Source organism: Stegodyphus dumicola, chromosome 4 (genome assembly GCF_044657685.1).
Source record: "Stegodyphus dumicola isolate Sdum_Otavi_A_Nest chromosome 4, ASM4465768v1".
In the NCBI taxonomy this organism is placed as follows: Eukaryota; Metazoa; Arthropoda; class Arachnida; order Araneae; family Eresidae; genus Stegodyphus; species Stegodyphus dumicola.
In genome coordinates, this window is record NC_140771.1 from 54,665,664 (window position 1) to 54,737,752 (window position 72,089).

At 32.6% G+C, this 72,089-nt stretch overlaps 1 protein-coding gene and 1 long non-coding RNA gene across 3 annotated transcripts; both read left to right on the forward strand.

The window, feature by feature from the left end:
• Positions 1-16,095: 16,095 nt before the first annotated feature.
• On the forward strand, positions 16,096-20,013 carry LOC146997551 (uncharacterized). Its single transcript, XR_015040665.1, has 2 exons — positions 16,096-18,587; positions 19,855-20,013. It is a non-coding gene; the product is annotated as an uncharacterized LOC146997551 (long non-coding RNA).
• A 10,024-nt stretch (positions 20,014-30,037) lies between these two features.
• On the forward strand, positions 30,038-48,730 carry LOC118185216 (THAP domain-containing protein 1-like). 2 transcript variants are annotated; one of them, XM_085814910.1, is made up of 2 exons: positions 30,038-30,525; positions 40,870-48,730. In XM_085814910.1, exons 1-2 carry the CDS (start codon positions 30,455-30,457, stop codon positions 41,189-41,191), a joined length of 393 nt encoding a protein of 130 aa, XP_085671036.1. In that variant the 5' UTR covers positions 30,038-30,454; the 3' UTR covers positions 41,192-48,730. The 2 variants fall into 2 exon arrangements, with proteins under 2 accessions (XP_085671036.1, XP_035210931.1); XM_035355040.2 differs by having other exon boundaries at positions 30,257-30,525; positions 40,873-48,730.
• Positions 48,731-72,089: the final 23,359 nt, after the last annotated feature.

Below are 72,089 nucleotides of genomic sequence, written 5' to 3' on the forward strand. Positions count from 1 at the left end.
TCCTGAGGACTTCACCAATTTCACATCCTGAGGACATTGAATCTGCATTGTCCGGAGGACTTCCGTTGTCAAACATTTTGAGGATATTTGTTCTCAAATTTACTAGTTTTAATTTTTTGACATTGCACATCGGAAACTTGCACATTATTTAATTTTTCATATGTATTTTACTAAGTTGTTTCTAAATACTGTACATTAAAAATATTGATATGATTGATGATTTATTCTTGTTATTTCGTTATTAATTTTAACTGCTATTTTTTCTGACGTTTTTAAAAATTTATTTAGTCATGGAAAAGATTTTTTTCAATGGATTAGCATTTTCTAGAATATTTGCAAAATTCTAAATAACATATATTTTTTTATAAAAAATGTATAAATTACATGTATAATTACTTACAGATTAGAAACCCTACTACAAATATAGGTAAAATTAGATATATATATATATTTAATTACGGAAACGAATTTTTTTTTAATTTGGGCATAGAGACATTAGGTATTTTTTGGAAGCAGGAAACATGAAAAATTAGCAACTGCCTTCGCCGGGAATCGAACGACGGACCTCTGGAATACCTGTCAGTGTGCAGAACCACTACACCACGAAGACACGCTAGGTGTGGTGGTGATGTATTTAATTATGGCAAAGCACACTAGGGCTATCTGCCTAAGGGGAGGGATGCCTTCGTGGAGGACTTTCTAAGGGAAACTGGTTCGTATACACGTTACACATGGGGAAAACTACGAAAACACCCATTCAGCCAGCCCGTTCGCGGGATTCGAACCTCGGACCGAACTACCAGTGTTCAGCGACTTTACCGCTCGCCGCTGGTGGGCCGAAGACACGCTAGGAAAGCGGGAGAAATACCTTATATTACTCCCCTTTTTAAAGGGCGACTTTTTTTTAAGGGGATCCAATCACTAAATCCTGGGTGTGGATATACCTCATCCAACATTTTTTTAATTCGGGCGCCACTGTAGAGACATTAGGATTTTTTGGGGAAGCCGTAGAGATGAAAAATTAGCAACCGCCTTCGCCGGGAATCGAACCACAGACCTCTGAAATAGCAGCCCAGCGTGCAGAACCATTACACGACGAAGGCACGCTAGGAAAGCGGGAGAAATACCTAATAAGGAAAATTTTTTCCTCTAATTACAGGACAGAAAATGTTTTTCAATAGTGCGATCTGTTATTGATATTGAATTACAGTCGTGCGATAATTTCGCAGTAAAGATAATTCTCTGATGACTATCCAAGATTCTAGAAACTTTGGTCTTATATAGAGATGGTCGTCTTATAGAAATAATGCTTAATATCAATATTTATTTATAATCTCAGAACTATTGGTCACTTTCAGAAGTGGTCGTTTGAGAGGCGATATTCTATACATTTATTTACTAATACTCTCAGATTCCAAAATATGTTTATATTCTCAGAAATATTAGACAGAAGGTGGTCGTCACATACATGCAAAATTTTACATTTCATTGAAAATTAATTCAGCATTACTTAACTATTTCCCTATTAATTAATTAATGAGATAAAGAAAAAAATATGAAATAGTACTGTTTATTACGGAATAATGTAGGAAGTTCTGCAGAACTATATTCTTTCGCGTCATTGCACATTGTATCCTGCAAACTACTAGTTCCTTGTATTCTTCCGCAAATCCGTAAACGTCCGTCTGATTTGAAACGTGTGTGCGTGTAATTATAGCAAAGCCTCGAGGGCTATCTGCCTAAGAGGAGGGATGCCTTCGTGGAGGACTTTCTAAGGGGAACTGGCTCGTATACACGTTACACATGGGGAAAGCCACGAAAACGCCCATGCAGCCAGCCCGTTCGCGGGATTCGAACCTCGGACCGAACTACCAGTGTTCAGCGACTTTACCGCTCGGCCGCTGGTGGGCCCCTGATTTGAAACGAAATCCAAGATTAGTGCTGTAGAAGTAACGAGAAATTGTGTACCCGTATGTATTCGTTACTCGGTAAACCAGTACTCGTTACTATCGTATCGTTACTCGTTACTTTCGGTAAAATCGATCGGTATCCGTATCCTGAGCCTATTTTATCGGTCGCATTGCATTGATTTTATCAGCCTTGAAACGTCGCATTGCATTGAATCACGTGAGCTATTCTACCCCGCGGGAACTGGGTAGTGCTGCGATAGGGAGTTTTGCGTCGCCTTTTTTTGGGTAGAAATAATTCACTTTATTTTGGCTATTATTTTTTGGTGCACTGGATATGATTCATTATTAATTTATCTATTGTTGTCAGGGCTTAGTTTCTAAAGTCAGAAGGGCCTACGGAAGGCTGTCAGGAAAACAGGAAAAAATAAAATAAAAAATAAAGAAAGAAAGGAAATAAATATTACAATAATAACATTAATTAGTAATTAAAATAACAAAAAAATTACTTATTAAAAAACTTAATAATTAAAATAACAAAAAATAGTGATTAAAATAATGAATAATTAAAGTAACATAATAATTAGCAACTGAAATATAAAATACTAATAAGTACAATTTAATAAAAATGTAAAAACAAATAAAAATTAAAATAATTTTTTAATTTATGATGACTAATTAAATATTAAAGTAAAATACCAGATCTTGTCTTATTGGCTTAGTATCGTTTCGTCCTTTCTCATTTCATCCCCAGCTCGAAAAAGGGTTATTTCGTTCGCTGCCTTCCCCCACCAATTCCCTCTTTCCCGTTTCATCCGCTGTTTGAAAAATAGGTGTTTACTTTACGATAAGGCGAACGTCTGTTTACTTCAATTAAAATGTTTTAGAAGAGATGAATGTTTCTACTTCGACTTAGCTTTTGATTTTTTAATATTATTTAATATTTTATGCAGACAAATTATGTTGAGTAGAATAATGAATTTCAGACGTGTTCAAAAGGTGTGTATCTGAATATAATAATATTTTTGTTGTATAGTATCCATTTTTTTTTTAATTTCACACATTTCTAAAGCAACAGAAGTACGTTATCACTATTTTGGCACACACATCAAAAACATGTATAATTAAGATTAATGTTACATTCCTTATTAAAAGTAATGGGTCCTCATTAAATGCAACCATTCATGCTTTTAGAGGATTTTACATGTGGTGGTCTTAAAAAGATGATGTTCACTACCAATGTTTGTTTATGTTCCCAAAAATAGAGATCTCTTAAAAGGTGACCTCTTAGAGATGTCGTAAATAGATGATTTGCTATAATTATTTTCCGATAGATAATAGAATTAATGTAATTTAATGTCAATAACTCGAGGAAGCAAGTTTAAATACGGTGCAACAAAAATACAGAAGTATTTTAAATGACAAAAATATTCATATTTTGTCAATGTCAGATTTAAAAAAGAATTAATTTTGGACAAATTATGAAATCTAACTTTTAATGTCGTCTTCTGGTTTCTATATTTATATTTGGCAAAGTTTTATACTCGTTATGAAAAAATAAAAATACAAGAAGTTTGAGTCCCGTAGGACAAAGATTGACCAGGAAATTTAGTTTCAAAATTTGCAATGTTTGATGCCATTTGTAACTTGCCTTTGGGTATCGCTTAATTGAGTTAGAATAATTCGAGGAAATAAGTTTAAATGAAGTGCAGAAAAAATAAGCATAATTTAAATAGTCGTAGAAGGAAGTCATGCGGAATCCATATCAAATTTTCAGTTTTTCATAATGACCATAAAACTTTCCCAAATACAAATACAGAAACTGGGAGACCGCATTAAAGATTAGCTTTCGTTATTTGTCCGTTATTCGTTATTTCGTTTGCTGCTTCCCCCATTCCCTTCATCAGAACCGCTAATGACGAAAGGGTGAAATTTCCCCGATTCATCCCCTCTCCAAAAACTCCTTGTTGAGACAAGGAATGCTATATTATAAATGTCAACTTGCTTTTTACACTTAACAATAAAATCGATAAAAACATTCGCAAATGTATAGGTTAAGTACGAATAAGAACTTAAAAGAAATTTAGAAATCTATAAAAGGTAAGGAAAGTTTTATGTTACTTTATTAGAGATAATAGTGAAGCACTAAATATTTCAATCAGTGTTATTTCATAATGCTATGAGTATACCTTTATTCATTTAAGAAATGGCCCACCAGCGGTCGAGCGGTAAAATCGCTGAACACTTGTAGTTCCGACCTGAGTTCGATCTCAGGCAAACGGGTTGGCTTCATAAGCGTATCGTGGTTTTTTTCCCGTACCAGCTTACAAGCCAGCTTACCACCTACCATACGAGCCAGCTTTCCTAAGAAAGTGCTCTACGAAGGCATTTTTCCTTTTAGGCACATAGCCCCAGTGTGTTTTGTCATAATCAACTAAACCAAATCATTTAAGAAATATATCAGTTGATCACTGCTCAGTGTACATCTGCTGTTTGCTTATAAAAACACTTTGTAAAGACGTTTCCACTATTTTGCTAATAATGCTCATAGAATCCGAAATTATGTTACACTAGCTAACAGAGAACTTAAGTCTGCTTAATACAACAAAAATCTGCTTGACTTGCTTTCGTGTCTTTGGGAAACGTAAGTATATGCAGAAATAAATATTAAAATCTATCACGTATATTTATTTGTAAGGATGTAAAGCATACTGTTTTGGTTCACGATAATGATAAATATGCATCATGTTACGACAGTTTTAAAAGATCACAAATAACTATACATATGCTAGACTTCTAACAAAATTTCTGTTACAATACGAATATGCATTTATTATTATATGAGTCGCAAAACGGCCCACCAGCGGCCGAGCGGTAAAGTCGCTGAACGCTGGTAGTTTGGTCCGAGATTCGAATCCCGCGAACGGTCCGGCTACATGGGTGTTTTCGTGGTTTTCCCCATTTGTAACGTGTATACGAGCCAGTTTCCCTTAGAAAGTTCTCGACGAAGGCATCTCCCCTTAGGCAGATAGCCATAGTGTGCCTTGCCATAATTAAATACACCCATACACACATGAGTCGTAAAATTCAGTGTTCGTCATTTTTAGATTCTAGGTATATGACAAATTTTTTTTTTAAATTTTCGTTTTATTTTTAAAAATTAATTCACTTTATAGCTTTTCTTCAATTTATTATAAAGGAATAGGAGTTTAAATTTTGATTTATATATAATATGATATAAATTCATCATTCATTAATAATATTTTATGTATAACAAAAAAAATTATCGTTAAAGTTCCAAATTTTAATTTTTTTAATGATTTGTCTTACATTTGTTGTATATTTGTTGAATGCATAGCTAAATATTTCAATTATACACAATACAGGTTATGCAGAAAACAATTCAGCTGGCATGATAGCTAATTTCGAAAGAAAAATTAGAGTCTTATTGCTCTTAACTCTTAGTACAAACAGCCATTTTTAAACTGACGTTAAAATAAATTTATTCTATGGTCTATTAGAAAATAACTATACTGAATCATTTATTGACGACTTCTAAGAGGTCGCTTTCTGAAAGAGACCTGTATTTTTGAGAACATAAACATACGTTGATATTGAACATCACTTTTTTAAGATGCCAGAGCAAATGCACAGAGCTCCAAAAATCCTCTAAAAGCATAGACGGTCACGTTTTAAAAGGCTGACTACTTTTAATAAAGCTTGTATATTAATGTTCATTATACATTTCTCACATTTTTACTTTCTTTCAAAACAGCGATGCTGTGATTCAATTGCTTTAGAACTATGTGAAACTAATAAAATGGGCCCTATGTTATAAAAACCTAATTATATTCAGATACACACCTTTTGAACATGTTTGAAATCAATTATACTAATCAGAATACTTTGTCTACAGAAAACATTGAATCAATATTAGAAATCAAAAGCTAAGTGAGATTAAAGTAGGAAGAGTCATATCGTCTAACCCATTTTAATTGAAGTAAACAGGTGCTTACTTTATCGTAAAGTGAACACCCGTTTTTCAAACAGCGAATGAAAAGAAAAAAAGAGCCCACCAGAGCTCGAGCGGTAAAGTTCACTAAAGCCCCGTTCACAAGAGCAGATTCGACCGGTAGCGAAAACCGGTTCTTCCAACGTGTCCCGTTCACATGGGACAAGCATTAACTGCCTCGCCGAATTGGAGGTAGAACTTGGTTGAATGTTTCTTACCTCTCGGGAGCAGGGCAAATGGGGAGATTTCCCGTACTATACTGCGCGGTTCACTTAATTTTAGTTACTGCTCGCTGGACTGTCAGCGAAACAATCGCGCTGATAGATGTCTGGGGATCCTCCCCCAAATTAGATAGAACTGTACAAGATACGGAAATTATAGGCAAATACAGACAAGGTTATCTGATGCTAGGTTATCGTTCAAATTAAAACTAAAGTTAAAACAAGTGCATATCGGCTTCAACGCAAAAAGGGACTCGGTACCTTTTGAATGATTTTTTTTTAAATTTAAGCATTTTCATAATTCTGAATCATCCATTTAATAATTATGAATATTATTAAATGGTTTTGTAAGACAAAATAATTTTAAGCTGAAAAAAAGTTTTTGCTAGCATTTTCTTTTTAATTTAAATTTTTGAAGAAAAATTTTACAATTAAAATGTCTTTCTTCTCCTACAATTTTCAATGTCTCCCCTCCCAGTTTTTTTATTGTATTTATTAGAGTGTTCGTAATAACTTCAAGGAATGATTTTGCAATTAATGAATTAGTTTCTGAGAAAAAAAAATACACTTTTATCTAAAATCTTTAAAACAAATATGATCTCAGTCACATTTTCATTTAAATAATTTTTTCCGAAAGTATTTTGCAAAATCCATCCTTGTTTCTATATAATTTTATATAGAAACTATATAATTTTATATAGAAGTATATAATTTTATATAGAAGTATATAATTTTATATAGAAGTACTTGTTTCTATATAATTTTATATAGAAGTACTTGTTTCTATATAATTTTATATAGAAGTATATAATTTTATATAAGCAGTAAAAATAATAAAAACTTTAATCCATACGTGTATATGTTTTAGGAGTAAAAGGATTTATTGCATTTGCAGTTTAAAGAATTCAAACTGTCTAAATAGACATTTAATCATTTCAAATCTTTAAAATTTTATTACTGAATTTCAATATACACATATGTATATAAATCAAACCTAGTGCTATTTATTCAATTGGTAAATATAAACATAAATTACAATCCTTTTTTTAAAACCTTATGTGGCCAGAAAAATTGCAAAAACTAATAAAACGCAAGCAGAATTTTTCTTTACCTGTTTTTGTTTTGTAAAACATGTTCAAAACAATTTTAATACATTAATTATTTATAATATTGCTGCTTGCGTACGGGTTTGTAATAGATTGATAATAGTTCGTAAATGATTGTCATTGCACTCAAATCCGATGATAGCTTAATTAAGTTTATTTTATCAACATAAACACTTCAAAGTTCTGGAATTTTCCACAGAAATACTCGTACAAGTGTTTAGCATATCACTAAGTATAATCAGTAGTTATGCTTCAATCTAAAGAACGTTAAACACAACGGAATGCAAAACGCATCTTAAGAGAAAGTTAACTCAGAAATATCTCCAATCTCACGCTGAACTAACAACTGGTAACAATAACAACTTATATAGCGTAAATAATGTCATAAAAATAGTGTGGTATAATGAGATTATTACTTTGAAACCGATGTTTCGAATTGATGCCCAAGAAGAACTAATATTTTCCATTCTACTTCATTGCATATCTTTCAAAAAAGTACAAAATCATCCAATTAATTTCCTTTATCATTTTTTTTAAATGCGAAAAGTTTGTTTTATAAACTTTGAAAATGTCGGAAGTTTGTAACCGATATATTTTTAGATATGATATTTTAAAATTAATGGGCATCAAAAAGTCTAAAAATATGAACGATTTTCAAAAATTCTCCCAAAATATTTTTAAAAAAAATTACGCTAAAATTTCATTTAATTTCTTTTTTCTTTCACAGTGTGTTATGGTGCAAACTATAATATTCTGAGATTCTCAGTTTATCTGTTAATATTTGCAAAAAGTCGTTTTAACTTTAAATTTGAAAAAAAAAATTAATCCTCTAAAAATCAAAAGCGTGACACCACATCCACAAGCAGTGTATGTACAAAGTTTGAGTTCTATATCTTATCGGGAAGCAGTTTAAAAATCCATTACCATCTTTTAACCATAGCGACAAGCGCCAAGAGTGAACTAAATAACAGCTTATAAAATAATAATAATAATTAAAAAGCATATATTTTTCAGGAACCATTACGAAAGTTCAGGTACCAGTTGCGAAAGTACAGATTACAAAATTAACAACAGTAAACCACGTTAAAAATGTGTAAACTGTATTAGAAATCTGCCAAATCGGAGACGTGATTGTTCATAGAGGCTTTAGGTGTAAAGGGGAAGGAAGACGGTGGTCTTCTGAACGGGTCCTAAAGACGAAACTCTTTCATGTCTCCTTTTTCTCCCCTTGCTAACGGCAGCTGTGCGAAGGAGCGTTGCATGTGAACGGGGCTTAATAGTTCGGTTCGGGGTTCAATTCCCGGCTAACGGCTAGCTGCACGGGCGTTTTCATTGTTATTCCCGTGTGTAACTTGCATATGAGTCAGTTCCCTTTAAACAATCCTCCACGAAGGCCTCCCTCCCCGTAGGCAATAGCCCTAGTGTGCTTTGCTGTAACCAAATAAACCGAAACCCCCAAAAAAGGGGGGGAATTGGTGGTGGAAGGCAGCTACGAAACGTCGTTTCAGAAGAATGGGCTACATAACCAAATTTCTATCTATACTCTGGTAAACATTACATTATTTGCTCATCAAAAGCCTAAATTTAGCTAATGCTCGGCTTAGTTCTTAAATTGCAATTTTAGCCACAGCCCCCAAACAAGGCGATGTCTGGTATTTTATTTCATTACTTAGTTATTCATCATTAATTTAAGAATTAATTAAATTTTCATTTGTCTTTAAATTTTTATTGAATTATAATAATAATCATTTAATATTCTAGTTGCTAATTATTTTATTATTGTAATAGCTATTTTATTTATTTTTATTTATTTATTTATTTATTCATCTTTCCTGATGGCCTTCCAAAGAGCTCCAGCACTTCTAATTTTAAAAATTAAGTCCTGACTACAACCAATGATTGCGAAAATAAAAGTCAAGTAACTTATTTAGTGATAATTAAATAAAATAAAAGCCAAAGTTTTTATTTTCGCCTTACTTGGCTTTTATTATATATATATATGTGTGTGTGTGTGTGTGTGTACTTTACATTTAATTATAAGGACATACACTTTACATTTAATTATAATTTATTTGATATATATATACATATTTACGTTTGGTAGTATTACCGATTGCAATAAAAAGGGAGGTGCACATCTAGATGTTATAACGGACCCATATACAAAATTTCAACGTTCTATAACTAACCGTTTTTTAGTTATGCAAAATGCATACATACGTACTTACACATCACGAAATCACGAATCCCTTTCAAGTATCAACTTAGAGTCATAATCATTAGTCATAAGTATCAGCTTAGAGTAAATGGGATTACATTTAACAATAAGTTTTTTTGAAAAAAAAAAAAAAAGAGAGAGAGAGTCCTTCATTGTGTTCGTACGTACAGGCGTCAGCCCAAAAAATAATTCACATGGATTCCGTAATCGTCAAAAACGGATATTTCCGTTAAAATATGATACCCAAAAGTTTTCTCGATTACAATAATTACTACCATTTTCTTTGATACAAGGAAGTAAAGAACCTATATTAACCTATATATTCTTATATAAACAATACCTAAGTGCAGTATATAAATATTTCAAATCAATAAAATCTGACTATGGCACGCTCAAGGAAAAAAAAAAAAAAAAGAACAATCATCTAAATTTTCAAATTACAAACATAAATAGCAATAATAAAAAGCAAATACAAAATAACGCTTCACGCTATCAAAATTGCTCATTTTCTTAAATATCAACAACTAAATAGTATTTCAACTAAAACACATAATGTAAACAAGAGTTTGCCCGATGCCCAAAAAAATTCAAAATTATCTATGAAAAATATGAGCGCATTGTGACACAACCGTATCATTCATATTCGAACTGCATTATTCGTATTCGCATAGAAACCGCATCATTCGTATTCGTATAGCAACCGCATCATTCGTACTCGAACAAACCGCATCGTACGACAGATGCGAGTAACGAAATGAATTTGTGAGTACCGAATCGGTACTTCGAGTCAACCGATGTACCCGTTACTCAGTAACGAATACATGCGGTTTGCTCCAGCTCTATCCAACATGGCTGCGCCATGAGGTTTACTTGTTCTATGGATATTTTTTGTTGCATGAAAGGTAAGTTCAGTTGCAATACTTGTATGTTTACTTTTTGCTTTCCGAATTTATGTTATTTTGACAGTTAAATGTGTTAGCTATCACAGCTTTATGAATTGTTACCGTTCTGTCGTGAATTACGTGTATATCTCAATGGATCCCGTTTTACCTTCGATATCAGAAGAATTATGATGGAAAATGAGTATACAATCAATTATCCAATGAAAGACATCTCGTCACAAGACAAACAGTTTAATATTACAATTCTATTTACAAGTCTAATTAAGTGTTAGTTTTAGCTTTGACACCTCAAAGCAATACTCAGAACATAAATGGCATAAAATATTACTCATCAGTTTTTAAATACTCATAAAAAACATCTCAAAAAGTCATTATTCTCATTACTTAAAACGAAAGTAAACAATAGAACAAACTCGAAAACGTAGATGTAAAAACTCAACTGTTGCCAATCGCGATTTACTAAATTACATCAAAATAAAGATAATAATCAGGTAGAGGTTCAACTTCACATCCTCCCACCTAAGTTAATATTTTTACCTCAAAATTTTAACTTACAAAAGAAAATTGTGAATATTTTATAAGTTACAAAAAGAAAATTATAAGTAGTTCATAAGTCCAGTCTCTTAAGTACTTTGATTGTACGACCTGCTCTAGTCTTTTGAATCTGAGGTTCAGTCCACACACGTTATCAAAGGAAGAATTGGCACAGGTTTCACCTCCCACCTTCGCGGTTGAAAATTTCTCAATAATGGGATCACCGTTGGAAACTTCAAGTGGATACAATCTTTGAATTGGTCTTAGCAAGTGTCCGTTAGCTGTTTTAAGTTGACAAGTCTTGTAATTCCATCTTTTCCTGGAAGAATCTGAATTATTTTACCTAATGGCCAATTGATTCGCTTGGTGATACCTAATGGCCAATTGATTTTCCTATCAATACAATATCACCAATATTCACTTTCACAGATTTTTTGTTTCCTGCTTTTTGAATAAGTGCTTCTAAATATTCAGACCTAAACCTGTTTCTCAAATCCTTTTGCAAGTTTTCTCTACATTTGACTCGCTTATTAAGACTTTTATGCCCAATGTCATCAAGATCTGGAACACCACTTATTTGATTATCTTGCAGAAATAGAGATGGACTTAAAGGCATTAAAGTAGCATCACTTTCAGTTACATATGTCAATGGACGAGAATTAATTATTGCTTCACAGTCACAGAGAGTCGTGTTCATTTCTTCAGAAGTTAGCGAAGCTCTTCCTAATACTCGTCTCAGCAATTTCTTAAGAATTCCTATCAATCTCTCCCACCAGCCTCCCCACCAGGAGGCAGTTGGTGGGTTGAACTTCCACTGAATTGGTGGTATAGATGTGTCTTCAGTGATTTGCTTCCAGTTTTAGTCTTGAAGTACAGTTGAAGCACCAACAAAATTGGTTCCGTTGTCACAGTATATGATTCTGCTCCGTCCTCTACGAGCTATAAATCTTCTAAGAACTAGTAGAAAACTCTCAGTAGACATCAATTCAACCAACTCTAAATGGACTGCCCTATAAATGGCGCAGGTGAATAAACAAATCCAAGATTTCTTGTTGCTTTTCAGGATTACTGGTCCCGCAAGATCAACTCCACAGATTTCAAATACAGCTGCTTCTCGTAATCTATCTTCTGGAGGAGCCCCAGTACGAGTTTCTAGGTTCTTTGCAGAAAATCTTCTACACACGGTGCATTGATTGATGATAGATCTCACAGTTTTACGAGCATTCAGAATACAAAATCTCTCTCGTAGAATATTTATTAAAATTTGAGTACCAGCATGTGCATTTTTCTCATGATAGTATCGCACTAGTCTCTTGACAACCTCATGATTGGATGGAAGAATAGCTGGCGTTTTAAAGTCTTCTGTATCCTCACGAAAGGTAAGTTTAGTTTTTAGTCTGAGGATTTCACTTTGATCCTTGAATACTCCTAAAGTTCTTAATTTCTCATCTTTTTCATTCACAAAACAATCTTCTTGAACCATTTTCATCAATAACTTCTCAGCCTCAAAAATTTCATCAGAATCATGGTTTCCATGCTTTCTCACTGTTTTTTCAGTTCGACAATTGGAGATGAATCTTAGGATCCAGGCAATTAGATTAACTATCCTTTTGTATTGGGAAAAATATCTGTAATACCAGTCTCTCTTGGTAACCAAGCATGCAGAAACTAAATATTTTGTTACAGAAGAAACTATGCTCTTTTTCTTTTCTCTAACAATCTCAGTCTCATCTAAATTTAAAAAGTCTCATCTAAAATTTAAAATGATAAAGTCATCTTTAGGCCATTCTTCTTCAGGCAAGTAAAGCCAACTTGGACCTAACCACCACTGAGATTTCAATAAGGAGATAGCTGAACAACCTCTACTCGGAAGATCAGCTGGATTCATGCAACCAGGAATATGTCTCCAAGAATCTTTATTTGTTAGTCTTCTTATTTACTTCACCCTATTCTGAACAAATACACTCCAGGCTCTCGTTATCCATGCTAAAACAGTAGAAGAATCAGTCCAGAAGTAAACTTCTTCCCTCTGTATCTCAGACAAAATTGAGGACGAAAGGCGAGACGCTATAGTAGCTGCAAGTAATTCCAATCTCGCGATAGTAGTTTCTTCTTTTCCAGTTGGTGTAACTCTACTCCTGGCTTGTATCAGTTGTACTTTAGTAGAATCAAAAGTTTTTATACGAATGAAAGCAGCCACGGCATAAGCATGCTTACTGGCATCACAGAAAATATGTACTGAAGTATTTTCACTCGTACTCTTTGAACCAAAGTATCTTGGAAAATGGATCTTTTCCAGATAGTCAATATCTTTCAACCATTTTAAAAATGTAGTTCTTGTACAGGTATCAACTTCTTCATCCCATGTTATCTTCTGCTTCCAAGTTTCTTGAAGTGATAACTTAGGGATAAGGATAACAGGACAACATATACCAAGAGGATCAAACAATCTATGAACTGTAGATAAGATTAAGCGCTTAGTCACTTTTTCAAAACATAACTCTTTTATACTACCAGTATTTATTCTTAGAGTGTCAGATTTTTTATTCCATATTAAACTGAGCACATTTGTATCAGCAGGAGCATCAGCATTAATATTGAACTCCCACCCTCTAAGCTCAAATTTTCTCTCAGCCATTACCTCAGTTGATACACTAATAAAATTATTGAGTTCTTCTTCATTTTTAACACAACTGACACAATTGTCAACATAAAAACTATGCATAAGTTTTTGAATGACACATTTCGTATATAAGGATTCACCGGTTTCTATTTTCTCTAAAACAGTTTGTAGGTGAAGCTGAATAGTAGAGTTTAGAAGAAAAGGGCTACTTGCTACACCAAAAACTACACGGCAGTGTCTGTACACTTTCAGTTGACCATCACTATCAAGCCATAAGAACCGCAAAAAGTCTCTATCAGTAGGTGAAACACTTATTTGAAGAAAGGCTCTTCGTATATCAGCAATAACACCAATCTTTTCTTTTCGAAAGCGTGTTAAAATACTCGGAAGCTGTTCTATTAGATTTGGGCCTTTTTCTAAGCAGTCATTAAGACTAGGAAATCCCTTTACTTTGGCCGAAGCATCAAATACCGGTCGGAGTTTTGTAGTGCTATTCTTTTTGCTAACTTCTCGATGAGGAAGGTAAAGAACTTGCCCTTGATAATTTTTATCAGCCTCTTCAATTACTCCCTCTTCTAGCCATTCCTTGAAAACATCTCCATAAGCTTCATAATTGGACTCGATTTTAAGACGTTTAACAGTTTTGTTCAGTCTTCTCTCGGGTAAGTCAAAATAGTCTGTTAGTGGTGGATGATATTCCAACCAGGGCAAATCAACCTCGAAACGAGCATCGACTATACGAACTGTATTTAGAAATGTAACCGAGCAGTTTTCTTTTTAACTTCAGGTGATTCTTCGTTTTTTGACATAGTTATTTGGTGCATCTTTCTACACAGAAGAATATGGTGTTTTTTACCACAACACAAGCAACCAACTTTCAAGTTACACTCCTTGACTGAATGTCCAGATTTCAAACATAAAAAACACTTGTGAGATTGTTGAACCAGTGACTCCCTCTGCCTTAAAGGTATTTTTCTTACTTTTAGACAGTCTCCAGAAAAATGTGAATTAGAACAGAATATACACTGTTGTGATACTTGAGATGAAATTAGAAGGTCTGTTGCATTAGGTACATTTGAAAACTTTCTACTCTTACATTCGTTCTCTATTACCTTTTTCTCATAGGAAAGATTATGTTTTACTTCTGCTTTTGGTTTCGATGTGTTGAAACTTTGAGAGGCTAAAAAAAATGCGTTCTTCAGCTTCGACTTCGGCTTGTAAAAATTCTAAAATGCATTCTAAATCACTTTTCTGAATTATAGTTTTACTTTCGTCTGAATCATCTAAATTCACTTCTTGAATTCTACGATGAGCAGATCTATAGCACTGCCAAGCAACAAGAGTTTCTTCGGGTAATGATGATTCAACTAATGGAAAAAGCATTGCAGCATATTTTTCCCTAGTAACACCTAATAATTTAAGTGATCGCAGTTTACTCTCAAATTGGTCGAACAATTTTCTTAATGAATTTTTAGAAGTGTTCTGTTTTTGAAGAACTAATACTAATAAGTCTCTGACATATACCTGAATCAATAGTTCCTCTCTGCCGAAACGCATTTTCAGTTGTTTTAAAGCTTTTTCGTAACTATTACCCCCTGGGGAATAGCTCTTAATTAATTCTTCAGCAGGACTGCCTTTTTCCATTGCTTGAGATAAATACGAAAATTTATCGTGAAAATCGATATTAATGTCCTCATCAATTTTTTGAAACTGACCCCAAAAGTATAGCCAATTTCTTACACTACCGTCAAAAGTAGGTAATTTTATTTTTGGGTAACGTAATAAAGTGTTCGGCTGCGAAACAATGTTCAAATTTTCATTTTTAGAAGATAATTGTTCACTCACTAGTGTTTCTAGCTTCTGTTTTAAAGATCTCAATCGATCAATATACATTTCTGACTCATCTACCGCTTTCTCTATTTCGGTATCGGAAGTATTTTCAGAATACAACAAATGTTTATATTTCTCTTCACATGCTATCATTAATAAAGCTTTCTCTTCAATTAGCTTTAATTTATTAATTTTATCAGCACGATTTAATTTGATTTCTTCCTCATCAAAAGTATTACATGCTCGAGTAAACAACCTTCTAAGTTGCTTTCTATCTTTCAAAACAATATCCATAATGCACAAAGAATAAAAGAAAATATAAAATATTTTTTCACTCACTCTTAAAAATGCAGCCGTAGTCCTGTGGCGGACGCCAGATATCCCGTTTTACCTTCGATATCAGAAGAATTATGATGGAAAATGAGTATACAATCAATTATCCAATGAAAGACATCTCGTCACAAGACAAACAGTTTAATATTACAATTCTATTTACAAGTCTAATTAAGTGTTAGTTTTAGCTTTGACACCTCAAAGCAATACTCAGAACATAAATGGCATAAAATATTACTCATCAGTTTTTAAATACTCATAAAAAAACATCTCAAAAAGTCATTATTCTCATTACTTAAAACGAAAGTAAACAATAGAACAAACTCGAAAACGTAGATGTAAAAACTCAACTGTTGCCAATCGCGATTTACTAAATTACATCAAAATAAAGATAATAATCAGGTAGAGGTATGATTTGTCCTGCTATCCAAATGTTTATGACTGAATTTTTTTTAGTTCAGTTTATGCATTCAGTTTCAAAATATTATGTGTGATCAGATTATTATTTGATTGCAACAATAAATTTATATTAAATAGTTTGAACGATTGTATAAAAATAAGAGTTTGCATTGTTTTGTTCAAAATATGTATGGTTGAAACATTATCTTAATTTAGTTTGTAATTCAGTTTTAATACATGGAGAATTGGAAGTTTTAAGATTTTTTGGGGGGTACTGTTCTGTTATTGGGACCAGATTCGGAAATATATGAACCTGGGTTTGTAAGTATGTGCATAGATGTGTATATGTATACACACACACATACATTTACAAATATACAAGCATACATAAATACATTTCTAAACCCGGTCCTAATAACAGAACAGTACCTTTTTTTAATCTTTTTTGAATATTTTATAAAGGGATTGAGCATTTTTCAAACTGCATATCATTTTAAGATTCGATTTGCAGGAAGACAAAATATGGTCATTCAAATGCTTATGATTGCTTTTAACATTTTCTCATAAATATTGTTTGCATTTTTATTGTATTTTATATACTTTAGTTATGTAAAGTGAACGTGAGAATATTAGGAAAGCTGAAGAATATGAATAGCTACCATAATACATGTATTTTTTTCATCCAGCCCATTGTTTTAGAAACCAATGCACCATTATTATATGCTGGCTTATTTTATATTTATATGCAGTTTAATTTTATGTCCATGTTACTGTAGTATTGTCATTATAATAAAAGTATTGATAATTTTTGTTGAATATTGCAAGTTGTCTAACATTCAGAATTATATCTACCAAATTTTACTGATAGGTTTGTTTGAGTTGACATAATCTGTCTGTTAAATAAAATAAACTAGTGTTTAAATTATATGCATTTTTCTTAATGTTTTATTGAAGGTGAGATGGAAATATAAATGCTATCCAGAAAAGGGAATTCTTTTTGCCTGAAATAACAAACTGTACTAAATTATTAATGTTTATATTATTTTACAAATTCCAATAATAAAGTTTCTCCTCCATCTCTTCTTTTATTTTGAAATAATTTATAATAAAATAATATATGCATAAGTGTAATTAATGTAAAGTGTCATTCAATAATATAATATATTTTTACTGATATTTTTATCTTTTTTATCTGGGTTTTCTTTCGGTGTTAGAAAGAGGAAGAGAAAAAGACTAATGTTTTAATTAAGAAAATAATTAAAATATTACAATCTTTAAATAACACAATTACAGTAATGTTTATTGAAGCAATCAGTAGTGAGTGATCGCCAGTGATTGAATATTGTTAATATGCATTGTTCATAAGGAAATTTGATCTTTGTGTTATAGTTTTTAACACAAGCTGAAATTTGAATTATTTCCTGAATCATTAATCAGGCCAATATTCTGCTACATAACATACAAATTTTCATGCAAAATTATTTCTTTGAGTATATTATAAAGCTCATTTAATTTTTTGTACAAATTTTACACAAATGTAGCATGTATCAGTTAAAGATTTATCAAAGGGCTTATCTTGTTACTTGTGGTAACAAAGAAGTGTGAAAGATATTGTCACATTAGCGAACATGACAATCATTGATGCTTAGTTTAGTAATTTAATAATATACTGAGAAATGCTGGGAACTTTCAGAAATGGACATTTTGGAAATGATGGGCTTCATAAGAAATTTATATGGTTTTATTATTTATTTTTTGGTTAAGAATGGATTTTGGATGTTCATATGAAAGAATTCTGTTTAATTATATGTGAAAGAATTGTTATAAGTTAGTCATTTAAAAAAATGATTTAATAGTATGCAATTATCTTTTTATTATACATATATTACTATATATTTCTAATGCACTATGTAAATGTCAGTGCTAAACAATTGAGATACTATTGTCAGGGCAATCTTTTCTTATACATGAAAAATTCTGATACTTTCTGATCATCTGCCCTCACAGCTTCAACTTATGCTAAAACTGCAAGAGTATGTACACGATAATAGCAAACTATGAATATGCATACCACACACATGTATTTACATGCTTTATATTTAATCTTTATTTCTGAAAAGTATTCCGTTGGATGAAAAATATGTGAATATTGACACAATATATATATTTTTGTGTGTGTGCATCCTAAAATTTCTTGTTTCTTATAAAGTGCTTATTTGAATTACTACTTATGAATAGAGCAGTAGATATGAACCAGAAACTAACCAAACATTTTGCCAATTTTCACAGCTTTGCAGATAGTCAGAAAGCACCAAAATTTGTAATAATGTTAAGTTTAAATGATGTTCTATACTTTTGTGATAATTTTTCTATTCTATTAATTCTATTATTGTGTTATCAAACTTTCTGTAGGGATTTCAACTGGTTAAGCTGTTATTACCATGCAGAGAAGAATTCGGTTTTCAAGCTTGAAAAAATCGCAGCTGAAGGTTTTTGTGGAAGGTCAGTCACACTGGTTTTAGTTAATTATAATTTAATTTTGGGTGAAGAAGTCTCAAATTTATTTATCATAAGTGTCTAAAAGTCTTCTAAATTAAATTCTGCATGTTTTGAAATTTTTCATGACATTCATTCTTTGATTATTATTATTATTATTATTATTTTAATTTACTAACTTATGTCCATGCACATAGTTTTGCATTTAATGCCATATCTTAAATATTGTAAAATGTTAACTGTATACATTTCACTTAAAAATGTGGTTGTGACAGTAAATTTTCTGTTACATTTAATCATATCTATAAACACTGGTATAGATCATTTTTCAATAATCTATATATTATTTTGTGTATTTCTTTTACAATCAAGATCTGGCATATGACTTGCTTTTCAAATTGATAACATGGTGTAATAATGAAATCTGATGGTTAAAGTTTACAATGGAACGGGCCAAATTTAATAAATTATTCTTTGATAGAAATTTATTCATGTGTTCAGTCTGTCTCATCTCTTAAAATTGCTAAAGTAAATTTTATGAACTTGCATTTAGGAATTTTGACTGTATCAGTGTAATTTTGTTTCAGTTATTATAACTTAGAAGGGGAAAAATTCATACATAGCTCTGTATTTAAAATTAGTTAATTAAATTCCCTAATAAAGAGGGATGTTTTGTTGTTTTTAAAGTCGATAAAGTTTCAGATATCATGAACAACCAATACCACTTTGCGATTTTTTTCAGACAAAAACCAAGGTGTACCATACAGTAAAGATTAGCCACATCTTCATTTACTACTGTTACAACATAAAATATACTTCTTTCGTAGATTTCTGCAGTTAAATTCAAAAGTTTAAAATGAATAAAATCTAATCTGTGCTGAAAATGAAATCTGATCTTGATTCTTATCATGATCAGATTTTATTTTCTGCACATGGTTAACAATCACTTATGTATTGTCAGATAAATATTACCAGATGCAGTTAATTATATTGATTCGGTATCCAGGTTACCTACCAGTGGCTGATTGATAAAACTGCTCATATGTTCAGCTGGTGGTTTGAGTTTAGTTTCTGACATAAAAAATTTTAAAAGGCATCCCTCATATTTATTTTACTATAATCGAATAATCAGATAATTGCTACTCTGTTTATAGGTACTAAATGTTAAAATATTTTGAATGCTTCCTTTAATTTGCATTCTAATAGTCATTTGTTTAAATTTAATTATGAATTATATTCATATATAATAATTGTGAGTGTTTTTTTATTTTAGGTGCTGTGAAAGGGAAAGCAGAGATCTAATTTATCAAGAGTTCTTATATTACATAAGAATACATATTTCTTTTTTTTACATGGATGTAAGATTATTTTTCAGGAATTAAAAGAAAATGTCATAAATTGGATTAATAAAAACTATTTTGAATTTTGAAAAGTGCTTTTTCTCTGTTAATCATAATATAGTGCCATAAATTTCTGAAAGTGTTTATTTTTCATCCAAATAAATAGGTTTACAAAATTTGTCATATTAATAGTTATTGCAGGATTTAGCATTATTATATTTATTATAACAGATTTAGCTGAACTACTTTTTTAGTCTCTCTGCAGATGAAGTCACAAAGGTAAATGGTTAGATAATTTTCTGTATTCCCTATTAAGTAATTTTATCTGGTAAATTACCATTACTTATATACTAAAGGTGAAAGAATAAGCTTTCCTTGAAAATACAAAAATTTTTAGACATTTAAAAAAATTGGTATGCGTAAAAAATTCTCAAACTGCCACATATGCGAAACTGAAAATGTTATATATGAAATATTTCAGAAATATAAATATTTTCACTATTTGTTAACTATAATTCACTGCATTTGTTATATTTATAATCACAGATTAAGGTAGTAGTGCTTTTCTCACTCTGATTTCTCATGTATAATACATATATTAATAACACGTACATAAATCCACGTATTTTGATTTCTCTTTTGAGGCCGAATAAAAAATGAACTAAACATTTTCGTTAACATTGAGAGTTGGAAAAGCAGCTCACCTCAAAATAAAATGAATTAATAAATTTATGGAAAATTTTACACAGCATATATTAAACAAAGCGTAAACTGAATATACTTAAAAGTATTAATAATTGGTAGAGCTGCAGAATAAAATGCCTTAATTGCATGGTAAACAGTAGATCATCTTTTGTAGTTTTTCTGTGTTGCGTAAAATGCAGATTTAAATTTTTGATATTGATTGTCATATAAATGGCAATTACTGTGTTATTTTGCTCTGAAATGAATGGTTAGTAATAAAATTCTGGATAAGATAACCTTCAACATGTGCTAGAATTTACGAAGTTTAATTTGGTGCTGATTTCAACTGGTAAATTTCATTTTACTGAAATTTGCATAAACTTATATCAAAGCACAAGTGCAAATTATTTTCAGAACTTTTTTTTTTAATCCAAAAGGGCGATTAGTCTCGAAATGTGACTTCATATTGTCAATTGTAAACTTGCTTCGCTTTTCATTCAAGTCTTGCCATTTGGCAAAATTTAACATATTTACCTTTAAAATCTTAATCTCATATCGATTAATAAGCCAAGCTATTTAAAAGCAATACACACAGTTCTTAACAATGTATTTTTTTACTTCTTAATCTGATTGATTTAAAATGCATTTAATTCATGATATATCTAATTGAAAACATTTAATATTTTTGCATAATTACATGATATAGTTCATCACTTTTCAAATATATAAAAGATATTTAACTTTCTGGTGTCAGTATCTTATAAAATGTTTTGCTATTTTCACTGCCGCATCTGTATTGATAATTTATGCACTCATAAACTTTGAGCCCTTTCTAGTGACTGCTAAAATCTGAGGGCTTTAAGACTTTCTTTTTTAATTCTGTGATCAGAAAGATAGAATTTTAGAAGAGCTTCTTGAGTTACTTTTTGAATGATATAAAGAATTGTTAACATAATATCAAACTTTTACAACTAAATATTAAATATATAAAAAAAGCCTGCAGTATTCTCATGTTATGAAAACATATTTATTTATTCTGAGGCTAGGAATTGATTTAGTTTTAAAAATACAATTTATTCCTTTTAACAATTTCCCAACAGTGTCATCAAAACACTATAAATTCCTTACATGTTTTAAAGAAAGATTATTAAATGGCTAATTTTATTATTGAATTTTTAATGTGAATCAACTGAAATTAGAAACTGATTTTGTAAAATAATTTAATTATGAATAATTCAATTTGGGGGCTATTGGATGTTTAAACCCCTTAATAGAGTGCTAGCACAAAACATCCTCAGGATGTCCTATTTAAGTCGCAATATCTCGGGACATACTGAGGATGTCCTGAGGATATTGATTCTCAGATGTCCTGAGGACATCGTAATTTTTTAACATCGTGAGGATGTCTTATTTAAGTCGCTATGTCCCGGGATATGAGAGGATGTCCTGAGGATCTTGATTCTCAGATGTCCTGAGAGACTTCACCAATTTCACATCCTGAGGACTTCGGTTGTCAAACATTCTGAGGATATTTGTTCTCAAATTTATCAGTTTTAGTTTTTTGACATTGCACATCTGAAACTTGCACATTATTTAATTTTCATATGTATTTTACTAAGTTGTTTCTAAATGCTTTACACTAAAAATATTGATATGATTGATAATTTATTCTCGTTAATTTGTTATTAATTTTAACTGCTATTTTTTCTGACGTTTTTAAAAACTATTTAATCATGAAAAGATTTTTTTCAATGGATTAGCATTTTCTAGAATATTTGCTAAATTCCAAATAACATATTTTGTTTATAAAAAACGTATAAATTACTTACAGATTACAAACCCTACTATAAATACAGGTAAAACGATTTTTTTTTTTTTTTTTAATTAGGGTGCAGAGACATTAGGTATTTTTTTGGAAGCAGGAAAGATGAAACATTAGCACCTGCCTTCGCAGGGAATCGAACCACGGACCTATGGAATTCCGGCCCAGAGTGCAGAACCACTACACCACAAAGGCACACTAGGAAAGCGGGAGAAATACCTTATATTACTCCCCTTTTTAAAGAGGGACCCAATCGCTAAATTCTGGGTGTGGATATATCTCTTCCAACACCCTTTTAGTTCGGGCGCCACTGTAGAGACATTAGAATTTTTTTGGAGTGCCGGAGAGATGAAAAATTAGCAACCGCCTTCGCCTGGAGTCGAACCATGGACCTCTGAATTACCGGGCCAGCGGGCAGAACCACTACACCACGAAGGCACTCTAGGAAAGCGGGAGAAATACCTTATAAGGGGAAATATTTTTCCCCTAATTACAGGACTGAAAATGTTTTTCAATCGCGCGATCTGTTATTGATATTGAATTACAGTCGTCCGATAATTTCGCAGTAAAAATAATTCTCTGATGACTCTTCAAGATTCTAGAAGCTTTAGTCTTAATGCTTAATATCAATATTTATTTATAATCTTAAAACTATTGGTCACTTTCAGAAGTGGTCGTTTGAGAGGCGATATTCTATATATTTATTTACTGATACTCTCAGATTATCAGATATTTGTTTATATTCTCAGAAATATTGGGTAGAAGGTGGTCGTCACATACATGCAAAATTTTACATTTCATTAAAAATGAATTCGGCATTATTTAACTATTTCTCTATTAATTAATTAATGAGATAAAGAAAAAATTATGAAATAGTACTGTTTATTACGGAATAATGTAAGAAGTTCTGCAGAACTATATTCTTTTGCGTCATTGCACATTGTATCCGGCAAACTACTAGTTCCTCGTATCCTTCCGCAAATCAGTAAACGTCTGTGTGATTTGAAACGAAATCCAAAATGGCTGCTCTATGAGGTTTGCTTGTATGGTTATTTTTTGTTGCATGATAGGTAAGTTCAATTGCAATACTTGTATGTTTACTTTTTTTGCTTTTCGAATATATGTCATTTTGACAGTTAAATGTTTCCTAGCTTTATGAATTGTTTCCATTCTGTCGTGAATTACTTGTATAGTATCTTTAATGGCTGGCTGTCTTTTCAGATATCTAATTTGCCCTGCTATCCAAATGTTATGACTGAATTTTTTTTAGTCTAGTTTATGCATTCAGTTTCAAAATAATATGTGTGATCAGATTGCGGTAGAATCGGCAATTTAAAGGAATACTTTGCAGACACGAAGTAGAAACTGTTTTGCTTACTACTATAGAAAATCATAATCATTCAATGATAAGAGTATGTTATATATGATACGAGTTGTGAAAGTATATGTAAAGATAATATATGTATGTATGTGAAGTAAATAAAATCCTCTAGAACGCAAATGCTTTATTTGGTTATGTAGTTGGAAGTTTGGGCATTTTGTTCTATTTGTTCTTAAGCACTTATCAACATAAATTTTTATTAATTTTATTGCCTAAGATCTAGTTGATGTTTCGAGATCTGGTCCAAGTTTTAAAAAAAATGTTTATAGATGTTCATATTCATTAATTTTGTTGCATAACATGTAATAGAGTTCTGTTTGATTTTTATTTGGTTTCATTGTCAGCTATTGCATGCTTTTTTTTTTTTTTAAATAGCTGATGCTTTACAAAACCTTCCATACTATATTAAACATTAAACAGGTTATACTGTGTTAGATTTGAAAATTTTTATTGTTTCTTCAGAAACTCAACAATTGCCTCAATGACTACTGTATTTTTCATCTTGTCTTATTGTATAATTGCAATCTGTTGATTTGAAATATAATAATTCAACAGTCAGTGTGTAAAGAAAATTCATTCTTTAGTTTTATCACGAACAATGTCTTTCAAAATAATCTTATAATTAAACACAACCAATTCAAAAAAAAAAAAATTCTGTTTTAAGTTAATATAGTTCACCATAAAATTACATGCATTGAAATATCAGGAAGTTATAATAATGAAGATATTGACACTTTCGGAAAACAGGAAAGTTTTCTGAAGTGTATTTATTTCTTTAGTGATGTATAAGTCAATGCTACTTAGCTTGTATAATACTACATTACTGTCTATTTTGACTGGCACCAGTAGACTAGCAGATAAGATAGCTGAACACTGGATGTTTGATCCAGGTACAAATACTGGTGAATGGGATAGCTGCATGGGAATTTTCCTGTTTCTCCTCATGTATTATGTGAATACAAGTCAATTTCTCATAGAAATACCTTCTCAAAGGCATCCCTTTACCTAAGGTACATAGCTCTTACTGTACGTTACCTTGCTTTCTGTAACTTAGCATAGCCATCAACACCTTAATAATTTTAATACAAAATGACAAAAAAAATTTTTTTGCTACCATATTACCACAACAAATTTCACAGGATGCACCAAACTGTGTCAGCCATGTGTATGAGCATATAACAATTCTTCAGTTTTTAATAAGCAGTATCACCATTTTTGTATGTTTTTTTCTTTTTTTGTGTGTGTATTTGTCCAAGTTACAATGATTTTTTTATAACTCATTTTTATTTTAATAACAAATCATACTTTTTTAAATGTGAAATTAATTTTAAAATATGCACTTGTGAAATTTGTCTGCAATGGATGAAATAGTAGTATGAAAAAAATTCTGAAAAAATAAAGCTGTATCAAATTATAAAGTTACAGAAGAATGGAATTTGTTATGTTAGTTGAATTTAAATTACCCAGAATCTTTCTCCCTTCGTTGTTGCTATACCACCAAAAGAAAACCAATTATGAACAGCATCCTGACAACAAAAACTTGCTTGTAACAAGATTTATTGATTGATTGGTACAGACTTTAATGGCATATTTGTTACCAAATGAATCTAAAGCAAACCAGTATGAAGGATAGTTTGACAGGTTAACTTGTTTTCAAATTAGCAACTCTGTAAAAGGGATCATCTAGCTGTACTGATACTGCATGTTCTTTCTCATATCTAGTTATTTGGTTGTAACAGGCAATTAAGATAAAAACACTTTTAACATTGCTTAATTTTTATGTATGGTAGCCCAGTTACATGACTACAACATTTTTCCACTACTTTTTTTACACTCTAAACTTGGTTTACAAAGTTATTTACCAAGATTTTGGGATGTTGTATAGAAATATCATATGGAACAACTACAATCAAATGTACTGTTTCAGAAGAGAGTATATCCTCTTACTGAATCTTTTCCTGCACTTATTGTTTGATTTAATATTTCCAGTATAGTGGAATGACCATCATGAAAACATAGCGTCCTGTAGCTCTTTCTATATAATTCCATTCAGATATTCACGCTTTTATTTTTGTAAGTTAATGCAGAAGACAATACATATTTACATCTATTTCTGATACTTCCAATTTTAAGGAATAATCATGGAGTCTATACTGTTACATAGCAGATGCTAAAAAAATACTTAACAGGGAGTTTAACATTATTCATGCAACAAAGGAGCTGAGGTTTATTGCACTTTTAACAATATGTTAAAACTCATACAAGCATTTATTTCTTTTATTATAGATGTAAATCAATGACCAATTCCTAAAGTATTGAAATATAAAAGTCAAGGAAAAAATTCTCAGTTCATAGTGCCAAAGTATTTTGTTAATAATGATAAAATTCAATTAAAAAAGATTACTCGTGTTATTATGTAGAATTGATGCTAAAAATATTAGAAACAAGTATCGATTAATTGTGTTAGGTAGAATTAAAGAATAAACAGTTGGGTGGAAATTTATTAAATGCATAAAACATAACAAAACCCAGCACTGTATTTATTCATCCATTTCAAGAATTGTGGCTTTTCTATCCAACTGTCTTCAAATCTGTGAAATCAGAAAAAACTCTAAAATTGTAATTTTTTTTCCAGAGAAGCATTTCCATCCTCAGAAAAATAAATGTTAAAAAAGAATTGAAATACAAAATTTGTGGATTTTATGCAGAAAATGAAAAGAAAATCATTATTTCATTATAATTTTAATCATAAAAACAGATCTGCTTAATATTATTTTTTGTAACAATAATAATAGTATAAAAAATATTTCTTTAAGTATGTCCAGTGATATTAAAAATAGTTATTTTGATTTTGACTTGCAGATGCCCCAGAGGGGCTGCATGAGATCTAAAATTTCTCTGAAACATAGTTTGAAAACCTTCAAACTACTTGCAAACTTCAAATTATGTGAAAAAAAGAAATGTAGATGTAAACAGCAGTGATTAAAAAGTTTTAATCACCAAAATATTTTTATTCCATCAAATTGTTTATTTTGAAGAAGACACTGTAGAGACATAAGGTTTTTTTTGGGGGGGGGAAGCTGAGAGACGTGAAAAACGAGTAATGCCCTCCCTGCGACTCGAACCATGGACCTCTCGAATATGTGCCGAGTGTGCTGATCATGTAGACATGCTACGAAGGCAAGAGAAATACCTTATAACACAATCTGGTAATAAGATCACGAATGGATGATCACAGAATTTTCAAATAGAAAGGTTTTGCTGAATAATGACCGGGTAAAAGATAAGTTATTATGATTGAATTAGCCTTTGGGTATCAGAAATGGACATGTAGTTGAAGAATGAAAGCTTGCTTTAAATTACGGAGATTTCTAATATATTTATTTTATTATCTAAAATTATTTTCAAATTAAGAGAAAGGTACGGCATAAGTTTCAGTGATCAATTGTCAGAAAGGCTTCTTCTGGATGGCTTAATAATAATACAAGGAAATAAGCTTATTTTACACATGCCTTATGGCATAAGAAAAGGAAGTTCTGAAGTATATTATATTAAGAACTAAAAAGCTGTACATGTACCATAGAAATGATTTTTAACTGTAAACAAAATTACTGGTTAACAAAATTACTGGTTGTTTTCCAAAATAAATATTACAAGCAAACTGAGGGATTAGCCATGGGAAGCCCCCTCAGTCCCATCCTGGCTGATATCTACATGCATTATTATGAATCAAAATTGCTTGAAACTTTAAACTTCCCGGCATGGTTCCGCTACGTAGACGATACTTTTACCCTGTTTGAAGGTAATAAAGATGATTTAAATAGAGTTCTTTCAACAATGAATTCTATTGATCCTGCTATTCAGTTCACTTTTGAACTTGAGACTTGCAATTCTCTTCCGTTTCTCGACATTCTGGTCACACGTAACACATCCAACTTCAGTACTACAGTTTACCGTAAACCTTCATCGGTTTGCCTTCCACCACACTTTAAATCATGTCATCCGACTAAACAAAAGTTAGCTTCATTTTATTCCTATGTTTTCCGTGCTCTTCAAGTTTGCTCCTCCAAACTAGCCCTTGATGAAGAACTAAATTATTTAAAAGCAATAGCTATTGACAGGGGCTTTTCACCCAACATTATTAATCAAGCAGTTAAAAAATTCTCATCTCAACACACTAAAAGCCACACTCTTATTTTAGGAGATTATAAAAATTCTGTTGTCATTCCCTTCTTTCCATCAATTAGCTATAAAGTTGCACATATTTTGCAGAAATTTAACTTTCGGGTTGTTTACTCTCCCATCAATAAAATTCCAACTTCTATACTCAAGGACCCCATTCCGAATATGAATTCCTGGGGTATTTATAGGATTCCTTGCCAGTGCGGTTTAATTTACATTGGCCAAACTAAGAGAGCCTTAAAATTTCGCGTCAAAGAACATGAGGCATATGTTAGAAAAAAGGAAACACAGAAATCTTCTGTTGCTCAACATTGTTGGTCCGAAAATCACACTTTCAATTTTTCTGCTGCCAAAATTATTCAAAAAACATCTTCCATTGGAGAACTGGATTTTCTAGAGGCATTTCACATTCATAAAAATCTTTCTGTTCTAGTTAACGATCCTAATTCCAATCCAAATTTGCCTTCGGCTTTTAGAGAAATTATGTTTTAGTTCTGGTTTCGCCAACAGATGGCGCCACTTGCATATTCTTGTCCAGGCTTTCTTATCTTATCTAAACATTATTTCCTATCTTGTTCATTTGCGGTTTTGCAGCTGAAGATGATGGTTCGGTAAAACCATCGAAACTAGTCCTGTGAAAATTTTGTGAATTAACGCTGATTTTTGTTGTTTGACTTCTGAATCAAAATTACTGGTTATCATTTCGGAAACAAAATTCAATACTTGCCCATAGTAAGACCAACTTGTGAAAGATTTTTTGCCAAACTGCAAATCATTGTGTAAGGAAGTAAATTTCCAAAAGCCATTTTGAAATTTTTAATAATATGACTAATAATCATAAGATACTACTTTTTGATCAGTAAAATGGGTTGTTAATTAAAGCTAATTAATTTTAAATCATAAAATACAGCGAGGCACTGCTGCTTTAAATTGTTTTCTATGGAAGTGGTTGTCTTAGGCAAAGGATAATTGATGCCAATGTTATTTATGTTGTTAAATTACCACTTTTGTCATCGTCCTGGTACGGTTCTCTGTCTATACATTTTGAATCTGAAATAAGGCATTCAACATGGCATGCACACTGGGTGTAAGGAAAGAGAAGCAACAGAAGAAACTGGAGAGTTTGGTTAAATGATAAAAACCAAATCCTTAATACCACTATTGACAGAGAGAGACCAAAATGCAAATAAGAAGCAAATTTCCTTAAAAGCTAACAATGAAGAGGGATTAAAATTAGACTCCATGGTTAAAACCATGGGATTTTTATTGATATAAAACATCAAATGTCAAATGAAGTGGTCCCTCCCCCCCCCCCCCCAGTATAATTTTTCGATGTGGAGAAATGGAAAACATGATTTTTTTAACTAGCAATCGTAGGCAATGTAGAATCTATGAATTTCTTTTCTTTGAACATAATTTTGTGTTTTTCAGTACAAAATTTAGGACACGCATCTCTGCTGTTTGGAGGAAACTTAAAATAGAACTCTGTGAACATGATTAGAAGAAAAAAGTACAGATCACTAAAATAAATAAAAATTTAGATTCTTTTCTTATGTTCTAACATATGTAATTATTACTTCAGTAGATTCTAATATTTATTTTATAATCATACATTATTACTACTTAGGTAACAATACAGACATATATAAATTTTCACTATTTTTTACTGTCATTACATGCACAAGTGCTGTTTTTTATTAACAAGAGAACTGAGCAAAGCATATCAATACTTTTGTATCAGCAATATGAGTAAGTTTTTGTTTATTAAGACTTTGTTATGTTCTCATCAGAGTTTGTTAAGTTCTCACGATGAATTAATTCGAATAATGGAAATAATTGACCGTAGCAAAGAGATTTATTCGTATTGTGTCCACTGTCGTATACAGCAAGGAAAAAAAAAATAAATAAACATGAAGAGCGGCTCTTATCAGTTTCACAAGATTTTCCACATACAACCTTACCACAACTCCGCATAAAACGTAAACAAAGTATCCAGACTTCGTAATCGATTACAAAGTGCAAAGCTATCAGCTATTCGTCATCGATGGGGTAAGGAAAGTCTGGGCCATCTGAAAAAGCGGCGACCGTAAACCATAACATTCACAAGTACTTTCTGGTATACCAGTTTGTACAAAATTTGCGTTTGGCGAAAGGAAAATCATGCCAGAAGTTCTTGGCGCAACGGTTCTCTATGATTGGGTGAATTTCTTCAGTTCCCCCGGCGGGTTTTAACGTCGGTGATGGTTTTATCCGCCCGGAAAGCTTCACGACTGCACTTGTAGCAGAAGAGTAGCGCCATCTTGCGGTTAGTAGGAATTTCGCGAAGGCCGTCGAAAACGTAGATTAGTTTGTGGCAGGCCTTGAGCGTGATTTTTTGTTTGTTATGATGAGTCTTGCTGAAGTGTGAATTGTTTGACATTTCTTGCCTTCTCTTACACAATTAAGTTATTTTTTGACTGTTAGTATGGTTAATTCTTGCAGTGCATACGGATGCAAAAATCGTAATACTAAGGGAAGCCATTTAACTTTTCACAGGTGAGCCGTGTACTAGGTTTGTAAGCATTATTTTTTGAGTAGAATACTTTTATGCCAATCTGAAATTAGCAATGTAGCTCATGTTTTGATCGAAATTCGTATAATAATATATATATTTATGGTAAAATCCTAGTATACGGTGCAGCCTTGGCTCGACTTTGAAAATTAACGCCAACACCAAAAATGATCCAAAGAACGTCTATATATATATATACTATACACTATATACTATGTGTGTATATAACATAGCATAGTATATACTATGTTTAACTATATATTTTCTTTGAATGACCCGTTAACTACTCATCGCAATGTCCTGTTTTTACTGCTCATCTTAAAGTCGCCAAAAGTAGCCAAATCCCGTGTGCACCAGATACTAGGATTAAACCCAGAATTTTCCTGTATTCGAGAAATCCGTGAATATCCCTGTATGTTGCATCCTAGTATCCGGTGCACACGGGATTTGGCGACTTTATGATGAGCATTAAAAACGGCACATATACGATGAGTAGTAAACGGGTCATTCAAAGAATATATACATAATATATACTATGTATATATAGACGTTCTTTGGGTCATTTTTGGTGTTGGCGATAATTTTCAAAATCGCGCCAAGGCTGCACCGTAAACTAGGATTTTACCCTTCCATGTGATGTAATACTTAATAACCGTACGCCGCTCATCCAAGATCGACGACGATCAACCAAAATTCTTTGGATCAAACGTTGGTGAGCTTGGCGAGTAAAACTGCAACGGCGCCAACGGGTGCTTTGCGGATGAAAGAAATTTTAAAAGTACAATTCACTTGTACATATTCTAATAGTGCAATTTTCTTAATTAAATACGTTTAGTATTCTCAGATATCTTTTAAAGTGGAATTTTAGGTCATACGGTCATTATTATATTGTTATCTTTTATTTAAAGAGTAACACACAAGAGATTTATGTTGCATCCTAGTATCCGGTGCACACAGGGGTTGATCTTTGGATTATGGTAACTTGGCGATTTTTTGGCGACCAACTCTGCTACAGCAACCCTCTATTTTTTTTTTTCCGCTGCCATTTTGTCTTCATGAAGTAAAGACATGTTTCTTTTCTTTTTATTTACTGAACACTTTTTCCAACAATCTACTAGCCAAATTACACTTATACTAGAAATTTTGTCTAACAAAACTGCTTAATCATGATAAATATTCACTGCAAAATTGGGAAAAAATGCACAATCGGAAACTCCTTGCGCGTTTTTCACAATAACACATACACATAAACCATGTACACATCGACTTATTCTTACTTAAAAACACATCCCAGAATAGCACAAAAATGGCATTGCGCACACTCTTCACTATATCCATGTGCACTGCTTTTTTCTCATAAATTTCACGAAAATGCATGACAATTTTCTGAATCTTTAAACCCGATAAAAAGAACATATATGAAATTACCTTATCGCAAAAAAGTATATAACCTTTCCAAATATGAACATTTCCACTTATAAAATAAATAAAATATCTAAAAACTTTTACCTCTAAATTATCTATTATATTATAAACGTCACCAACGAATTCATACTGCAAACATTACAAATACTTAGTGTCAAATATTTAAATTATTTCCATGCACGTTTACTTCAACTAAAACGTATACCAAATTCCTACAAACATAAAATTCACAAAATAACTATCATTTAATTAAAATATCACTAAACCATGTATATGTCGACTTATTTTTACTTAAAAAAACATCCCAGAATTGCACAAAAATGGCATTGTGCACACTCTTCACTATATCCATGTACACTGCTTTTTTCTCATAAATTAGAAAAATTTCACGAAAATGCATGAAAATACTCAACGTATACTACTCAAACATATTCCAAAATACTACAAACATATAACTCACAAAATCACGATCATTAAATTAAAAAACACTACTTAAAATATAAATAAGCACATACATTAAATTAATAAAAATTAGATTACAATCCTAATTACTTTAAACTAAATCATTGCTAATAACAATTTTCAAATAATACCATTTTAATTTATTTACTCCTTACATTTAGAACAATGCATAAAAATAATATCCTCAAATGATTAAAAATACTAACTTACGTAATCTTCTTCAGAATCTTTATTACGTCGCTGCAGTACTACTGCTAATTTCTAAATCCTAAATCCAGTAGTCAACTGGAAGTCTATTCACCAAGTAATAAGAAATTAATAAAATTTCACCTATACTCAAACTACTTTCAGCAAACCACGTACCCTTCCTTACACTCCTTTTCACAAAATGTCCATTTTCACCATATTTCTTGCACAGCCATTTAAACTTCTAATATTCTTCCTTTCACACACTCTCAACTTATTATTATTATCAGATAAACGCATTAAAAATTTAGAATTCACTTTACATAGCGCCATGCAATCCGAAAATTAATCAACACTATTTCACACAACACACAATGAAGCTTTTCCAAATTAACCCCCTTTTCCGATTAAAGAACTGTAATTCGTCCATTAATGTCACGTTTCACACAACACAGAATATAGCTAAATACGAAATTTCCAGATTTCTTCCCTTTTCTGATTAAACAACTGTAATTCGTCCATTAATGTCACATGACATATCTCATGATCTCTCATTTCCCTCACACAAAATAATGCATAATCGGAACTGAGTGCTTCTCACATTATTACCAAAGTCCTAGGTAACCTTTATCGCCTCCAAAATGTCGCCAAACTACCAGTTACCATATTCCAAAGATCAGCACACACAGGATTTTACCCAGCTATGTAATATATGATAGTTTTTTTATTTTTTATTTTTAAATCTTGGGATATTTCCAAGTTTCTGCTTGTAAGACTTGGAGCCGTTTGGCGTAAACGTGGTATTTTGTGCATATAATCAAAAATAAATTAAATAATAAGTGACATAAATTTAAGTTAACAGAGGAAATAATATATTAAGCATATGGAAGTGAAATTCATAGCATATGGATATAACATTAACCGGTGAAATGTGATATATGAAAATAAATTTGTATTAAATTCAAGTTAGCACAAAAAACAATATATAAAGCCTAACAGTAGTAAAATAATCATGTAATAATTTTCTTGACAGTGTTATTTAGGTAAAGTGCAGAATTGCCCACTTATTTGTTTGGTGCTTTTTACAAGAGAACAAGAATTGGAGGGTAGAGTAGACTTTAGGGTACCCCTTGTATTATGGCGAAGTTGTTGTTTCATTTATGGTAGCCTGAGTAGTTGAATATTATGGAAACCCTATTGTCACATAATCAGGTGCATGATTCTGGGAAATTTTGAATCGTGGGATGTTTTGAAAGCGTTTTTGTGGTGTGTGTTGGTTTGATTCTTTAGACGGTAGAATGGCAGAACGTAGTAAGATTAATTTGTAATTTGAAGTTTCTGTACGATTTGGAGCGAAAGGGAAAAAGAGCTTTAATGGACTGGTGTGTAAATGAAGGTTTACTTAGTAGCCATTATAAGTGTCCTGTATGTAGGAAGAATATGCGTCTAGTTGAACGTAAAAACCACTTAGATGCATTTGAATGGATTTATAGGAAGAAAGGTTCAGATGGTCACTATGTGAAGCGTTCGATCAGAAAGAGTACGTGGTTTGAAAAAGTCATTTTAGTATGATTGATATTTTGATTTTTACGTGGCTCTGGGTGTATGAAGCGAACTCGAAAATCATGGTAAGTGAATATTTGCTTTTTGGTAGTGCTTAAATGTATAACATGTTTTTCCACTATGTTATTTTATTGTTTGGTTTAAAATGTATTTTATTGAGATTATGTATTTTTGTTTGCCTATATTGTAGAATTTGGTGCTCTTTGACTTTTTAAGTGAAAATATATCGATGTGTACATGGACAAAGTAAAGGGAATGGAAGTTTGTGCAATTCTGGGATTTTTTTTTTTTAAAGTGAAAATAGGTCGACGTGTACATGGATAAAGTCAAAGAAGTGCGCAGTGCCATTTTTGTGCAATTCTGGGATTTTTTTTTAAAGTGAAAATAAATTGATGTGTACATGGATACCGAGTTTCTGCAATTGTTTGTCTTGTTATTTCGGCTTTGTGTGATTTTTGGGCCAAAAATCGCCGCTTCGCAAGCCAAAATAACGAGTCAAAGAATTGCACAAAATTGGTATCCGTGTGCCGCCAAAAATCACCACATTTCGCCAAGGTGAAAATAGATCGATGTGTACATAGATAAAGTCAAGGGAGTGCACAATGCCATTTTTGTGCAATTCTGGGATGCTTTTTAAGTGAAAATCGGTTGATGTGTACTTGGATAGCGGGTATGTGCAATTCTTAAAAACGCCCCAAGCAGTGGGTGATTTTGCACTTTCCTCATTGTTTATTTAATGGAAAAAATTAGTAAAATTTAAATCTGTCTTTAAATATCTTTCAATGTAATTATAAAAGGGTTTTCATCCGCAAAGAACCCATTGGCGCTGTTGCAGGTTTACTCGCCAAGTTCACCAATGGTTGATCAGTGTGCGGTTATCAAATAATAATACACATGGAAGTAAGCGGCGTAAATATGGTATTTAGGTAAAGTGACCACATGCCCTGATTTTGGTGGGACAGTCCCGCTTTTTGGAGGAATGTCTCTCTTTTTAGGAAACATCTGCATTTCTTATTTTAAATGTACTGTAAAAATATATTACCTATTATTTATTAATTATTACCGTGCATTTTCACAATTGCAGAAAGAATTAGATTTTAAATGCACATTTATATCCATATATCATGATGCTTTCAATCACAAAGATTTAAAATTATTTCCCACAATTGTTAGACTTTTGGATTCAGAAACAGGAATTAAAATTAGAATATTAGACTTTGTTTCATTGCCGGGTGAAACTTTTTTTTTTTCCAATGGTAGATTGTGAACAGTTACAGTTTTGTAACAGAGTCCATTAATATATACTAAGGTCAGATGTGGTGGTCTCTTTATTGTGGGCTCACTAGCGGCGGATCGGTAAAGTCGCTGAACACTGGTAGTTAGGTCCGAGTTTCGAATCCCACGAACGGGCTGGCTGCATGGGCGTTTTCGTGGTTTTCCCCATGTAAACGAGCCAGTTTCCCTTAGAAAGTCCTCAACGAAGGCATCCCTCCTCTTAGGCAGATAACCCTAGTGTGCTTTGCCGTAATTAAATAAACCAAACCAAACCAACTCTTTATTATGAAGGCACCTAATAGGTGGGCCACCATTGCCTCTTATGAAGGGACAGACAGTTACAACCATGCTTTCTCCGTGATTCGAACCCAGGCCCTTCGGTAAGGTTTTTTTTTTTTTTTTTGGTAGGCTTTACGTATGCGAATTTAATTTTTTTTCCCCTTAATAAAAAATGTAGAGGGTTTCGTTTCTTAATTTCACTTCGGCACTAAATATGTTGTTGTTCTTGGCACTTGTTATTCAAGAAACGATCATTTCAGCATAAATTTGTGTTATCAATAATTTGGCTTCATAGCTGTGTATCTGCTTGCTCTTAAACCAAAACATTCTACATAGAAACATCATTGATTTTATACTACTAACATTTTATATCCCTGCTGCCAACCTATCAAATTATCATTATATTTTGCTTTCGTCACCCCATGTGTATCAACACTTGTTGAGTACTGACCCATGCAGCAATGCATAAATAATTTTCAGGCGGCAAAATTTAGGAAAGAGAAAATTTTTGGAAATTAGAGAATCACCAAGCAGCAAAATTAAAGGATGGCAAAATTTTTAGAATTTAGGAAAAGCATTGGGATCCAAAATTTAGGGGAGGCAAAAATTCAGAACTCGGAGGTGCGCTAGGTAGTAGAATTTAGGACCCCCAGAGACTGCATCAGGCAGAAAGATGTCTAGCACCGGTCGTCCATAAGCCTTAAGTATATGTGCGAATTTACTTATTTGGTACTTGGATAAGCCTTAATCATGTGCAAAAAATAGACACAAGTATAACAAATATTTAAATTAATAGAATTCAGGCTTAACAGCTTCAGTAGTGAACTATTGAAGCAAGACAAAATTTAGCGGGAGAACTTGTCTTTCTTCTCCAATCTCATGACACATAGTCAGTAATGTATAGCAGGCATTATTAAGATAGGCAAAAATTATACGGAATTCTCGACACAGCAATTACAGGACTGAAACAAAATGGAACTTTGTAACTGAAGAAGAAACAATATCTGTCTATAGAATTAAAGAGAAAGCATTAACACAAAAATCGAAGCAACTTAAACAATTTACATTGAAAGAAATGTTTAATAAAGTAACTAAATAGAACCTTTTTTTTTTTTTTTTTTTTTTGTAAATTTTGGCACTCTTGAGATCATAAATGCTTCATTATTTCATAAATCATGATTTCATATTTTTAATATTGTAATTTCTAAATGCCATTTTACTAGATTTAAACTGATGATACGGGAAAATCCCAAATCGGGAATCACCAAAGTTCCGCCGATTCAGGATCTCGGACTTCGTACTGTTTTTCCTTTTTGTAGTGTATATATGAGAGAACGTGTATTTCATTTATTTTATTTCATTGTTTGATTTAAAGTGCAGTTTATTAAGCTTCGATTGGCTGTAAATTTTGTTCAATTTTGGTGATTAGTAACTTTGTTTTAACCTTATAATGACATCATCATTCTTCTGATTTTTTTAAAGTGAAAATAGATCGATGTGTACATGGACAAAGTCAAGGCAGTGCAGAATGCCAAGTTTGTGCAATTTTCTGATTTTTTTTTTTTTAAGTGAAAATAGATTGATGTGTACATGGACCAGTGGCGGCTCGTAATAAGCACTGTGGAACTGCAGCACCCCCTATTTCCACGTATTATTATTTTTAATATTTAATATAGTGTGCCCTTTAGTCTTTAATTCTTTTTTTTACAATACATAATTTTTAAGCTTAATGTCAGTTGCCATCCCCTACTTTGTGAAAAAGGTACGAAATTCTTTAGAACTGCGCGCTTCACAGTTCCAGCGACGTGGTGTTTGGCTGTTCTGCGCATGCGCGCACAGAAAGCAGCACGCGAGCTGGGTAGCGAGAAGAGCACTGTCGCTCTTGCAGTGCTGAAATTCTGGCATGTTGTTGGAAACGTGATTTCTTTTTTTGCCGCGCGTGTGGTGTTCCTATACAAGGTGGAACTTCATCACACGGACCATAAACAGAGTAGCACTGTTGCTCTTGCAGTGCCGAAATTCAGACATGTTGTTGGAAACGTGATTTCTTTTTATTCCGCGCGTGTGGTATTCCTCCACAAGGGGGAACTTCATCATACGGGCCATAAACAGAGTTCATGAAAATTTGCAACCTTTAAAGAATTGCCTTACTGAAATTCAATCAACATCAAATGCAGATCAAACTATTGCAAAAGCAACAGAATTAAAAAATAATACTAATAATAATAATAAAAAACTACCGTAATTTCCAGAAGAAAGGCCGCATCAGCGTAAACGCCGCGCCGCACTCGAGAAAAATTGCGGGAAAAAAATTTTAATTACACAGAAACGCCGCAATAAATTAAATTGCGTGTGACATCGTCGTGGGCCGTATAGATGCAAAAACTCAACCTAAGTCCTGATATATGACATACCAGTTAAGAAAAATGCATGAAATGAAACCATAACTCAAAAATAAATTAAAGGTAAGAAATGTATAGCTTCTGTGCCGTTTAGAGACATTTTCAAAAATTTTCCGCTCCCTAATTAAAAACTATCCAACAAGTACTTGTACCCTAACTGATGGGATCTGTATTTGGCAGAATGCCAAGAAAAATCCATTCATGCGGAAGGGGAAATACGTCAGAGTTCGTTATTGCGAGGCAGGTGGAGTCGTGTCCACCTTTGAAAAAAATTGCAGAAAAGGCAGGGGTGGAAAGAGGATGGGTCCTGGAAGATTCATCGAATGGCAGAGGAGAGAGACTATTCAAACTGATGAGAATGTTGATTTGAAAGGGGGAAGAATGTTACTGTTCTGAGATCTCGTTTAGGGTGAATAAGGCATGTAGGTCCGTTCAAGGGAAAGAACGTTAACAAAATAACATTCGCAAAAAGCAACTGAGTGGTCTTTTGTGTGGGAACAGCACCAATCTATGCACAATGACAAGGCCATCCAAACTATGTACAATGACCATTATAGGAAATATTTTATTTTTAGTGCACCTAAACGCCGCACCCCCTGAAAATTTAAGTTTTAAACACGTAAACGCCGCGGCATTTCTTCCGGAAATTACGGTATACGATAATTTTAAGTTTTGGTTAGAGCTTTTTTTATCAGATGGCTCATGTTGAGAAATAATATACAATCAAATGCAATTCAGAGAAATTAGTGTGTTTAAAGTTAACGAATATATAACAAATTCCAAAACTGCTATCTTAGAATTAAGAAACTCAAAGTACTGTGAGAATTTTCCAAAGACACCGATCGCAGAAGAATAGAAGGAAATATGTGACTTTATACTATGTATTCACATAATGCAGAGATATTCTTCCACTAAACACTTAGCAGCTTCTAAATTGTTAAACAAGAAATGCTTCGCTAGTTTTAGTAATGAATATTCTACAGAAGAAATAGTACTGACCACTGAAGCATATCCAATGATTGACAAAGAAAAGCTTGAAACTGAACTAAAAGTATTCTATTGTAGGTCTGATATCCATGAATACTGCAAATTAAATGAGCTACTGAAATTTATCTTCGAAAATAATTTAGATGATGTTCTTAGTGGAATTACGAAACTGATAAAAATTCTCTTGAGCGTTCCCATGACTACATCAGAGGTAGAACGCTGCTTTTCAACATTGAAAAGAATGAAAACTGTTCTAAGAAGCACTAGAATTTGGAAAGACTAAATGTGCTTGCATTGCTTTCAATAAAGAAAAATTTCCTCCGTTGTCACCCAGAGATCAAGGATGGGAGAAAATGCTGCTCTTCAGATCAATAATAATTAAGGCAAAAAAAAATATTACAGTTAAAAGTCGTTAATTCGGACACCCATAATGCAGAATGATCTATAATCCGGACCTCAAAGCTACAAACTTTCTGCGCATGCGCATAGGCGTTTACGCGTGCGCATAAGACCTTAACGGCTGCGAATATGCATGTGCGCAAGCGCATAATACGTTTACGCATGTGCTTTGAATGTGTAACAGACGGTATAAGCTAACCTAAAATTATCTAATTCAGTTAATGTTGCAGATTGCGTTGTTCCTTAATCTTCGAATTGGATCCGGTTTATTATTTTTTGCAGACTATTAGAGCAATTTTATAAAAGTAAGCTTGAACTTTCGATTATGTCAAATAGAATTTTTGATATATATTTACTAATATGTAAAGGATCTACAAAGCGAAAGTATGTTTTGAAATCCGAAATCTGTTTATCAATTTCACGCTGCTCTGCTGCGGCGGACGGAAAACGCCGTGGCATGCAATGAATTGGAAGTTGATCTGTCAGTACTATTCTTATCTTCAAGGCAGATGTTTTTATTTTATTTGGCTCATAATTCCTTACTAAATGTAGTATTTAATCTCGATGTACTCCGTCTGTGATTTAAATCAAGTTCCTCGTCATAATAATTCACTTCTGATAGTGAAGAAAGTGACACAGTGGTTATTGAAAACGAAAAAATTTCGATTGACAAATTAGTCGGTATTCTCGATACAGCAATTATAGGACTTGAACAGCGGAACTTTGTAACTAAATTATGAAATATTAAGAAATTATGTATGTTTAATAGAATTAGAGAGAAAGTATTATCACATGAAACGAAGCAACTTAAACAACTTATATTGAAAGAAATGTTTAATAAAGTAAACAAATAAATATTAAGCTTTTTCTTTTTGTAAATTTTGATACCCTTTAGATCATAATTGTTCTTCATTTCATAAATTACGGTTTCATATTTTTAATTTTAGAATTTCTGCGTGCCATCTTAGAGATTTAAACTGATGATCTATAATCCGGAATCGCTGAAGTCCCGACGAGTCCGGATTAACGACTTTTGACTGTATTAGTTATTTGTCATGAATGAATTCAGTTAGATGTAAAATTATAACTTATAGGCTCTTGAGTTCTACAGTTATAAAAAGATTTTTTGTAAAAATATTGATATAAACTATATATCTAATGAAATTAAAATAAAAACACGATTTTTGCACTGAAAGTTAATAAAAGTTATAATTGTATTTTTATGTAAATTTTCTAATTTTTATATGTTTATTAATTTCAAAAATTATCAAAATTATAATGTCTTTCTTTATAAAACTTTATTTTTCATTAAATGTATATTGATTTATCCAAAAATGTGTTCTCTGTTAGCAGATTTCCATTGAATAATACACATCTTCTAAAGCTGTGGTTATACCAAATAAAACGTGGTACCTGGGAACCATCAAAATACAGTGTTATTTGTTCAGAACATTTTACTGAAGATTCTTTTGTTGTCAAAGGAGTTCAGAAATGCAGGAGAACATTAAAAAGTGATGCATATCCGACAATATTTTCATTTGCAAATTATGGTGAGCAGATTAAAAGAAAAGGAAAAGGAAAAACGTCTGAAGATGTAAATATGACTGAAAGTGAAGGGAATTCAGCTAATAAGGCTCATTTGGAAGAGCAGGAAACAGCATCTTCAAAATAATGCTGTATGAAGCACAATGCAGTTATAGTGTGATTTCTTAAAATCATTCATTATTTTTCTTTAATTAGATGTTTATTTTAATTTCATTAAAAACAAAATTGAAAGTTTCATATTTCTAGAAATAAATTTAAAGTGCATTTAAGAAAGAAATACTTGTTTTAATTGTTTCAGCTAAGAGTATAATATTTTGTTCACTTGACTATTTTAAAATCAGTTTATGTTACAAGAAAATTGTATGATGTTAATGAATGAGTTTAAGTAGCTTTAAAATTACATTAGATCAATTAAAAATGTTTATGATTTCAGAATTGTAACAAAGTGTTTAACAAAGTTGCAAGACTTAAAAATTAACTTCTTTCATGATAAGTATGCTTATAATCAAATTAATCATTGCTAAAATTAGAAGTTTTAATTAAGATTGCTATTAGAGTAAATGATTTTATTTATTTGCAGTATGCTGTATTTATTTTTAAATGTTTTGCATAGATGTTAATAAAACTTATTCATTAGAAATAGGTGGTAAAAGTATATTTTAGGGTACCCCTTGGCGATTTTTGGCGGTATATGGATACCAAGTTTGTGCAATTCTTTGACTTATTATTTTGGCTTGCATAACAGTAATTTTTCCGTCAAAAATTGCTGCTACACAAAGAATTGCACAAACTCGGTATCCATATAACCATCGATCTATTTTCACTTTAAAAAAAAAACCCCAAATTGCACAAAAATGGCATTGCACACTCCCTTGACTTTATCCATGTACATGTCGACCTATTTTTACTTAAAAAAAACCAAGAATTGCACAAACTTGCATTGCGCACTCCCTTCACTTGTACACATCGATATATTTTCACTTAAAAAGTCAAAGGAGCACCCAATTCTACAAAACAGGCAAACAAAAAATACATAATCTCAGTAAACTACATTTTAAACCAAACAATGAAATAACATAAAAAAGGAAAAACATGTTATACACTTAAGCACTACCAAAAGCAAATATTCACTTACCATGATTTTCAAGTTTGCTTCGTACACCCAGAGTAACGTAAAAATAAAAATATCAATCATACTCAAATGACTTTTTTTCAAACCAGGTACTCTTTCTGATAGAACGGTTCACATAGTGATCATCTGAACCTTTCTTCCTACAAACCCATTCAAATTAATCTAAATGGTTTTCACGTTCAACTAGACGCATATCCTTCCTACATATAGGACACTAAGTGGCTACTAAGTAAACTGTCATTTACACACCAGTCAATTAATGCTCTTTTCCCCTTTCGTTCCAAATTGTACAGAAACTTCAAATTAATCTTACTACATTCAGCTATTCTACCGTCTAAACAGTAAAACCAACACACACCACAAAAGCTCTTACAAAACATCCCATGATTCAAAATTTCCCAGAATCATGCACCCAATTACGTGACAATAGAGTTTCCATAACATTCAACTACTCAGGCTACTATAAATGAAACAACAACTTGGTAATAAATGAAACAACTTCGCCATAATACAAGGGGTCCCTAAAGTCTACTCTAACCGAAATAGGTCACAAGCAAATAATTACTTTTGAATTTTATTTTTATGCATGGCCTTCAAAATTTTACGTGTATTTCAAAATCCTAAAGATGTGCAATATAGTAGATCTAAAGATGTGCAATATAGTAGATCATTAGGCTAATATCATGGAGGTGTTTAAGTTGCTTAAAATGCATTGTCTGGAAATATTGCATTTCTATGTATAAAGCAACTTTTTAAGCTATAGATAAAAATGTCATTTGAATCTCGTATTTCTTTGTTGTGGAATAATCCTATTATCTTGATTAATAAAAGTAAGTGTTATTTATATTTTCATAATTCGTTATTTATTTCTATTTTCATTTTATTATTTATGTTTTCATAATAGACATTTGCCTATTGTTACTTCGTATACATTCTTTTTGTGGGAAACTGCATAATTTTGACTAATTCAATGAGAGTTTAAGTTTCTTCATTTCATAATTTGATTATATAAATTTTTTGAGAAAATTTTCAATATGAAAGTTATTTTGATAGTGCAGATATTAAAAGTTATTCATTTCTGTGGCAATGAATTGGCATCCACTGGTGAATAAGTATTTTGCATATAGATAGTAAGTAAATTTATTTTAATGTTACTGTTGCACTACACTTGAACGTTAAGTATGGATTAGTAGTTTTTATCTTTTTCTATCTAACCCTTTAGGATTATCCATTCTATTTGGAGACAGTTTTGGTATTTTAACAAAATAATTTAAATTATACATTTTTAATATTGCTAATAACTTTCACAGTGAAATTCCTAAACATTATCTAAAAATTATATGTTGGAAAAATTACAAATCAGTCAAGTTATTTATTTATTAATTTTTTATTGTTAAAACAGTACATTTTTAGATATTCCGATTAATAAAAAAAGATTTAGATTGATAAAATAAAATTTGTAAGTTGTATTGAAGCAGTTTAACTTGCAAACTACTTCAGCTTCAACTGCTGGTGAAGCAATTAAAACCTGAATTTGTGATCTTTATTGATTTTCATAATATGACTTTTGTCTGTCTGAAAATTCTTTACATTTTGTTATACATTTTTGCTAAGACATTTATACAATCAAAAGTCTGTAATCCGGACCTCAAAGCTACAAACTTTCAGCACATGCGTAAACGCATTATGCACGTAATAGCTTTACGCATGCGCACATTTATGCATGCATAAATACATAATGTATAACGGACGATATAAGCTAAGCTAAAATTATCTAATTATCTATTTCAGTTAATGTTGCAGATTGCGTTGTTCCTTAATCTTCGAATTGGATTCGGCTTATTATTTTTTGCAGACTGTCAGAGCAATTTTATAAAAGTAAGCTTGAACTTTCGATTATGTCAAATAGAATTTCCAATTCTGGAGCTGCCAAAGGATCTACAAGGCGAAAGCACGTTTCAATGTCCATTAATCAAAAAGGGGAATTGCTGCAAAAAATGGATAAAGGCATAAAGAAAGTGACAGAGAGGTGATTTGTTTCTCTAACCATTCCGAAATCTGTTTATCAATTTCACACTGCTCTGTGGGGGGGGGGGACGTCGCTGTGCGCAATGAACTGGAAGTTGATCTGTCAGCACTATACTCATCTTCAGGGCAGATGTTTTTATTTTATTCGGCTTACAATTCCTTACTAAATGTAGTGTTTCATCTCGATGTACTCCTCGTCATTATAAACATCACGAATACGCATAAAATAGTTTTCTGGTTGCAATTTTCTAATTTCCACTATGCGTAATGTATGCTTTACGCATGCGCGCGTTGAAAGAAATGTTTAATAAAGTAAACAAATAAATATTAAGGTTTTTTTTTTTTGGTAAATTTTTATACTCTTTAGATCACAATTGCTCTTTATTTCAGAAATTACGATTTCATATTTTTTAATTGTATATTTTCTGCATGCCATCTTACCAGATTTAAACTGATGATCTATAATCCGGAATCGCCGAAGTCCCGACGAGTTCGGATTAAAGACTTTTGACTGTAATATATATTGTACTAATATTTTAATAGCTTTCCTTAGATTTTGCATTTAAAATATTAACACCTCTATAAAAACTTTTTGGATTATTTTTATTATAACTTCTTATTTTAATTTCATATTGTGACCTACAAATAGAAGTGAAGTGTTAAATTGCAGTAAGCTAACTTCTGTTAATAAAAATGCAGATTTAATTTCTAGTTAACATTTTTATAAGAAGTGCATGAGGTAATGTCTATAATATTGACATACAGTGGAGAAAGCAAAATATTTAGAACAAACCAATGAATATTGGATATGTTTTAACTGAAATCAGAATAGCCTTATGCAATGTCTGGGAAAAAATTGAAGCTGCATTTCAGTAATTTTTGGTCAGTGTAGTATGGGTAATCACGATTGTTTCTTTTTGTTAAAAAAAAAAAAAAAAAATTTACCTTCAGATAGACTAGAAGAGAAACACGCTAATGTGACAATCAAAATCGTAAAAAACAACCTTATATTTAGCGTAGGTATAATGAAACACTCAATGTGAGTGTTTCATTATACCTACGCTAAATATAAGGTTGTTTTTTACGATTTTGATTAACCTTCAGATGTCTTAACTGGCTTCTGAATCTCTTTAAGGTTATTAAGAATCATATTGCAATTTCTAATATTTACTGAGTTGGAAAAACCAAGTAAGATAAAAAATGTAAACAAAAACAAATCTTTCTGTCCAAATTTGTCTACAGAGAAAAATAATTTTAAAAAAAAATGTATCTTGATTTGTGCTAGTATCTGGTAACCCGTGCAACAGAAGTGTCATATTAGATACTAACACAAAATGTGGGAAAAATTGTAGTTCCTGTGTCTTTTCTTACTGGCTTTGGGCTATATGAGATGCCGGATATTTTTGTACTTAGTGAAACCACCTTAGTAAAAGTTGTCAAATTTTCAGAATATGAACTGTGGCAACCATGTAAATAACAATTCTTTAGCTTAACAAACAAGTACCTATTTTCCTGTATGTTCTTTTTGTTATATTCCAAAATCCAACAATTTTATGGACATTTTATTGAATTTTTTTTTTTATTAAAACTCAATTTTACAATATGTCCTGAGCAATTTGCTTTCAGTGGAGGAAAACTGCTCTAAAATTTCTTCAGGAGTACAGTATTTTACTGCAAAGTCTATTCTTATAGTGATCATCTTGTAATTTTCGTGAGATTAAGGGAAATAAAAACATTTTTGTAAGTTTATTGACTGATTGTTTGGGATTGAAGAGTAAACTAAAAAAGATTGAAAATTTTATGTTATTTAAAAAATTAAATAAGTATACACATATTTTTATAGCTTATAACAGAAATTACTTAATTGTTATTATGTTATATTAAAAAATTTTGTTATTATGTTATATAAAAAAGCTTTTACTTTTTAATTGACAATTATTTTATTTAACATGTTGATATTATATTGTGTATATAATATTTTATCTCTTTGTATATTTCTAGTTAAAGAGCAGATATATCAAATTGTAATGTAAAAGTGCTTTAAATATTGCTTGTTTTTATCAAATATTCAATATTTGTTTATTGTTAATTGTTTTAGATGCTTATTTTGTTTGTTGCATTAGATCATGCTCTAATGTGTATTATTAATCTTGTTTAATATGTATGGTTGATAGTATATTTATAAAATAATTTTATCATGATCTATAGATAAGTTAATTATTTTGCAGTCTTGAAAAAGATGTGAAGTTTGGTTGAAATATATGCATTGTTGTGAATAGTCAATTTTGAATGATGTATCTTGTTGTGAAATTTTATGTGATGTGCTTTTAAACAAACGTAACAGAGTAGTTTATTTTTACTTCTTTGTATGAAGTGAAGGAAGTATTGTAATGAGGAAAAATTCCAGGTATAATTTTTCAATGAAAATATCCATTTTGACTACTATCGAATACAATGTAGTGATGTTTTTGCACGACATCTGTATGTAAGGACTGAATAAAAGACTCTTTTTCCCCAAACAGGTTATAAAATTCATTTAAAATGAATTAAGAAGAGTTTTTTTCCCGCAATGTCTGTACGTACACATGTAGTTTTGCATAAGTCAAAAACAAGCAGCCTCAAAAGGTTGAAATTTCTATATAGGACTGCTATAACATATAGTTGTGCACCTTCCTTTTTGGCTGCAGTTGGCAGCCTCAAAAGTATATATATTCGCTCTGTTACTTCGCTCGATGAGCTCAGTTGCTTTATTCTTATATGTTGGTAAATTGCACATTTTTTGCTTTAAAAATGATTAAATTATGTTGTTCTTATATTCCGGTTAAGGTTTTTTTATGCCTTTTTTTAACCACAGTAACCAATTTTGTTTACATTTGAAACTTAACAGAATAGTGAATCAAGTCAGCTTCTGCACCTTCAGTGTCTTTATGCTGAGTGGACCAAAAGTAAACTTCCAGTTTTGTGCACCAGAAAATCTGCCTTCTTGCCAAATTGCTTGTTTTTGCATAGAATTGCTTTGCCATGGAGTGATAATTGAATTAATAGAATGAGAAATCTATTTCTACTGAAATTCGAGAAATACATTTAAATGAAATGCAGCAAAAAATGCATATTATTTTATATTTTGTACAAGAAAGTCGTGGTGTTCGCATTAGCTTTTTTCTTGTAGTAGAAAAGTATGCAGAAATTAATTTCATATGATAGATGAATGTATAACATAATCTAGATTTATGTATATTTCTGATGTGAATAGGCATGAAGCTATTACATGTATTTGTGATATTTATTGATATATGCATACTATTTGATTTTTAATGTTAGCATTATGAATTGCACAGTGTTAATACTTAACTATGTAATATGTTGTAAATTATTAAAGATGGATAAATGTTACAGAATGTGTTAAAATTTAATAAGATCTATTAAGGTTGTTAATAGAAAAGATAATGTTTCATATCCTATATTTGATAAAATTGTAGTTTGTATATATTCTGTGAACTATTAATCTTTTTTATTTCCAGAATGCTCAAAACAGCAAGTTTATTTTCAAAAATATTTAATGAAATGCTAAAAGAATCTGGAAATATTATTTATTCTTTCATTAAATTAATTTATAAATTCATTACTTTAGACATTTAATGGATGGGCATAATTTTCTTGATTAACAGATCATGGTAACCTAATTCTGTTAAATTTGCATAGGCTGGTCATTTGTCAGAATGTGTAACTGATCCAGCAATGACTTTATGCTGTATTATTGAGGTAGCTCTATCTAGAAGCTGCACACAAAAATATTGACAATTCTAATTCTTCTTTAGAGGAAATAACCATGGACCATAATTCTTGTGTCATGGTTTCTATTATTGACAACTTCGGCATAGCTGTCTTCAGATAGGAGACTTATTGTTCAGCCTGAATTATGCTTTCTACAACCTGCAAATCTAGCTTTGTGTATCTGCACATGAGAACCTTGTATTTGAGGTCATTGGAAAATGCATAATTCATGGCATATATTAAACCAGTCAGAAATGGAATTTTGTGACTTGGCTGTAAGTCTAGCAACAGTATGCATAGGGATCTCCTGGCCAAAAATTGTGGAGCACAAGCTTCATTATTCCACATAGATTCAGACTGCAATTGATCCTTTGTTTTATATCTGTAATGGAAATAAACATTTTCTTGTCAAACAAATTGTATAACACGGCAAATTTTCCAGGAACAACAGAAGGCCTGTCTGTGTTCTCCACCTCTATTCTGTCTTAACTTTTCTTGTATGTCACTACCACACTGATGGCAGGGTTCTGCACATCCAAGTTTGTCTAAAAAACCATGTTCTGGTAGAAATCAGCAACAGTTTTTTTCACCTAACTGATATATAAGACTCTTAATAGCATTGTAGAGATTTAAGCTTCGTAAACTATCTTAACTGTAATGTAAGTTTGTACTGCTCCATGTTTTATTCTCTTTGTAAATACTCTGAGCTACCTAATAAAAATGTAAACATAATTAGTAGAAACTCTTAATAAAATAGCTATTTATAAGTATTAAAACATTAAGAAAATTAGGTAGACTGCATTCTATACTGGCACTGAATGAAACTGTGCTGATGATAATGTTTATTTTTATCATTTAAAATTAAATATATAAAGCACAGCAAAACTCTTTAAATTAAAATAACATTTATTATGAACCTCACAAATCAGTTAAGATATCTGAATGTTGTCTTTTAAAAAATAATTTACATACTTTTGTTCATTTTTAATCTGATCAACCAATTTATGTGCTTAATATTATCCGACTACAATTAAATGCTGTTTCTTACATATCCCTATATTTAATTATCAGTCCAACTTATTAAGGAACAAGATGTTTTATGAAATACTGATGTACACCTGGCACAAAAAAAAGGGGAGGACAGTTCTACGTTTCTCAGTCGAGTTGACGAATTTTAACTTGCATTTTTCATGTCTCGAAAATGCGACTTTAGATATGTATTAGATTTGTATATAGCATTGTTCTAACAGATATACTTTGTCACAAAATTGGACCTTTTTTGAAATGATATGCAGATTTTTATTATTATTATTATTTCTATTCTACAACTCAAATTACGCCAAAGTGCCAAGTTTTGTAAAAATAGCACTGGTACTTTTTAAAAAATAAATTTTTAAATAATAGGGCAGTTCTTCAGGTGATAATCTATATCACCCTGATAACACAGAGGGCAAGAAGCTAAAGGACCTTAACTTGGGTCGGATGTAAATGTTGCTGTAAGTAATAATGGCCAGTTGTCAAACGAAAGTGAGCAACTCCAACAACCCAAGATAAGGTACAGGATATTTTACTTATTTTGTTGAGCAGTATATTCCACTTCTTATCCTCTGCTGCATCAATATAAAAGGTTATTCTGCTGTTCTTTATTTTATTATATACGTATAATTCTTTTAATATTACGCAAATGAGAAGATTGGGCCACAAGGTATCCGGCCATGGCAAGGCTGTCTGCCTGGCCAAACCCGGGCACATGGATGCCGCAGTAGGCTCCACTAACCACTACACTGTCTGGGCAGTAACTCTGTAGAGGCTAACTTTTACCCTCTGTTTTTTACACTCTCATAATTTTATTGGACTGGTCTTCTTCGACTAATGGTAGAAATGTCGAAGACGGGTGTAGGATAAAAAAGTAAGTTTTTAAAAAATTAACTCTCAAAATTTTAGTTCCTCAATGTTATACATTTCTTTTTTTCCCCCCTTTAAAAAAAAATAACTTACTTGGTTCCTTCTTTCTTATTTTCAAAAAAAAAAAAATTTGCTGCTATTCTGGTGTCGTATCGGATCTATCTTCATTACCAGGTTGACTCAGTCTCGTGCAAAGTTGTGCATCACTTCAAATGGGGCCTCGAGATCTTGGATGTACTCTCCAGGCAATGAAAGTGCATCCAGAGGGCGACCAAACAAGAGATCACAAGGCAGATGAAGGTCACGACCGAAGAGCATCTGTCGAGAATAGCCGGCAGTCTTGTGTTTCTCTACGAGCCTAGTAGGATTTCGGCAGCTTTCTGAGCTGGGCTTTCAGAAAAGGCGTCGGCATTTCCAGGTGAGGATCCCTTCTGATGGTGGATAGTTATGTCCAGGGTTGTCGAGTCGATAGGGAAAATAACCAACTCCGACTCCTGGAATTTTAATTACTCCCACTCCCTCATATATATATATATATGTATATACATATACATATGGGTCACAGCTTATTGTTTTAATATAAAATGTAATAGATGCTAAAGAAAAAAATTGATGGCATAACAAATTATTTATATTAATTAGCATATATTATGAAATCCAAAAACTGGCATTAGTTATTTCTAAGAAACAGTGTAGCTTCGGCATGATCTTCTTTGTTGGAGGGCCGTAGATCCGATTTGATACACTTCAGAGCTGAGAAGTGTCTTTCCATACTAACTTGAGTAGGAGGAAGAGCTGTTACTGTTAGGGCTACTTCTTTTAACTTTTCAGGATAGATTTTTAGAAGTGTCTTGCAAGCGCAATCATATATCTTCATTTCTTCAAAGGCCGTGTAGAAGTCTTGTTTGTATTTTTTCGTTTTTATATCTAAAGGCTCTTGTTTCTTTATTTTCATTCGCTTTGCCTTAGCCTTTTCCATATTATCCAAAAATATTTCTCACTTTTTCGTCACTGGAAAAGGATGATAGAGTTTCAGTTGCAGTGTTTGCAGTTTGACTGTCCTGATTCGAATTCTCCAATTGTTCTGAGAATAATTTTATTCTTAATAAAAATTCCTAGATAACTTTGTTTGCCTTTTTAATATGTCCGTCATCTAAGAAAATTCCGTGTTTCTGATCTCCATATATTGAACCCAGCAAGATCTCATTGTCTAGCAAATAAGTTTCTCTTTTCTTCATTAAAGAAATGATTCCTCCAGTTTAGAAAAAACAAACATCCCATTCTTCCATTCTCGCCTCCTGCCAGTTCTTCAGACTGCAGCTTTTTTGTGGCTATATACGGTATAGAAATGAAGGGTTTCGAATTCTGCAAGATCATTCCACAGTCTTTCTGTTAGTGAAACATTAGGGTTATCTACATCTTCTAAAAAAGTTCTTAATTCTAAAAACCTCTTATCATCAAATATGTACTTCCTTATCGCGTTGCTTAATCAATAATTGCTCCTTTTCCTGCTCGCTTCCTAAGAATGGCATCAATTTTGGGAGTTCTTCTTGCTATTGCTGCTTACCTAAATGTACCATTGAGATTTGTAACTAACTAAATGAATCACTAATGGCAAATATCACATCCATTCTTCTCCCTTATATTTATTTATTAATATATCGTTAAAATATAAAAATATCTATTAATGTATACAGTCCATAAATAAAAATAACAACTCAGCTTGTCATTAATTTTTTTCATTTCAAATTCAAACTGTCTAACAAAAACTGGAGTCGGAGTCGACCTGTTTTTTAGCGACTCCAGCTCTGACTCCTTTTACCCCAAAATCTGCCCGACTCCGACTCCACAGCCCTGGTTATGTCCTCTGATTCTGAAAGCAATCTGTTGTTTTTGAAGGTCGAAGGAAAAATTGTATTTCCTTAAAAAGTCCAATCCGAGTATGCAAGCATCTGTAATCTCTGCCGTGTGATGGTAGGTGGCACTTCCAAACGTGATGTTCACGTTTAACTTCACATATGCGTCGATTTTATCACTAGACGCATTGTGGAGGGTAACACAGGATGGCGTCCAAATAAGTTTATCTTTAAACTGTTAACTAAATCTTTCCGAATGATGGTAACATTAGCTCCTGTGTCAATGATCATATTGCAAGGAAGTCCATTAATATGCCCATCCATGGATAGTCTATTACTGTTGCCACTCATTGCAAAATTTTTGAGCGCTTTAATACGTTTTTCATTATCCGTTCCTCGATATGGTCATTAATGTGTTTCTTCCGTCTTTGCTTGGAAATGGTTTTAGTTTCCGTGCCCTGGGGTGTTCTGCAGTTCCTTGGCACGTAGCCTTCAGCTCCCCAGTTCCAGCATTTTTATTTCTGGTCATTCCTTTTTCATCTCATGACATTTAACTGTCTGTTTAACTAGTCTGACTTATTTTCAGCGCTCTGGGGTGTTCTGCAGTTCCTTTGTATGTGGCCTTCAGCACAGCAGTTCCAGCACTTTAGAATTTGTTTCTTTTCTCTCCTGTTCGATCTCAAGGCACTAACTTGTCTGGTAAAATTATCTGTTTTATTTTCCGTGCCCTGGAGTGTTCTGCAATGCCTTCGTATGTGGCCTTCAGTACCACAATTCCAACATTTTAGAGCCAGTTTGTTCTCACTCCATATCAAAGCATTGACTTGTCTGGATAAATCATCTAAACGAGCCATCAATTGCTCCACTGGCTCGTGGACTCGCACAGCTCTGACTGGGTGGCGATATCTACAAGTTGCTTCCTGGTCTGCCTAGAATTTCATGGCGTACACTAGAGCGCTTTTTACGTCTTTGACATCCGCCATTCTCAGAGCTTTCTGTATGTCGGGATCCCGGATGCCATCGATAAAGTACTGCGGGAACAGGATTTCCCTCGTTTCTTTTGGGCACTCCATAAAGGCGAGGTGAGACAGCCTTTCAACATCTGTGGCGAGCTCCTGGAGTGTTTCGGTGGGCTTCAGTTGATGGGATTTTAATTGAAGCCTGTAGTCTTTTAAACATTTCTTGCCGAAGCGCAGCTCCAACGCGCCGTATAGAGCTTCGGAGTCTAGGCTCTGGTTTTCTAGACCTGAAAAATATCTGCTGCATCTGCTCCGAAAGAAGCGGTGAGATGCCTTAGCTTGGGAATCCCATCCATTCGCTTCCGCCACTATGGAAAACTGCGTCTTATATACTTTCCAAGAAGTCTTCTCATAATATGTGGATAACTTCTGGGAGGAATGAGAAGGCATGGATAAAAATTTAAATCCACCAGAATTGCTCCCTGCCGTCGCTACGAATTTCTTTAAGGCATCAACTTCCTTGGCGACCGAAGAAACCCTATCATCAATTTGTTGTTCGATTTGCTCTTGGACGGCAGAGACTCTTCATTCTGTTTGTTCTTTGACTGAAGAAACTCTTTCTTCTATTTCTTCTTTTACAAAAGGAATTCAATCTTCAATGTGTCCAACTTTATTTTTTTTAACAGCATCAATTCTGCCATCCATTAGCCTCAAATTTGTTTTCTATTATGCAGGCGATTTCTCTTTTCATTTCCTCTTAGCCCACTTCCATTTCATCTTTAACAGCTTCCATCTTTACTTAACGGCTTCCATTTCATCTTTAACAGAAACTTGATCAGCTTCCATCTTTTCTTGGCTAACATCTATCTTTTTTATTTATTTATTTATTTTTTGACTGCTTTCATGTCTGATTTAATGGATTCCTGCCCCCTTTCAACACTCCGTGGCCGCTTGCATTTCTTCTTTAACAGACGGCCCCTTCCATCTTTTCTTAGAATGCAGCAAATACAGTCCTCAATTGCCTGAATTGTTCTTCCATCACTCTCGTAATTGGCATTCAAAATCCCACTGCTGCCACCAAAAGTGTTGCGTAATGGATGATGGTTCGTAATGGATTGAATGCCTAAGCCGATAAAAAGTTAATAAAAATTTATTCTTATCCCAAGAAATAAAACAAAATGCTTAAATTTCCTCAGAGATCTTCGTACAGTACCGCAGTATCTCACAGTAGTTATATTTAACTACTAAAAGCATTTTACAGAACAACAGAGAGAGTCGATAGGGAAAATCCGATCTCACCGCGAATTCGCTACAGTAAACCACAAGAACTAAGTTTAAACAACTGAATTGAGATGTTTTCCTCCCGCTTTTATAAGCTTTTAAATCAAGTGCGAGAATATTCTGGTATTTTCTGGATATTTACGGAAAGAAAAAGCGTACAATTACGAGATATCTATTTTTTAAAAATGTTAAATGCGCGTGCTCCGGTATTTTAATTTTTCCGGCGTAGCTTTCTCTTCAAATCTCGTGCTGCATTTCACGGGAATGTAAAACAATTTTAATTACAAATTCTACTAAAAATAACTAAATAAATACAAAATCTGTAACATTATGAAAAAAAAAAATCGGTATGTTATTTCGCAAAAGTTCAATTTTGTGTCAAAATATGCATGTTAGAAGAATAATTATATATAAATCTAACATATATTCCAAGTCGCGCTTTCGAGACAGGAAAAACAAATTCCTTCAATCGGCGTAGTAGATTTATTTTCAGGCATTTTGTTTTATCCATTGGAGATATAGAGCTGTCCCCTTTTCTTGTATTGCAAGGTGTATGTTAGCAATTAATATAATTAAACTTTAAAGCAGTAGTACTTTTTATGTACTTTTTTTTATATGATTAATGGAGAAAGGTTGAGAACATATAAAATTGATAGAACATGGAACAAATCATAGTATGATTAGCTCCATTGCGAATACTAGGTTAATTTATAATTCTGTGAAACATCTGAAAATTTCATAAATCAATTACGCAATAGATACTAATTTTATTACACTAAAAGACAAACTACATATTTTTATGCATTTCAGACTTACTCGATATGTCTACCTTTGCTGATATAGATAATATCTAAACCTCAAACTTAGATTTACTTAGGTGCACAGTCATACTTCCATATTCGCCGATCTATGGTTCAGAATGCCTAAGGGAAAAAAGTTGCTATAGATTTTATAAATTCTGTATAGTGACTACAATGTGTAACACAACTAAAATATATTAGTTCAAATTTACACAGTACTGTCTTCGTATGTATATATATGATAATTTGGGAACAATATAAGAAAAGCTATGGAGTCGGCAGGGAACCGACTCCGACTCCTGGAATTTTAATGACTCCTACTCCCTCATATATATATATATATATATAATCGAAACAGAAAATGAAAAGCTAACAAGTAATGAGACGTAAGACCTATTTGGTCTTAAAAAATTTTCTGCACAAAATGCTGCAAAGATATGAAATAATAGGTAGGAATATTGCAGCGAGCTTGCTATAAAGTTACCAGGAGCTGTAGCTCCACGAAATAGTTCAACGCAGTATTACTAAAAAATTAACATAGAAGAAGTTTTTAAAAAATTATTAACATGGAAAAAAGAAAAAACTGCTTACACGTGAAATAAAACTGTTTAAAATCAATGTTGGAAAACATGTGAATGCACGAAAAAACTAATCTGACCGTTGTAATATGAGAAAAGTTAATGCATATAAAAATAGATCGACGGAACAAGTTAAAACAAAATTGCAAAAATTATAATGAAAACATAAATTGTAAAATTACAATAATTACAAAGCGGAAAATGGTAAATTAAACCAATCGGAAACTCAACCAGGCTTTTCAAGGGGAAAATGGCTGAATGTCGAATTAGGCCAAATACCATTACGCGTTTCGCCGAAACAGACCATTGAAGCTCTTGTTAGATGAAAAAAAATTGTTTAATAAATATGAATTGTCCCGAAAAAATCTTTTTTGAGCTTCAATTCTCTGTTCCTTTTTCCCGACGCGTCCGCAGAAAAACACATTAAGGTGTAAAAAAGGTAAATGTAACTCCGAGCAATACAAAATTAAAATCAAAATAAAATAAATAGCGGTCTGCTATTAGTCAAAATTACAATAACGTACGGGCTGGTCCTGCTAGCTTAAAGAAGAAAAAAACTTTTATAAAGATTATGGTACTGATATAAAATTAATATGCAATTAAACATTCATGAAAAACAAATGCCTTTGGGTCTTACTAGGACCAAAAAATTTTAAGAAACACATAAAACAAAAGAAACCAAAAAAAACAGACCTGAGTTGTGCCGACCTCTGGATCGCGTAATAGATTTGAAAAGGGTGCAAATCCCCTTCGTGTCCTACCAAGCATCCCTCTCGTGTGACGTAATTGGGTGAAACAATGCTATTCCGTATAGGCCAATGCGCTGAGATTGTAATTTGGCGCGAACTCTTATCCCCTCCCCCTTTGCTAAAGAGGGTTTGAGAGACGCGAAAAGACATGGAAAGAACTCAAAATGGCGTCAATCAAGTTGTTAGAAGAACAAAACTGCTTCAAATAAGTGAAAATGGCTAATTCAGCTAAGATTACTTATTTTGGCCTCAAAAGAAAGAGTAAAATGGAAAAAAAGTCATTTGTTAATAAAAGTCGTCATTCTTCAAGCTAAAGGGCGATCAAGCTACTATGAAAAATGAAAAGGCCCGATTTTGTTAACAAAAGCAGAGTCTGGCCTTCTAAGTAATTTAAAACTATTACATAATAGTATTAAAGTAGAGTGCCAAAAAATTTGGAGGAAAGTAAATGTTTGAAGAAGAATTAACTGTACATTTTCATTTATACAATTTTTACATTAGATAATCTGAATTAGCCATCCATCATCTGCCCTCCAATAGGCTTTAAGCAGAAAATTTCATTATCCAAAACTAATTATCTAAAAATTGGTAAGGCTAATGCCAGCTTTTTTTAAAGTATTTTTAATTATTTTTTTAGGAATTTGGTTATTTTTCAAAATTGTGACGAAGTAGAGTATTTCTTCTTGTAAGTGTTCTGTAGCATTACATATTCTTTTTATTCTAAGTAGCTGTGAAAAGATTGTGTTTATGATGATCCTTTTGAAAATATTAGAATTCCAGTTGGTTAACTTTAGTGTAGAAAAAGTGAATTCTCTCCTCTTGTCGTAAACTTTAATAAAATTATAATCAATAATATTTAAGTCAAGGTAGACTACATTATTTTGCATCGTATTTGTATTATTTAGTTTTAAGCAAGTTGGGTAGATATTAGCAGCTTTTATTTTGTTATGGTTGTTAAAGGCAATGATATCATCAATGTAACGATAGATGTGTTGGTAAAATTTATGTTCTTCTTTACTTAGTGAACGGACAAAGGTCAATTCTTTTATGAAAAGGAATAATTCACACACAGCACTTGAAAAATTACCTCCTATTGGAATTCCTTGAATTTGTATAAAGATGCTATTGTTAAAGAGAATAAAATTATTGAAAAGCACGCTTGAAAGAAAAAGTTTCCATTTTTCGGTATTAATTATTGTCGAAATCTGTGGAATTATATCTGGTAGAGCAAGTAAGCTTGTATAAATTTCTTCAAGTGGTAAGGTAGCATATAGGTTCTCGAAATCGTAGCATTGTATATGGTCTATTTTAAGTGAATTAATTGTCTTAATCACTAGCTCGTTGCTTGAAATCATCCAGTTGCAATGCAGATCCTTAAAATCATAGTTATTAATTAAGTCACGTATTAAACGAAGTTTTTTTGCAAAAAGATAATCTATTTCTTTAAGATAACTTTTGGTACTATTGGCAATAAACTTGAATTTAATAGGAGACTTGTGAAATTTTGGTAGCGCATAGAGATTTGCAAATCTGTTATTATAATTCCGGGGATGTATCTTGAGTCTTTTATGTAGTGCGTTAAATTTATTGATAAGAATTTTGGTGCTGGCAGTAATTTTTGGTAAGTGCAATTACTATTTAGTTCTTTATGCAGAAGGTTGAAGTAAAACTTTTTTTTCAAATAGCACTAAAATTGTTGCTGGCTTTGTCAATTTTTGTAATGATAAAATTATCTTGTTGTTTTTTAATAAGATTATAGAGTTGCTTCTTATTGTGTAAAGAGTTGAAAGAAGGTGTCTTGAAAAGTAAATGTTGAAATTTTTTAATCAGTGCAGCTTTCCATTCAAGAAAAGTAGTAGTAGGTAAATTGGATTTATTACTAACTAAGATGATATGTAAACATATACACATGAGCAGCGCCGGCGCAAGGCTATCGGGCGCCCGCCAACAAAATAACTGAAGTCACCCCCCCCTTTTTAATTTTTATATAGGAGAAGAAAGTCTTGAAGAAGTCATTTGTTGAAATTTTTTGTAATAATTTATCGAGAATATATTTTTTTCTGCATTTCATATTTACGAATTTTTCTATAATTTCTTTTGCATCGATCTCTTTGACAGATTTCATTTTCAATGGCAATCAAAACTAGATTTTAGAGTCTTTCCTGCAATATACTTGATCGTAAATATGTGTTGATCAATTTTAATTTGGAGAGTCATCTTTCGTTACTAAAAACACTAACAGAAATGCTAAGTAGTATTCTCAATATGATCTTCAAGTTCGTGAAGCAACAATTATTTGACACAGTTAAGTTCAAAATATCGAATGGGTCATTCATGCCGGCTGAAAAAATGTCTTTCGAAACTACTATTTCGTAAACATAAGTTCTTCTGCGTTAATATCTTTATTGTCACTGTAACAATTTTACACACTGTAACAATTTTTCTAATTTACTGCATTTCATTTTCAAATTTGCATTATCGAGTTCTGATAAATTACCCAGGAAACTAAAATTATCGCAGTGATTTTTCATTGCATCAAATTTTTCATATAATGATGCCCAAGCAATATCCAAAATTCTAAAAAAGACATTTATCCTAAACTTCTTTTCTGGAGATTGAGGGATTCGTCAGCATGTTCGTAATCTGATATTTCGTTTTCCTTTGTCGGACTTCTTCAACAGTTTGAAACTGCGGCTCATCATCCACTTCTTCACCAAGTTTGGCTTTCTCAAGAATACTTTTGTAATTGATGTCACTTCTATATTTTTCAATGAATGTTTTAAAGTTACTTATTGCCTTTAAGGGTAGTATAACATTCAAACCCTTTTCTTGCAATTGTTTGCTGACAGGATTAATTCTGTTAAGCAAAAATAATAGCATAGAAAGTCTATTAAGTAAAATAAAATAAGTACGTAACATCATCAAATGGATTTTTCTTTCCAGTAGTAGTAAGGTTATTGTGCATCGAAAATTTTCTTCGCCAAACCCTTAGTAATACGAAGAAAGAATATGTAGATGATACATAGCACGCGGCTTTCTAGAAACATGGAAAGTGACCATTTTATGGTGCTAGGTGCGCAGAAGAGTTATTTTGAGTAGTAGTGCACAACGTCTGCGTGTGTAGTCGGTGTAAGTACGGTAATACCTAGATTAAACTTGCTAACAGCGTGAATTTCCATGGCTTATGGAACTCGAACTTCTTGTGAAACTGTACCTAACGATTGATGGATGGGTGACAGATGGTCTAGAGAGGAAAGGGGGCGCAAACGCCCATGGTACCTGTCTTGTGTAACATTCAAGGTACATTTATTTTTCTTCTCGGTAAGTGCACATTCTTTTGCACACATTGGCTGGTCAGCGCACGCCTGCAAAGAAGGCCTCGCAGGCCCTCTTCCGCCGGCCCTGCACATGGGTTAAAGCTTTTTTTATATATAAAAGAAGTAATAAATCCTACAGAAAAAAATATGGCGTAGCAAATTATTTATATTAATTAGCATTTATTATGAAATGGAAAAACTGGCATTAGTTATTTCTAAGAAACAGCATAACTTCGGCAAGATCTTTGTTGAAGGTGCATAGATCCGATTTGATAAACTTCAGAACTGAGAACAGTCTTTCCACGCTGACTTGTCTTGCAAGAGCAATAATATTTCTCTATTTCTTCAAAGGCTATGTAGAAATCTTGTTTGCGTTTTTTCATTTTTATATCTAAAGGTTCTTGGTTCTTTATTTTCATTTGCTTTGCCTTAGCCTTTTCAATATTAGCCAAATATTTCTCAAAATGTAATTCATCACTAGAAGGAGATGATTCTGCAGTTTGACTGTCCTGATTTGAATATTCCAATTGTTCTGAGAATAATTTCATTCGTAATGAAAGTTCATAGGTGGCTTTCTTTGCCTTTTTAATTTGTTAGTCATCCAAGAAAATTCGGTGTTTCGGATCTACATATATTGAACCCAGCAAGATGTCACTGTCTAGCAAACTAGTTTCTCTTTCCTTCATTGAAGAAATTCCCTGCAATAAACCCCCTCCATTTCAGAAAGAACAAACATCACATTCTTCCATTCTCGCCTCCCTTTATTCTTCAGACTGTAGCTTTTTTGTGGTTATATATATGGTGTAGAAAGAAGAGATGTCAATTCTGAAAGATCATTCCACATTCTTTCTGTTAATGAAGCATTAGGGTTATCTGTATCTTCTAAAAACGTTCTTAAATCTAACAATCTCTATATCCTCAAATATGTACTTTATTAGGAGATAGTATTTTATACTTATTTATTTCCTAACATAAACATGAAGTATAGAACAAGCAAAAGACATTTATAAATACAAAAAACGTAAGTGATGCCATTCACAAAAAGGGTAATGTTATTTTTAATAGTTCGCTGGCTTTGCCGCAACATCCTCACCACCCTCGTCAACCTCCAGGGGGATGACCAGCTGCACAGGTCGGGTAATGGTATGTCCATTGGTGCGCAGAACACAAGTACGGACTCTTTCGTCGCGGCCAAGGATTAGCTCCTCAACACGGGCCTTCTTCCAGGTGTGGCGAGGTCTAACATCTTCTTGTAGCAGGACAATGTCACCTTTCCGTATTTTATTTGTTTCAGATGGATTCCGCACTTGATGAAATGTACGCAAGTCCATCAAATATTCCTTTTGCCATCTTTTCCAAAAGGAGTCCATCAAATGTTGACGATTTTTCCACATATGATTTAAATTTGTTTCAGGATTTGTGGGGCTGGAAGGAATAGTGGTTAATTTCTTTCCTATGAGGAAGTGCGAGGGTGTTAAAGCTTCCTCAGAGTCATCTTTTATTCCATATTCATGGACAATCGGTCTACTGTTAAGAGCGGCTTCAATATCACATAATACAGTGATCAAACCAGCGTCATCCAAAAGAGCCTTACCTAATGTTTTCCGAAGGCATCGCTTAATTGAGCCAATCATTCTTTCCCACCATCCTCCCCACCAAGCCGCTCGAGGGGCGATGAATTTCCATTTGATGTTGTGGTGGGCATAAAACTGTTGTGCCTTGGCAGAGGATATAGTATCCCGCAATAACTTCAGCTCTTTGTCCGCAGCGCAGAAAGTTGTGGCATTATCAGTGTACACTGTATGAGGAAGTGAACGTCTAGAGACAAAACATTGTAATGCACGTAGGAAGACGTCAGTACGCAGATCGGAAACTAATTCTAAGTGGATAGCTCGAGTTGTAGCACATGTGAAGATGACAATGTAGGCTTTTGTAACGGAGTTATTATTTTACGTAGAGTGGTCCAGCAAAATCAATTCCGGTAGTTTTGAAAGGAGATGACTTTTGAATTCGCTCAGCTGGTAGTGGAACTTCTATCTGTTCACTTCTCTTTTGTTTCAGTACTTTACATGGAAGGCAAGTCTTTATCACTTTTTTAATGGCTTGTCTTGCTCTTAATATCCAATATTCTGAACGGAGAAAGTACAATCCGAACACCGAGATGATGCATTCGTAAATGTGTTTGGCGTATCAATAGGCTTGTAAAAGGATGAGAACCTTCCAATAATATGGGATGTTTTTCAGCATGAGATAAATCAGAAAATTGTAGTCGACCACCAAGAAGTATAGTATTCTTCTTGGAGAAAGGGTTAAATTGTTTTATCCTTGATTTCTTAGGGAGTGATTTTCCTGTCAACAGAGCTTCATATTCTGAAGGAAAGGATTCTTTCTGAACGGTCTGTATCCAATAAATACGAGCTTGATTCAGTTCTGTGGCATGTAACTCACCCACTAACTTTTTTTGTTTCCTACAGTTGTGAATAAAGCGAAGAATCCAAGATGTTACACGTAACAATCGAACGTAAGAACTGCAGTTTCCAGCCTTTATGATTGGTTGAGTAGATACGATGTGAAGGGTCTGAACTTTTTCTTTCTTTGCCTCGAAGTTATGACTGTAATCTTGAGAAATAGTATCAGAATGAGGCCAATATTCTAGAGATTTGACTAACCATGGAGGGCCGTTCCACCAAATTTCCAGGTTTTTTAGTGTTGATGGTGAAACACCTCGAGAAAGTTTGTCAGCTGGATTGTCTTTGCCAGGGCAGTGTCTCCATTGTGAAGGATTGGTATAGGAAATAATTTCTGTTACTCTGTTGCTAACAAAAGTTTTCCATTTGTTGGGGTCACTGCGTATCCACCCTAAGACAACTTGAGAATCACTCCACAATGTTGCATTTGACTAACAGATGTTTGTTTCAGCACAGAAATATTGCAACAATCGTGCTCCCATCAGGGCAGCCAAGAGCTCCAAACGAGGTAAGGTAACTTTCTTTATAGGAGCTAGTTTGTTGCAACTACACACTAAATTCACATTCGATTGGTCACCTTTAAAGGTAACAATGTACAGAACTGAACCATAGGCACGTTCAGATGCGTCACAAAACACATGAATAGCAAAAGGAACATGTGATGAAATCCCTATGCATCGAGGAATTTGAAGGGAGCAAATGTCATCAAGTTCTTTCACAGCTGCATACCATAAAGTTGATAAATTAGCAGGTAGTAATTCATCCCACTTGATTCCAAGAATCTATGTATCTTAGAATAAGATTTTCCCAAGAATAGTAAACGGTGAAAAAAGGCCTAAGGGATCATAAAAACTAGCAATGCAGCGGAGTAACCATCTCTTTGTAAGTGGTTTGTCTGTAAAAACACAGAGGGAAGTCTTGAATGCATGCTTCAAAGTATCAGAAGCCAATACCTAAGACAGTTGTTTCCGTTTTGTGACATTCTTCATGTGTTTGTAGTACATCTTTGAGTTTCAAAGAGTTTCTAGCCCATTTTTCCATAGGCAATTTTATTAGAGCCATTAAATTCTTGATTTCGTGATATAGCATTATAATGCGTGATTCAGTTTCCATAGTAGCAAGAAAGTCATCCATATAGAGATGTTTATCTATCATGGTGCAGCAATTGGAAATTCTGCGATATGTTTTGCAGCCAATTCTCGTGTCGCAGCACAGAGTAAAAACGGACTACAAGTAAGGCCAAATGGTAAACGAGTAAATCTGTAAACAGTTATTTCATCTGTAAAAGTAGTAGGTTGAGATGAATCAGATTTTAATTTGTACCAGAAAAATTTTGTGACGTCCCTATCTTCTTTATGTAGTGACAACTGTAAAAAACCTTGCTTACCATCACATGTAACAGCGAATTCATGCAATCGAAATCTTAGTAGACAACCAAGAGATTCAGGAAGAAGATTCGGGCCAGCTTCCAAGGTATCGTTCAGTGAAATCATTCCTGGAGCATGCGAGGAAGCATCAAACACAATTCTCCACTTGGTTTCAGATTGTGTTTTCTTTCTTACAGCATGATGAGGAAGGTAATATACTGGCTTCTCATTGGATTCATCTATGGAACAAACTTCAACATGCTTTTGTTCAATGTAATTCAGCATGCAGTTGTCATATTGTGTCTTTAACACATCATTAGATGCAAGTCTTTTTTTAAGAGAATGAAATCTGTTTTCCGCTATAATTTTGTTTGTAGGCAAAGGTGTGACCAATGGTTTTCTAGGCAGAGACACAATTTTTCGATTGTCTTCAGTGTTGTAAGTTTTGTGAAATTCTGATAAAATTTCGTCATCTCGAGTAGTCATTTTTCGTTTCTGCGCATCTTGTATCCCTATGGAGTCTAATTCCCAGAAGCGACGTACCTGATCATTTAAACAATCAGTTTTAACTTGCACACAAACTTGATGGACAGAAGTCTTCTCAGCAATTGTAGTATGTGTTCTTGTTTCACTAAGAACCCACCCAAACACTGACGGTACCATAACAAAAGATTCTGAAAGCTTGATTGGAGCTTCTGTGGAAACAATTTGCCAATAATGATCACCACCAATAAGTATTTCTATGGGCAGTGAAGAGTCATCCGGAGGATCAGCAATTCTCAATCTTTTCTTCTGAGCAAAGTGAACTATTTCTGGTGGAGCAGTAGGATCTGTAGTATAGGAATTGGAGCTTTCAAATGCGGAGATCAAAAATGCTTGGTTGCTCCACAAACTTGAAAGTGACAGTTGAACACATTTACGTTGTTCTTGTGAAGTAAAAGATTCAAATGCTTGAACTGAAAGTGAGGCAGAACTGACAACTTTGAGCTTTTTTCAATGAGGTTTGTGTGAACAAAACTTGCTTGGCTACCACCATCTAAAATACAACGTGTTAATTTAGTAATGCCTGTGGGGCCAGTAACGTACACACGAGCAGTTTGCAAATGTGTGAAAATTGATGTGATTTACAGCACTGTTAGTTATCCGCAGTTGATTGCTTTCAACAGGAGGACAAATAGAAACATGATGCCTTTTCTTGCATTTAGTGCACCGTGCAGTATTTTTTCTTGGGCAGTTTGAAACTCTATGACCACGGTTAGTACACAGAAAGCAGCGATTTGAAGTTTTAAGTTTCTGAACACGAGTATCATAGTCTGTAACAGTTTCACAATATTGAGGCCAATATCCTGTAGTATCACAAAATGAACAAAATGGTGAAATTTTCTTACGTTTGTTTACTGTTTTGGAATTGATATTAAAATTTTCTACAGTGCACTTTACGGTGTGATCAGAAAAAGACGTACCTTTAACTCTTTGTGCTGCAACTACACCTTCCACTTCTTCTACCAAGAACTGCATCAATCTAGTAATATTACCTTCGTTTAGTTTTTCACGCTTGGCATAGATAATCCAGCGGCAACAAATATCATTGGGGAATGCACGAATAATTTTTGGCACTAGGATTCTACCGTATGCTTCAATATTTACACCCAGAGCAGTTAAAGCTTGAATTCTTCTGTTACATTCTGTGTAAAGATCATTTAGATGCGTAGGAGATGGGTCTTCAATAACATTTAAATGTTCTAAGTAATCTAAGTGTGATTGGATAATTCGATCTTTATTTCCATACCTTTCCTCCAACAATTTTTTTGTTGTTTCATAGGTGTCTCCTATTACACTAATTCCATCAACAAGGCGTTTAGCTTCACCATCTAAATAACCTCTGAGGAAAACATGTTTATCAATAACAGAAAGATGTGGATTGGCATCTATAGAAGATTTAAACTGTTCCCAAAAACATTGCCACTGTTCAATTTCTCCTGTAAATGACTGTAGTTTAATTATTGGCAATTTAACTGTATATGGTTGAGTCATAGGCACTGTAGTAGGAGGGTCGCCAATTGTCATCGCTAAATCATTGGTATCCATATTCGAAGCAGTAACATTATTTGGAGTTGGCGATAATTTATTTTGAATAATTTTTCGTGCTTTGAAAATTGCGGATTCACCAGTATCTATGTAGTTTTCACACTGCAAATTATCACTTTCATATTCATCGTCAGAAAGGAAGTTGTGAGTTTCGTTATCTATTAGTTTCATATCATTTAAAGCAGTTGTTAAGCGATTACAAATATATTCAACTTTCTCAATTGAGAAATCATCGTTCAAAGTATCAATTTCAGTAGAAAAGCGAGAAACATTACTTCGCACGGCTTTCCGCTTTCGTTTCAGTTGCGTCATTTTGTCTACAGCTTCACCGGTCGGCGCCATTGCCCGAGTAGTAGAAAAGAACAAAACAAAACTAAGTTTTAATGTCGGAAGTAAAATATTTCAGCAAGAATGGAACAGCTTTAGTATAGCCCACCTTCAAAGTTTGGCGAATTTGGTTTGGCGCCAAAGCACATGAAATACGTTGTTTTGAAAAATGGTTGCCAACCAGATTTTCGACGAAACTCCGTGTTTCAAAAAATGGCGGCCATCTTGATTTCACCAGAAATCGTGGATAATAGAAATAAGTTTACGACTATTATACACAATTTTAAGAGAAGGAAATATTAAGAAATGATTAAGGTTAAAAGCATGTAATTTTAAAAACAATACCGGAAACCTTTAGCTATTTCACCTTTAATAAATAATTTGGTGTGACGTCACAGTGTATTCTCCATGCTACGCGTAATTTCTATTTTCTCTTTAAAAAAAATAATGAATTGTTTATTATTGTAAATTAACATCAAATTCTTTAAATTTACATTTCTGAGCTTAGGCGTAACTGAAAATAAGTATAATAAATTGTTTATATTTAAAATTATCATGATACAGTAAGCGAATTCTACCGGTTATTACAACGATAAAGAACGTCGCAGTCTCTCATAGTTGTATTTCATACAGCTTCAGTATTTTCAAATATTTTTAAGCTTTAGCATTTATACAAATAAAAAAAAGTTTTTTTTTTAATTAATACTCTGGAACATATCAAATTTATCATATTTACAAATTAACGTTTTGCTGCGTAACAACATATTCCCTTATATACCAGTAAGTAGACAATTTTCATTATTTTCTAAAAATTTGAAACTTCACATTAATGAAAAACAAGTTCTGAAATTCCTAAATCACATTATATTCTCTGTAGGCAGGCATACTAGAATTCTACACATAAATAAATAAAAAATTTAATTTCTCGCAATGAAAGAAAATATTATAAGAAAATAAATACTACAAATTAGGAACACTAAGCAATGCTTGACATACACACACACATACAGTGTCTCACAAAAGTGATGGGACACTTGTGCTTTACAAGAGGAAACTGTAGTAAAATAAATTTAAAAAAAAATGTAAAAATTTTTTGTGGGTGTGTTTCATACTTAAATTTAGTAACAATTATTACATAACATACATTTTCTCAAAATATTAATTTAATAAAAATACAATTGTTTAGAACGGAGCAAAAAATGGCTCACATAAGTGATGGGACACTTACTTTTCCATCAAATATTTATCCAAAAATTTTACTTTATAAAAGGTTTTAATATTTTGTTGGATTTCCTTTTACTTTTAAAACATGATTTAATCTTCTTGCGATGGATTCGACTAATTTTTTTGCGATTTCTGGAGTGATTTTACCCTATTCTTCTTGAAGCACCGATTTTAATTGTTGTTTTGAAGAAATGGTGTGTTTGCGAAATTCTTCCCTGGGTTTTATCCACACCAAGATTCTACCGTCAGAATCAAATATATTAAATTTACTCTCATCAGCAAATATAACTTCATTCCAGTAATCAGAATTCTTATTTATGTTGGATTTTGCGAAAGCCAGTCTGAGGTTTCTATTCTTTTCACTCACGAAGAATTTTTTCCTGGCTGCTCTACCGTGATATCCAGCAGATCAAATTACTCTTCCAATAGTCTCAGGATTAACAATTACTCCATATAATGCTTGTAAATCAGCAGCAATTTTAGGAGCCCTTTTTTTTTTTTTTTTTTTTTTTTTTTTAATATTTCGAAAGATAATTCGCTTTATTCCATTGGATAGCTTTGATGGTCGGCCAGGTCTTCTTTTATCCTGAATCATATGATTCTTTTTATATATTGATATTGAAAACTGTTGAATGACTCAGGTTAACTGTTTCAGCAGTTTCTCTAATAGAATTTCCACGTTCAATATGCAAATTAATAACTAATTTTCGGATTTCAGGCAAAGTTTCTTTTCGTTTAGCATTCATGGTTGCACAGAGATAAAAAACACAAAAATTCCAAAACAAACTGGAGAGAAATACTGCAGACGATTTTATAAATTATTGCCAATTGCTTTTGAGTAGAAATAAAACCCCCCCAAAATATTTTTATTGCTTACTTCAGACGATTTTTGTTGAATAGTACGTAGTAGTATCTAATGCTGTCCCATCACTTATGTGAGCCATTTTTTGCTCCGTTCTAAACAATTGTATTTTTATTAAATTAATATTTTGAGAAAATGTATGTTATGTAATAATTGTTACTAAATTTAAGTATGAAACACACCCACAAAAAATTTTTACATGTTTTTTTTAATTTATTTTATTACAGTTTTCTTTTGTAAAGTACAAGTGTTCCATCACTTTTGTGAGACACTGTATTATCAAAGAACTCATATTATCAAGTGCGATTACGATTGCAAACACTACGTATGATAATAATGAAGTAAAAGTTACACAACGATTCGTATTCGCTCGAAAAACATCAAAGCTCGGTGTCCATGTACACATCCAACATCCATCTATTTCCACCTTAAAAATATCAGAGAATTGCACAACCTCGGCATTGCGCACTACCTTGGCTCTGCCCATGTACACATCGATCTATTTTCACTTAAAAAAGCAACCTATAATTGCACAAACTAGGCACCGCGCACTACATTGGCTTTGCCCATGTACACATCGATCTATTTTCACTTAAAAAAAATCCTAGAATTGCACAAACTAGGCACCGCGCACTACATAGGCTTTGCCCATGTACACATCGATCTATTTTCACTTAAAAAACATCATAGAATTGCACAAACTAGGCACCGCGCACAACCTCGGCATTGCGCACTACATTGGCTTTGCCCATGTACACATCGATCTATTTTCACTTAAAAAAACATCCTAGAATTGCACAAACTAGGCACCGCGAACAACCTCGGCATTGCGCACTACATTGGCTCTGCCCATGTACACATCGATCTATTTTCACTTAAAAAAACATCCTAGAATTGCACAAACTAGGCACCGCGCACAACCTCGGCATTGCTCACTGCATTTGCTTTGCCCAAGTATATAGCGATCTCTTCTCACTTAAAAATCAGAAATTGAATAAACTCTGCATTGCTCATATACTAAGAAATCTGCTTTCACTTAAAAGAAATCGGAGAATTGCAGAAATTCGCGCATAAGCAACTCCATTGATTCGCGTTGTAAAAAAAAAAAATCTAGAAAAATTGAGCTTACTACAGGCGAATCAAGATCCTAGCCTAATTGATTTCTCAGCCGTACATTTCTTGCAAATACTACCATTCGATGACTTTTTCTGATTAACTAACCAGCATGGTATCTTAATTTTTCACAGAAAACGTTATCTTTCAATAATCGACAATCCATCAAAAATCCTCTAAAAAGTTCATACTCTATTGTTAATTCATACATAAAATATCTGTTCCCAAAATTTTACGCTTGTTTGAAAACTCCCACTTTAAATTTTCCTTTATAATCTCCTGATACTTAATTACAACATCACTAACAGCAGTTTTAGAGCAAGCAATAATTAAACTCAAAAATATCACCTCAAGTAACCAAAAAAATATATACAAAATAGTATTCACGGTATCTGAGCTTTAAACAATTTCGCCAATAACAGTGTTACGAATTGTGTATTTAGATATTAATTTCAGTAGAATTCTAATTTAAAATGTTGTATTTCCTCCTGCAACGCAGCGTAAGACAAATTTTAAGAGAAATCTATACCGGAAAAGTAAGAATACAGGGCACGTGCATTAAACTTTGAGTAAACAGATATGTCGGTAATTTGTATTGAAATTGAATAAATGTAACTGACTACTAAAGTAGCTGTAACCGTAATTCCATCCTCTTGTTTACATTGCGTTTGACGAATACTATGGGTTACCAGATCATATCATTTATCGCCGCTCTTGGCGATATTTTTTTTGTTTAAAATTCCGGGTGGGCTATACTAAAGCTGTGCCGCAAGAATAATCCAACAGTAGGAAGTATGAGTTCAAGGTCCTGTTTCGTAAATGGTTTTTTCGGCACCAGATATTAGGAGATAGTATTTTATACTTATTTATTTCCTAACATAAAAATGAAGTATAGAACAAACAAAAGACATTTATAAATACAAAAAACGTAAGTGATGCCATTCACAAAAGGGGTAATGTTATTTTTAATAGTTCGCTGGCTTTGCCGCAACATACTTCTCCATCGCTTTGCTTGATTGCTTTTTTTTCCTGCTCGTTTCCTAAGAATGGCATCAATTTTGGGAGTTCTTGCTGCTATTGCTGCTTACCTAAATTTACCAGTGAGATTTGTAGCTGAATGAAGTAAGTAAACGAATCAGTTGAATCACTAAGGGCAAATATTATATCCATCCTCTTCCCTTATATTTATTTATTAATATGTCAATAAAATAGAAAATAACTATTTATTAATGTATATAGTTCATAAATAAAAATAATAACTCAGTTTGTCATTATTTTTTTTTCAATTCATTTTAATTTCATTTCAAATTAAACTGTCCCACAAAAACTGGAGTCGGAGTCGACTTGCTTTTAGCGACTCCAGCTCCGACTCGTTTTACACAAAAATCTGCCTAACTCCGACTTCACAGCCCTGAATATAAGTATAAATAATAGAAATGTTTACTGCAGACTGTATATAATTTCAGCCTAAAATAAATGTCTCAAACTCTGATCTTATATCTTAGGTTATTGATAGTATGGATTATGTTAAGATGTCATGCGTAGAACAGAGAATATATGCAACTGAGTAGAATACATGTTACACTTGTGAGTTGAATAATATAACAAGCAAGGTAGAGTACAATACTGTATGACCAATTTGGTCTAGATAACATTTTGCACAATATGCTGCAAAAGAAGTAAATTAGAAATTGTAGTAAGCTCGCCTAAGAGTTACCAGGAGCTGTGGCTCCAAAAAGTTCAACACGTTTTAAAAAACAATGTCATTGAAGGGTGAGAAATATGCTACACGAGAAAGGAAAAAAACACAGTAAAATACTCAGCGTTGGAAACTAGTAATGGCAAAAATACAGTAAAATACCTATGAATGTGCCATTTGAAAAATTAATACATATGAAAATCAAACCAAGTAACAAGTAAAACATAAAACAAACAAAATCAGATAAAAATAGAAAGCGGAAAATGGTAAATTAGCTGAACTCGACTTCCAAACTGGCTTTTCAAGGGAAATATCTGATTTGAACGTCGAAACAAACGAACCCTGTTACGCGTTTCGCCGAAACATTGAAACTTTTTCGCTACAAAATTTTTAATTTAGACAAAGTGTCTTGGAAAATTTATTAGTCTCAATTCTCTGTTCCAATTTCCCGACGCCTCCGCACAAAATGACACATTAAGGTGTTAAAATATGTAAAATCCATTCCGATTACATCTAAAATCAAGACAAAAATAAAAATAAATAGCGGTTTGCTATTAGTCCTAAATATACAAAAACATACGGGCCAGGCCTGCAAGCCTAAAGATTTATATTTATATAGATTTAAGAAATCTGTAATTAAATTTAAATGAAAATTAAGATGAAAACTAACACAGTGGGTCTTGCTAAGATCAAGAAAAAAGTTGCAACAAAAGAAACAGAAAAACTGACCTGTGGCGATGCAGAGCTCTCCCTCTTAAAACTAAGTTGGGAAAGGGGTTGTAATTCCCTTCATAGTTGTGTACAATTTTATGAGAATTTGCAAATTAAGGCTATTTTTACGAAACGCATTGAACCAAATATATTAATTATGCTGACAAAGATTATACAAATGTTCAAAGTCGAATACGTAAATGTATATATGCATGCCTGCAGATCTATGATTGTGGAGAGAATATAAATGCATGAGGTGTTATCGGCGATTCATGTGCTTGTACTCATCCATGACATTCGCTATGTTTCTTGTAAGAGTGGGGTACATTTTATAAGATATCAGGTAAAATGAATAGCCGTGAACGTATGGATGAAGGAATGAGATTGAGAATTGTCAGTACGGCAGACCAATCAAGCACAAGTGGCTACTGAGCTCAGTGTAATATCCAGTGTCGTCTGCAATTTCTGGAAATACACTCATGTCCATAAATTAAGGATAATGCAAAATCAGGCAAAGGAAGAGTTACAAGCAAAACAAATTTGACTTATTTGTAAAGCTTATTTATTAAACAAAAGGTAAAGAGCAAAAAAAGCTGCTATATTTTTGATATTATTAAAAAAATTAGCAATTTTTCCTCCCTGGAGCAAATTAAAAAAATAAAACTATTTGCAAAAAAAAAAAAACAATATTACATGGTTGGTATGATTTTTAATACATTGTATGTCTCCCAGACGATGCAATACAGTCTGTACAACGCCTAGGCATGCTGAGTATCAAATTATCGAT

Coding starts and splice junctions, on each gene's coding strand:
- LOC118185216 (XM_085814910.1), top strand. CDS start 30,455: ATGGTTAATTCTTGCAGTGCATACGGATGCAAAAATCGTAATACTAAG. Junction 30,526..40,869: donor AGCCATTTAACTTTTCACAG/GTGAGCCGTGTA, acceptor GTTCTCTGTTAG/CAGATTTCCATTGAATAATA.